This window comes from Dryobates pubescens, chromosome 36 (assembly GCF_014839835.1).
Source record: "Dryobates pubescens isolate bDryPub1 chromosome 36, bDryPub1.pri, whole genome shotgun sequence".
Taxonomy (NCBI): domain Eukaryota; kingdom Metazoa; phylum Chordata; class Aves; order Piciformes; family Picidae; genus Dryobates; species Dryobates pubescens.
This window is the reverse complement of record NC_071647.1, coordinates 5,498,059-5,562,787: the sequence shown is the minus strand read 5'-3', so window position 1 is coordinate 5,562,787 and position 64,729 is coordinate 5,498,059. Positions and strand designations below refer to the sequence as shown.

The window sequence follows — 64,729 nt, the reverse complement described above, 5'->3', positions numbered from 1 at the left end:
GGAACTGGCTGAGCCTTGGGGTCCCTTCCAGCCCTGACAGTTCTGTGTCCTCCACCAGTGCTGCCCAAGTTTGAGCTGAGCATTGACCTCCCCACCGTGGTGCTGGAGAAGGATGAGAAGTTCCGGATGGAGATCTGTGGACGGTGAGCCTGAAACAGGCTGTGGCAGGGAGGGGGAGGGGATGGGATGGGATGGAATGGAATGGAATGGAATGGAATGGAATGGAATGGAATGGAATGGAAAGAATAGGAATGGAAGAGGCCTTCAAGATCATTGTGTCCAACCTATCATCCAGCACCATCTGATCAACCAAACCATGGCACCAAGTGCCACATCCAAGCCCCTCTTGAACACCTCCAGGGATGGGGACTCCACCATCTCCCTGGGCAGCACATCCCAGTGGCCAATCTCTCTTGCTGGGAAGAATTTCTTCCTAAGATCCAGCCTGAACCTCCCCTGGCACAGCTGGAGACTGTGTCCTCTTGTTCTGCTGCTGGGTGCCTGGGAGAAGAGCCCAACCCCCACCTGGCTACAACCTCCCTGCAGGGAGTTGCAGAGAGCAAGAAGGTCTCCCCTGAGCCTCCTCTTCTGCAGGCTAAGCAACCCCAGCTCCCTCAGCCTCTCCTCCCAGGGCTGTGCCCCAGACCCCTCCCCAGCTTTCTTGCCCTTCTCTGGACACCTTCCAGCAGCTCAACCTCTTTCCTAAGCTGAGGAGCCCAGAGCTGGCCACAGGACTCCAGGTGTGGCCTGAGCAGTGCTGAGCACAGGGCACAAGGACTTCCCTGCTCCTGCTGGCCACACTCTGCCTGCTGCAGGCCAGGCTGCCATTGGCTTTCCAGGGTGGGGTCCATCAAGTCCCCCCTCCCCCCAACAGGTACACCTATGGGAAGCCTGTCCAGGGGAAGGTCCAGGCCAGCTTCTGCAAACCCTCGAGGCACATCAGGTTCATGTCCAGACCTGAGGATCCTCCTCCCAAAGAGAACAACTGCATGGAGGTCAGGGGGAAGGTGAGCAGGGCTGGGGGGGCTGGGTGCTGCTGGGACAGCCTCTTCCCAGGCCCACTGCTGAGGGCCTTGGCTCTTTCCCTGCAGGCTGGGAGGAATGGCTGCTTTTCCACAGAGGTCTCCTTGGCTGCCTTCAACGTCACCAGGTCCATGCATGAGAAGCCAATCCAAGTCCAGGTGTCGCTGGTAGAGGATGGGACAGGTAGGGGCAGTGATGTTCTGCCCCTTGGGGATGGGCATTGCTCCTGGGGCAGTCCCTGTGTGCCATGGGGGTGTTGAGCTTCTCCAGAGAAGCCCAAATGCAGCATTGTGATTTAGAGCTCCAGGCTCACCTGGGACCTGAGCAACACAGAATCCCAGAGCTGCCAGGGCTGGAAGGGAGCTCAAGGCTCAGCCAGCCCCAACCCCCTGCCATGGCCAGGGACACCTCACACCACAGCAGGTTGCTCACAGCCACCTCCAGCCTGGCTGCAAACACCTCCAGCCAGGAGGCTGCCACCACCTCCCTGGGCAGCCTGTGCCAGGCTCTCACCACCCTCCTGGCCAACAACTTCTTCCTCACAGCCAATCTCAAGTTCCCCACTTCTAGTTCTGCTCCATCCCCCCCAGTCCTATCCCTCCCTGACACCCTCAAAAGTCCCTCCCCAGCTTTCCTGCAGCCCCCTGCAGATCCTGGAAGGCCACAATTAGAATCATAGAATCAACCAGGTTGGAAAAGACCTCAGAGATCATCCAGTCCAACCTCTCACCCAGCACCATCTGAGCAACACAACCATGGCACCAAGGGCCTCATCCAGGCTCTTCCTAAACACCTCCAGGGATGGGGACTCCACCACCCCCCTGGGCAGCACATCCCAGTGGCCAATCTCTCTTGCTGGGAAGAATTTCTTCCTAAGATCCAGCCTAAACCTCCCCTGGCACAGCTTGAGATTGTGTCCTCTTGTTCTGCTGCTGCTTGCCTGGCAGAAGAGACCAACCCCCACCTGGCTCCAACCTCCCTGCAGGGAGTTGCAGAGAGCAAGAAGGTCTCCCCTGAGCCTCCTCTTCTGCAGGCTAAGCAACCCCAGCTCCCTCAGCCTCTCCTCCCAGGGCTGTGCCCCAGACCCCTCCCCAGCTTTCTTGCCCTTCTCTGGACACCTTCCAGCAGCTCAACCTCTTTCCTAAGCTGAGGAGCCCAGAGCTGGCCACAGGACTCCAGGTGTGGCCTCAGCAGTGCTGAGCACAGGGCACAAGGACTTCCCTGCTCCTGCTGGCCACACTCTTCCTGCTGCAGGCCAGGATGCCCTTGGCCTCCTTGGCCCCCTGGGCACACTGCTGGCTCTTGTTCAGCCTACTATCAACCACTACCCCCAGGTCCCTTTCTGCCTGGCTGCTCTCCAAACACTCTGTCCCCAGCCTGTGGCACTGCCTGGGGTTGCTGTGGCCAAAGTGCAGCCCCTGGCACTTGGACTTGTCTCCTGGGAGCCTTCTCTTCTCCAGACTGAACAGCCCCAACTATTCAAGTTCTGACCAGAGAAAGGGTCAGGAGGCTAACAAAACTTCCCAGGCTCCAAGGATTTGGCCAACAGTGAGATGAGTCCTTGCAAAGTGAAGCTGTGGTTTCACCCAGGCTGCTTGTGTGGCTTGCCCCTTGGAGCTAATCCCCCAGCCACCACCCTGGTCACACCAGAATTCACCTCCAGAGGCTTGGCTTTGGAAAAGGAGAAGGCCATGTGCTGTCCCCTGGCCCCAGGGTGGTCCTGCATTGGTGAAGGACCTCTGCTGAAGTCTCTGCAGCCAGCTGCACCCCGGCTCCAGCTCCAAACCAGGCCGCGGAGGCTCTGCTCTGCTGCTGGGAGGTGCAAGCTCTGCTGGGTGCTGGTGGCTGCAGAGGCAAAGCCTGCAGGGGCATTTTCTGCACCCTGGTGGGGAAGGTGGCAGCAGGTCACCTGTGCCCTGTGTCCCTGCAACAGCCTCAGCCCCCCACTCCCTCCCCACAGGGCTGGAGGTGAGAGGCACCAAGAGCCTCGAGATTGTGCCCGAAAGCTTCACCGTCACCTTCGAAGGCACCGATGGTTTCTACAGGCCTGGCATCCCCTACACTGGCATGGTAATGGGGGGGGTCCCTGCACCCCACAGGGCTCCTCTGCACCCTGCTGCACCCAGCCATGCCCCTGCTGCCCCCCAGCCCTGTGCAGAGCAGCCCAACCCTGGGCTCCTCCCCTGCCCTCCCGCTGCAGATGCTGCTGAAGGGAGCTGCCGGCGCCGCGCTGCCGCACAAGCAGCTCCTGCTCATCGTGAGCCAGCAAGGAGGAGAGGTGAGGCAGACCCTCCTGACTGACTCCTCAGGGACAGCCTCCTTCGAGCTGGACACCTCTGGCTGGACTGGCAGAGTCTCCTTGGAAGTAAGTGGTGGATCTCCCACCCCTCGGGGGCCTGGAGCTGCTCTCGGCAGCAGCGTGGGGCTGGGCACACAGAGCTGTCAGGGCTGGAAGGGAGCTCAAGGCTCAGGCAGCCCCAACCCCCTGCCATGGCCAGGGACACCTCACACCACAGCAGGTTGCTCACAGCCACCTCCAGCCTGGCTGCAAACACCTCCAGGCAGGAGGCTTCCACCACCTCCCTGGGCAGCCTGTGCCAGGCTCTCACCACCCTCATGGGGAACAACTTCTTCCTCACAGCCAATCTCAATCTCTCCACTTCTAGTTTTGCTCCATCCCCCCCAGTCCTATCCCTCCCTGACACCCTCAGAAGTCCCTCCCCAGCTTTCTTGCAGCCCCCTGCAGATCCTGGAAGGCCACAATGAGGTCTCCTGGGAGCCTTCTCCTCTCCAGACTGCACAACCCCAACTCTCTGTCTGTCCTCATAGCAGAGGCACAGCTCCCAGCCAAGAAGCTGCATCAGTGGTGTCTGCTTGGACAGTTGGACTCCATGATCCCAGAGGCTTTGTCAGCTGAAATAATTCTCTGATCAAGGTGGTGAAGCCATCCAGGATCATCACCTTGATTTCTAGCTCCATTGCTCAGGCTCAAGTCAAGCAATGAGAGAGACTTCAGAGCAGCCTTCCAGTACCTGAAGGGGCTCCAGGAGAGCTGGGGAGGGACTTTGGACAAGGGCTGGGAGGGACAGGATGAGGAACAATGGCTTTGAGCTGGGAGAGGGGAGACTGAGACTGGAGAGGAGGAAGAAGTTCTTTAGAGTGAGGCTGGGGAGACTCTGGCACAGGCTGCCCAGGGAGGCTGTGGCTGTCCCCTCCCTGGAGGTGTTCAGGGCCAGGCTGGATGAGGCCCTGAGCAGCCTGGGCTGGGGGGAGGTGTCCCTGCCCCTGGCAGGGGGTTGGAACTGGATGATCATTCAGGTCCCTTCCCACCCAACCCATTCTATGAACCTCTGGATCTGCCACCCCTTGGGACCCTTGAGCTGCTCTCTCCACTGGAATGGGGCTGGGCACATCTCCAAGCCATCTCCAGTGATGGCTCCAGGCTGGGGGCTTCTGCATGGCTTCAGCACCTTGATTTCTACCTCCATTGCTCAGGGCCAAGTCAAGAAGCCATCTGACAGCGAGAAGGATGTCTTGGACCCCCCCTACTACAGTGCCCACTGGAGGGTCAGCCCTTTCTTCTCAGCCAGCAAGAGCTTCCTGCAGCTGCGCTGGGGGCAGAGCAGGGCAGCCTGTGGCCAGCCCCAGCAGCTCTGGGTGGACCTCATCCTTAGCAAGGAGGCCTTGGGGACTGAGCTGGACAACGTGGATGTGGTCTTCCTGGTGAGCCCCAGCTTGGAGAGGGAGGGCAGCAGGTATCAGGGTGGCTGTGCATGAAGGTCCACCTCTGCACACACATCACAGCCATGCCCCTGAGGACAAGGCAATGGTTGGGGTCTCCTGGTTAGACTGAAGGAAGAGGTTGGCAGAGGTCTGCTGGCACTGTTGGACCTGCATGCCAGGGGATGCTGTTGTAGGGGCTGGAGACTGGGCAAGGTCAAAAACCATGCCCAGCACTCTTGCCCTTGGGTGCCTCCTCCATCAGGTTCCACACAAAGCATCACTTCAGTTGTTCCATCTCCTCCTCTGCAGGTCCTGGCCAAGGGCACCCTTGCCACTGTCCTCAGGAAAGAGCTGCCTGCAGAGCCTGGTAGGTCTGGAGGCACGGATGGGCTGTGCAGGGCTCTGCTCTCCACCCCTGGTCCTCATCTCCTCTCCTGTCCTGTGGTGCAGGGCTGAGAAGCTTCTCCCTGGAGCTGCCCATCAGCCACAAGCTGGCACCCCAGGTCAAGGTGCTGGCCTATGCTGTGCTGCCCAGCGGTGAGATGGTGTCGGACAGCAACGAGCTGCAGGTCAACTGCTTGCCCAGCCAGGTGAGAGGAGGCTGCTGGAGGTGGAGGCTTCACTCCATGGCTCCCCCACAGCTGCAGGAGCCCTGTGCTCCACCCTGCTGCAGATCCATCACCTCCTGCTCCCCAGAGCCTCATCCTTGTCCAGAATAGACTTCCCTGCCCATGGCAGGGGGGTTGGAACTGGGTCCCTTCCAACCCTAAGAATTCAATGATTCTAAGAGACTTCCACACCCATGGCTGGGTCCTGCTCCATGGGAGGTGTCTCCCCCTGCTGCCTCTGCCCCTGTGTGTGTCCCCCCCAGGTGAAGGTGGCTTTTTCCGAGGCCAGGGCTCTGCCCGGCTCGGCGCTGCGGCTGCAGCTGGAGGCTGCCCCTGGCTCCCTGTGTGCCCTCCGTGCCCTGGACCGCAGTGTGCTGCTCCTGAGGCCCCAGGCTGAGCTCAGTGCAGAGCTGGTGAGTGGTGGCACTGCCCCCACAGCCCCAGGGACCAGCTGGGGATGGTGGAGAGCAGAGGAGACGCTGGCTTGGAGCTGCCCTACGGGAGCTGGGTGGCACCGCTGCTGCTGGGCAGGGGCTAGGGGCCCGGCTGCCTTTGTCCCTACAACACATCTTTGTCCCCAGGTCTACGAAGCAGTCCCTAAGTTCTACTACCCTGAAAGGGTTCAGGAGCCACCACGCTGCCCAACATTCCCCTGGTTCTATGGTCCTGGCCTTGAGTTCCCCCTCACGCCTGGGCTGAGGGGGCAGGAGCTCCTTCCCCACCAGAGGAGGCATCCCCTGACCTCTCCTTCCTGGAGGGAATCCCAGATGGAGACCTACAAATTATTCCAGGTAAAGGCCCTGCCCACCTGTGCCAGCTCATTCCTCTTCATCCAGGAGCTGGCTGTGCCCTGCTCAGGGCGCTGGGAAAGCACAGCACCACCTCCTGCAGGCCACGCTCACAGCAAAGTTCCTTCCCTTGCCCACCCCCCCCAGGCTCCAACCCTGCCCTAGACGATCCTTGAGGTCCCTTCCAGCCTGGTGTTCTATGAGGCTGTTCTGTTCCCCACCTGGTGCCCTCTGCACCCTGTGACTATGTAGAGCTGGGATGGGGACATTCCTCCTGCTGGCCGCCAGAGGTGGACAGAGCTCTTCTCTTCTTCCCAGGACGCAGCGCTGAAGCTTTTCACCAACGCCAGGACCGGGGATGACTGCAAGGAGAGGACCTTTGGCTTGCCTGGGCCCCCAGCTCCCAGAGGTCAGCATGGCCCTCAGCTTCCTCGCTCCACTGAGCCCTCTCAGGAGGGAAGAGCAAAGAGCTGGTGGCCAGTCCTGGCTGCTGCGTCCTCATGAGGCCTTGGAGCCACCCTGAATATCCACACAGCACCCAGGGGACCGAAGAGGACTGGAAAGGCTTCGGGGAGCCTTTCGGGCTGCCAGCTGGCAAGGTGCAGCTGAGCTGCAGAGAGCTCTGGGCTCTGATTCCTGCTCTGCCTTTCCCAGGTGAGCCCAGCCTCGTGGGTTTGTCGGTGCCACATGCTGCCTCAGGAAGAAGGGGATTTGTCATCCCAGACCACACTGCCCCTGAGGAGCCTCCAGCCCCCCGGACCTACTTCCCAGAGACCTGGCTGTGGGACCTGGTCCCTGTGGGGTGAGTGAGGAAGGCACCCATGGGGCTGGTCCTTTCTCCACACCTCCCCTCCTGCATGGAGGGAGGTTAAGCACCTCAGAACAACTCCTTCTGCCCCACTGAGAGAGCCAACCCAGCTGGGCTTGGCAGCAGGGGGTGGGATGGCCTCAGGGTGTTCTCCATCCTGCAGGGAGAGCGGCTCTGCGGAGGTGGCAGTGACAGTGCCCGACACCATCACCAGCTGGGAAGCTGGGATGCTCTGCACATCTCCCCTGGGCTTGGGGCTGGCCCCTGCCACCACCCTGACCACCTTCAAGCCCTTCTTTGTGGAGCTGGCACTGCCCTACTCCGTGGTCCGCCAGGAAGCCTTCACCCTGGTGGCCACCGTCTCCAACTACCTGCAGCAGTGCCTGCGGGTGAGCGGGGCTGGGGAGGGGGCCCTGGGGCTGGGGTCTGGCGGGGGCTGACGGAGCTGTGGCCGTGGCCTGGCAGGTCCAGGTGAGGCTGGAGGAGTCTCTGGAGCTGGAGGTGTCAGCAGAAGCAGCTGAGGAGCACGGCAGCTGTGTCTGTGCAGGAGAGGCCAGGACCTTCCGCTGGGACGTGCGAGCCACCAGCCTGGGTACGGAGCGCCAGGGGTCCTGAACCGCTGCCTGGGGACCCCCTCAGGGGGTGGGGTGGGCAGGGAGGACAGGGGCAAGTGCAGTGCCACCTGAGAAGCTCTCCTGCTCTCCATTTTCACCTTCCTTGTCACCTCCAAGCGCTGCTCCTCAACCTGCTGACCCCCATTGCAAGCCAGCCAGCCCCACACGGAGCCCCAGAGCCTGCTGCAAGCCTGCGGGGCTGTGGTGTGAGCTGGGAAGGGCTTCGTGAGGCCTGAGGACCCCACTTCCATCTGCAGGGGAGGTGAACATCACTGTCAGCACCGAGGCCCTCCGCTCTGCAGAGCTCTGTGGCAACGAGCTGCCCGTGGTGCCAGCCCAGGGTGCTGTGGACACTGTGATAAAGCCTTTGCTGGTGCAGGTCAGGCAGGGAGGAGCAGAGGGGGATGGGTTTGGGGTCGGGGTCTGAGCAGCCCTCGGGGTGCAGAGGGAGAGCCAGGAGTGGGACAGCCCCATCCCCGAGCTGGGGCTGCAGGGGTGGCCCTGGGGAGCAGGGGGACAGGGCTGGTCCCTTCTCCTGACCCCCTGTGATGCTGCTTCCCCACAGCCCGGGGGCATCCTGGTGGAGAAGGCACACAACTCCCTGCTCTGCCAGGAAGGTAGGACATGGGGCAGGGATGCTTGGCCACTGCTCTCAAGGACCACCAGGCTGGAGGAGCCAGGCACCGGGGTCCCTAGGGGCTCCCAGCTGAGATGCTGCCCTGAGCCCATGGAGGCTTGGAGCAGGAGGGGGTTGGGCAAGGTGCCGTGGTGCCAGGCCAGGAGGAGCTGGGCATCCCCACAATCACTGCCCTCCATCCCCACAGCCGCTGAAGAGATCTCCCTGGAGGTTCCTGCAGAGGCCTTGGAGGGCTCCCAGCGAGCCCAGGTCACGGTGATGGGTAAGGGGCAGGCTGGGGCCCAGGCAGGGCCCAGAGCTCCATGGGCCAAGCTCAGCAGGAGCTGGGAGCACCAGAGCTGAGGGGGAAGGGGGGACACAGGGTGCTGGTGGCAGGGGGGGCACAGGAGGTGAGGGTGTTCCTCTTGCCCTGCTGGCACAGGTGACATCATGGGCAACGCTGTGCAGAACCTGGACCGCCTGCTGGCCATGCCCCATGGCTGTGGGGAGCAGAACATGGTTCTCTTTGCCCCCAACATCTACATCCAGCAGTACCTGGAGAAGACTGGGCAGCTGCAGCCCGAGCTCCGTGCCAAGGCCCAGAGCTTCCTGCAGAGAGGTGAGAGCCCCTGGTGCCCTCCCCTGCCCATCCCACCGGCACTGCACTGCTGCTGGGGGACACCGACACCCCACAGACCCCCTCCCCCTTTTCTCCCTGCCCCCCAGCGTGGGTCTGGGCTCCAGGCTGCTCCAGGACCCCCCAGGGGTGTGCAGAGCACCAGGCACAGCCTCATGGCCACCTCCTCCCTGCAGGGTACCAGCAAGAGCTGCTCTACAAACACAGCGACGGCTCCTACAGTGCCTTTGGGAAGAGTGATGCAGAAGGCAACACCTGGTGAGGCCACACCTGGTGAGGCCACACGGGGCTGGGGCAGTGGCATCCAGCTGTGGGACCCCCAGCACAAGAGAGATGTGGAGCTGGGTCCAGAGGAGGCCACAAATGCTCAGAGGGCTGGAGAACCTCTGCCGTGGGGACAGGCTGGGGCTGGTCAGCCTGGAGAAGGGAAGGCTCCAGGGAGACCTCAGAGCTGCATTTCAAATCGAAAGGGGACCTACAGGCAGGCTGGGGAGGGACTGTTCAGAAGGGGCTGTGGGGATAGGATGAGAGGCAATGGTTTGAAAGTGGAGCAGGGCAGAGTCAGGTTGGACATCAGGAGGAAGCTCTGCACAGGGAGGCTGGGGAGACCCTGGCACAGGCTGCCCAGGGAGGCGGTCGAAGCTGGAGACATTCAAGGTCAGACTTGACATAGCCCTGGGCAGCCTGCTCTGGTTGGAGCTGTCCCTGCTGAGTGCAGGGGGGCTGCACAAGATGACCTTGGAGGTCCCTCCCAACCCAATACAATCTGTGAGTGCCACCAGGGACTGGCAGTGCCAGGCCTCCTCCTGCCACCAAGACATAGCCCGGCCCCGGTGCCCCAGCCCTCAGCCCTCTCTCTGGCTCGCAGGCTGACGGCTTTTGTCCTCAAGTCCTTCGGGCAAGCCCGAGCCTATGTGGCCATCGAGGAGCAGCACATCCGGGAGGCGCTGCGCTGGCTGCAGGAGCAGCAGCAGCCGCGGGGCTGCTTCCGCAGCGTGGGGAAGCTCTTCAACAACGCTCTGCAGGTGGGACAGCAGCGTGGGCTGGCAGGGCACACCGTGGGCTGGCACGGCAGGGCACACCGTGGGCTGGCACGGCAGGGCACACACGTCCTGCAGCGGTCCCGGCGTGTCCCTGTGCTGCTGGCACGGCACGGCACGGCACGGCCGGACCCGTCTGCCGCTGTCCCCTCTGCAGGGCGGTGTGTCGGACGAGCTCTCGCTGTCAGCCTATGTCACTGCTGCCATGCTGGAGCTGGGGCTGCCTCCGACGGTGAGGATCATCCCCGCTGCCGGGGCAGGGGGTTTGGCCGATCCAGGCCACCTCCTAGCCCAGCTCTTAGTCTTGCTGGGCGGAACTGGGCTCCCTCAGCCCTGCCCACGCCCCTGGGCTGGCTCCTGACTCCGCTGCCACGCCAGGACCCGACGGTGAGCTTAGCCCTGCAGTGCCTGGAGGCCTCGGCCGCCGATGACCTCTACACTCAGGCGCTGCTCGCCTACGTCCTGGGGCTGGCAGGGCGCTGGGAGCAGCAGCAAGCCCGGCTGAAGAGCCTGGCTGAGCGCAGCATCAGTGCAGGTAGCGCCCGGCACGGGCAGGGGCACCTCTGGGCAGTGCCCCCTCAGCTCTTTGGGAACCCCGGAGCGGGGGCGGGGGGGTGGTCGAGCTCTCACCTGCTTCTCTCCCAGAGGGGCAGCTCCACTGGCAGAGGAAGGGGAAGGCTCTGCCCTTCTCGCAGGGCTCTTGGGCTGCTGCTGCCCCAGCAGAGGTGGAGATGACTGCTTACGTCCTCCTGGCCTACCTCACCCAGCCCCAGGTGTCCTCTGCCGACCTGGGCACCGCCTCCCGCATCGTCCGCTGGCTCAGCAGGCAGCAGAACCCCTACGGGGGCTTCGCCTCCACACAGGTACCGGCTCCGGGCTCCCCCGGGGCTGCTCCCCTCCGGAACCCCTCTCTGGAACTCGGGGCGCCCCCAGCTCGGCGCCTCCCCAGCATCACAGAACGGTTTGGGTTGGAAGGGACCTTGCAGCTCACCCAGTTGCAGCCCCCTGCCGCGGGCAGGGACAGCTCCCACCGGAGCAAGGCTGCGGGAGGTCGCATCCAGCCCGGCCCTTCTGCACGCCCAGGACACCGTGGTGGCCCTGCAAGCCCTGGCCAAGTATGCTGCCCTGACCTACGGTGAGAACGGCGACTTCGTGGTGACAGTGACGTCCCCGACGGGCACCACGCAGCGCTTTGAGCTGCACAACAGCACCAGGCTGCTGCTGCAGCGGGCGGCTCTGCACCAGCTGCCGGGGACCTACGGGCTGCGAGCCCGCGGGCAGGGCTGCGCCCTGCTGCAGGTGGGTAGGGCCCAGGGTGCCCAGCCCGGTGCCCGCTTGGCGGCCCTAAGCCTCCTGTGTGCCCCCAGGTGACCCTCAGGTACAACGTGCCACCCCCCCCCGGCGCGGGGGCCTTCCACCTCTGCGTGGAGACCAAGCCCCGGACGTGCAAGGGGGATGCCCGCCGCCGCTTCCGCCTGCTCCTGCGGGCACGGTAGGGGCTGGGGCTGCCCCGGGACCTGGGGGGGCTGCGAGCAGCCCAGAAGGGAAGGTAGAGTCCAAACCCACCCTGGGGCTCTGCCCTGGCAGGTACACCGGGAAGCGTCCCACCACCAACATGGCTGTGATTGAGGCCAGGCTGCCCTCTGGCTACGTCCCGGACAAGACGTCGGTGGCAGAGGTGAGGAGTCCGCTGCTCCCGAGCCCCCTCTGCCCCCCCAGGGCATCCACCCTGCCCCGAGTCCCTGCCCCTCGGGGGCAGCAGGACGTGGAGGGGCAGCTGCTCAGGGTGCTGGCCCTGCCTGGGGCACCCAGCGAGCAGCTGTAGCCCATCCTGAGCTGTGTCCCTGCAGCTGAAGAGGCAGCAGCTGGTGAAGAAGGTGGAGGTGCAGCCTGAGCAGGTGACCATTTACCTGGACCAGGTGAGCTGGGGCACAGGGAGAGCAGCAGGACCCTGCCTGCTGGGGCATGGGGCTGCTTCCCCAGCACTGCTGCTTGCACCTCACCCTTGGGTGACCTCTACAGCTAACAAAGGAGAAGGAGACCTTCACCTTCTTTGCCAAGCAGGATGTCCCAGTGATGGACCTGCAACCGGCCACCGTGACACTGTATGACTACTATGAGACAGGTGAGACCCACTGGGGGCAGGTGAGACCCATTGGGGACAGGCGAGACCCAGTGGGGGCAGGTGGGACCCATTGGGGGGAGGCGAGCCACACTGGGGACAGGTGAGACCCACTGGGGGGAGGTGAGACCCACTGGGGGCAGGTGAGACCCATTGGGGACAGGTGAGACCCATTGGGGGGAGGCGAGCCACACTGGGGACAGGTGAGACCCACTGGGGGGAGGTGAGACCCACTGGGGGCAGGTGAGACCCATTGGGGACAGGCGAGACCCAGTGGGGGCAGGTGAGACCCACTGGGGGCAGGTGAGACCCACTGGGGACAGGTGAGACCCATTGGGGACAGGCGAGACCCAGTGGGGGCAGGTGAGACCCACTGGGGGCAGGTGAGACCCATTGGGGACAGGTGAGACCCATTGGGGGGAGGCGAGCCACACTGGGGACAGGTGAGACCCACTGGGGGGAGGTGAGACCCACTGGGGACAGGTGAGACCCACTGGGGGGAGGTGAGACCCACTGGGGACAGGTGAGACCCACTGGGGGGAGGTGAGACCCACTGGGGGCAGGTGAGACCCATTGGGGGGAGGCGAGCCACACTGGGGACAGGTGAGACCCACTGGGGGGAGGTGAGACCCACTGGGGACAGGTGAGACCCACTGGGGGGAGGTGAGACCCACTGGGGGCAGGTGAGACCCACTGGGGGGAGGCGAGCCACACTGGGGACAGGTGAGACCCACTGGAGGGAGGTGAGACCCACTGGGGGGAGGTGAGACCCACTGGTCTGGGGCTCCTGGCCCTGCTGCCTCCCCAGTTGCTCAGGGGGTGTCAGGCTGAGCTGCCAGTTGACACTGATTAGGTTTGTGTCCTCAATGGGAGCAGATCACCCTGAGCCCCTCGGCCACCATCCTTCCCTCAGCCCCTCGGCCACCATCCTTCCCTCAGCCCCTCGGCCACCATCCTTCCCTCAGCCCCTTGCTCACCATCCTTCCCCTCACAGGTGACCGTGTGGATGTTGCCTACAGTGCTCCTTGCAGCTCAGGTAGGGGCTGAGCCTGGCAGGGCACAGGGGACACTCTCCTTCCCCCCCAGTCGGGGTCTTGGCAGGGACCCTGAAAGGCCATTCTGGGCTCTGAGCCCCTGGTCCCAGGAGGAGAGCAGTAGGTGGGGGTGGAAGAGCTCAGCCAAGACGCTGGGGGTCCTGGATGGGGTTTGGGGCCTCTTGGGGGATGAGACACTGAGCTCCCAGGGATGGAGCTCCCTTGGGGGGCAGGGGACAGTCAGGGGTGGCTGAGGGGCAGAGGGGCTCCTCTCACCCCCACATCTCATTCTGGAGAGGCTGATGGTGAGGAGCAGGGAAACTTCTGGCACAGCCTGAAGCCTTGCAGCTGGGCCACCAAGGACTGGCACAACCAAAGGTCTCTGCTCCTGCCCTGGCCACAGCTCTGACCCTCCACAGGGGCAGAAGATGTCCTGGAGATAAGCTCAGGACTTCCAGAAGGGCAGAGCCGGATCCCAACAGAACCAGAAGGGGAGAGCTCGGTGCCAGCAGCACCAGAAGGGCAGGACTCGATGCCAGCAGCACCAGAAGGGCAGGACTTGATGCCAGCAGCACCAGAAGGGCAGGACTTTGGTTCTGGGGGGGATACAGTTAGACCACTCTTGATGTGGCTGTGGCCCCCTCACCGTTCCCAAGGGTAGCCAGCTTCCCCTTCCCCCAGAGGAGCAGATCTCGATGCTAGGACCAGGGGCAGGCCGCTTGCTCTGGAACTGGCCCCCTCCTCATCTGATCAGAACAGAGGCACCCTGAAGCCAGCAGTGCCACAGCCCCAGGGCTGATGCAGACCCACAGCCAGAGCTCTTCCTGTGCTGCCAGCCCCTGCCAGGGACGTTGGACTTTGGCTGAGCAGCCCAGGGGCGGCTTTACAAGGACCCCCTCGGTGCACCTTCTCCTTCCCGGCACCAGGGAACTCTGGGGCACCAGGTCAGGCCTCTGCACACCCCAGAGCACTGGAACAGGACCAAGAGGTCCTGTCAGTCCCACTGCCCCTTCCCCAGCAGATCCCCACCACCACTCACCCATCCTGCTCTCCCTGGGCAGCATGGTGCCACCCCGGCCCCCTCTCCGGCACCAACACGGTGCCCCTGTCACCAAGAGGGACCTGGGGCCACCAAGAGGGACCTGGGGCCACCTCCACAATGCCAGCACTCGTTGATGCAGAGCAGCCTGCTTCCTCCATGGGTCTAAATAAATCATTGGCTCAAGCACATTTCTTCTCTTGGTCTTTCTTGGTCTTTTCCTCACCACCCACCTGGGCTCGGGGCTCACCGTCCCGAGATCCTGGTGCCAAATACAGCCCAGGGAGCTGTCCCCTGAGCCACCACCTCCCTGGGAACAGCCACGTGGACGTTTGTGTGACCTCAGCAGGGCAAGAGCCTCTCAGCAGCGGTGAGATGCAGCCACACAGCCAGCAGAGAGGAGGCCACCCAAACCCTCCCTGCCTCAGCGGCGGGCAGGAGGCCGAGTCACGATCAAGGCACCGAGGGAGGCCGAGGGCCCTGAGGGCCGCTCCTGAGGTCCCAGCGAGAGGGCAGGAGGCCTCAGCCCCACAGGCCAGGAGGCCAGGCCTGCCCTGTGCCCCAGGCTGAGGCTGGGGCTGGAGGAGCATCACTTGTGGCGCTTCCTCCGGTGCTGCTCCTTGCGCTGCTGCGCCCTCACGTCCTTCTTCAGCCGGCTGTCCACCACCTTGAACTGCCCCTTGACGCCCGGGGGGCGGCGGACCCGGGGTCCCACCCCCTTCTTGGCCACCAGGTAGGTCACCTGCCTCTTCTCCTTGGCCAGCCCAGCCTTCTTGTAGATGCTGTGGGAGAAGGGAAAGAGGTGAGCTGCACCCCGGGGGCAGGGCGAGGGGCGGTGCTGGGCTGGCAAACAGCTCCTCTGTGTGCCGCCGCCGGTGGGGCTGCCCCGGGGGCTTGGGCCAACACAAGGCCAGGCTGGGGAAAACAACAGTGCAAAGGAATGGATGGCACCAGGGTGGGGGAGGGCAAGGGGCAAGGGATATCAACTCCAGCACAGAAGGTTCCACCTCACCATGAGGAGGAACTTCTGCACTGTGAGGCTCCCAGAGCCCTGGAGCAGGCTGCCCAGAGACGTTGTGGAGTCTCCTGCTCTGGAGCCTTCCCAGCCCTGTCTGGATGTGTTCCTGTGGGACCTGTGCTGGGTTCTCTGCTCCTGCTCTGGCAGGGGGTTTGGACTTGATGATCTCCAGAGGTCCCTTCCAACCCCTCCCATCCTGTGAGCCTAAGAGTCCTCCAGGAGCTTGGCTCTGGGATGTATCCAAAGGCCACTGGTGGATCCCAGCACTCCTCTGGGCCTCAAGGCAGGGCTCCCTTGCTTGCTTGGCCACCCCCCTGACTACCCTTTGGCAGCCCTGCTGGGACACATGCAGCTATCCCCACGCTGTGGTTGCAGGCTCAAGGCAGCACAGAATCAGAGTTGTTTTGGTTGGAAGAGACCATCAAGGTCGTTGATTCCAACCCTGAACCCAGCACTGCCAGGACCCCACAAACCCCTGGCCCTCAGCACCACATCTCCATGGCTCTGAAACCCCCTTCCAGGCATGGGGATCCCACTTCTGCCCTGGGCAGCCTGGGCCAGTGTCTGAGAACCCTTTTGGGCTAAAGTTGTTCCTCATGGCCAACCTAAACCTCCCCTTGCACAACTCGAGGCCATTTCCTCTCGCCCTGTTGCTTGTTCCTAGGGAGCAGAGCCCAACCCCCACCTGGCTCCAGCCTCCTTTCAGGGAGCTGCAGAGAGCAATGAGGTCTCCCTCAGCCTCCTTCTCCCCAGACTAACGCCCCCCCCCCCCCAGCTCCCTCAGCTGCTCCTCCCCAGCCTTGCTCTCCAGACCCTTCCCCAGCTTGGTTGCCCTGCTCCGGCCCTGCCCCAATGTCCTTCTTGGAGCGAGGAGCCCAACACTGACCCCAGGACTCTGGGTGCAGCCTCTCCAGCAGGACAATCACTTCCCTGCTCCTGCTGGCCACACTCTTGCTGGGCCAGGCCCCGAGCCAGGCCGGGACAGAGGCTGAGCAGCACCTCAGCTGCCCCCACTCACCGCCGCAGCTGAGCCACCTTCTCCCTCTCCGAGATGTCCACCGTGTTCACCACCGACTCTGCCTTCTTCTTCATCTGCTCCATCTTCTTCAGCATCTGCGGGGACACAGCGGGGGGGGGAAGGGCTGGAGCACCTGGGGTGGAGGGAAGGAGTGTGGGGGGCAAGCAGAGGGCCTGCCTGCGCTGCTCACCCTCCTCTTCTTGCGGGCCTTGGCCTCCGCCACCTTCTTGATGGGGCGGGCGTTGATCTCGCGCCAGCGCTGCCGGTAGGCCTCCACCGTCGCCTTGTCCACAGGCAGCTGCTTGCAGCGGTGCCGCTTCTCCTCCTCCGTGAACCACTCCGGCAGCTCCCCCTCCTCCTCGTTGTAGGAGTACCTGGGGGGAGGCAGCAGCCCTGCCTGAGCTGCCAGGACCCGAGGACCCCCCGCAGGCGCCCGCCTGCCCCCCGCCGCGCCGGGAAGGGTGTGCGGGAGCGGCGGAGCCAGGGAGCGGCCCGGGTTGGAAGGGAGCTCAGAGGGCAGCTGCTGTGACCTCCATGAGGAGGGCAGGGACACCTCTCAGCCAGACCTGGCTGCCCAAGGCCTCATCCAGCCTGGCCTTGAGCACCTCCAAGGAGGAGGCAGCCACAAGCTCCCTGGGCAGCCTGTGCCAGGCTCTCACCACCCTGGGACTGAAGGACTTCTCCCTCAGCTCCAGTCCAACCCTGCTCTGCCTCAGCTCCAAACCATTCCCCCTGGGCCTGGCTCCAGACACCCTCAGGAAAAGTCTCTCTGCTGCCTTCCTGCAGGTTCCCTTCAGGCACTGGCAGGCAGCTCTGAGGTCCCCCTGGAGCCTTCTCCTCTGCAGGCTGCACAGCCCCAGCTCCCTCGGCCTGTGCTCCCAGCAGAGCTGCTCCAGCCCTTGGAGCATCCTTGTGGCCTCCTCTGGACTCTCTCCAGCAGCTCTGTGTCCTCCTTCTGCTGGGGACAGCAAAACTGGAGGCAGGATTGGAGGTGAGGTCTGAGCAGAGCAGAGCCCAGGGGCAGAATCCCCTCTCCTGCCCTGCTGCCCACCCTGCTCTGGCTGCAGCCCAGCACACAGCTGCCTGCAGGGCTGCAGGAGGCCACTGCTGGCTCCTGGGGAGCTGCTCACCCCCAAGACTCTTTCTTCAGGGCTGCTCTCAACCCACTCTACATCCAGCTTGGATTTGTGCCTGGATTTGTCCTGACCTTGCCCTGTGCCTTGCTGAACCTCCTGCAGCTGGCACTGGCCACTTCTCAAGCCTGCTGAGATCCATCTGGATGCCAGCCCTGCCCTCCAGCGCGTCCACAGCACGCAGCTTGGCGTCATCACCACACCTGCTGATCCCTGAGCTCCCTTCCCCCCTGGCATTCTGTGAGCCTTTCTGCTCCTGGGAGGCAGAATGCTGCTGCCCCTCCAGCAGGCAGAGCTGCAGGTACCTGTTGAAGGAGTCATCAATCAGGTCCCTCCTGGCCTTTTTGGAGGTGGCGATGACGGAGCCGAGCGCCAGGCCCTCTGCGTCCAGGACTCGAGCCCTCTTCACTGCAGGGACAGGGACACAGCTTGGGTCACCTGCAAGCAGCCTGCCAGCCAGCAGCTCTGCCAGCCCCTGAGGGCACTGGCTGAGCCTGCCCCTTGTCCCCAGAAAGGGGACTCCACTCACCTGGGTCCACGATGGGCACCACCTCGAAGCCGCAGGGCTCCACACGGCCTCGCTTCGGCCCCGCTGGGACCAGTGGCCTGTGGAGAGCAGTGGTCAGGGTTCAGCTCTCCAGCACTGAGGAGCTGAGAGGGAGAACATCCAGACCACTGTCCCCTCAGCCCTCACCTCTCCTCATCACTGCTGCTGCTGCTGTCATCATCGCTGCTCTGCTCCTCCTGCGCCTCACCGGGGGTGGGTTTGGTGTCTGCAGCGGCTGGGGGCTCGGCTGGACCTTCCTCCTCCTGGGCTTCCTTCTGCTGCCCTTTCCTTCTGGCTTTGCCTGGGGAGCAGGAACCACTGGGTGAGAAAGGGCTGAGGGAGACTCTGCTGCAGGCCATTCCTCCAGAGACTCAGCTTCATGAGACGAACCTCATGAGGTTCAGTGAGGCCAAGGGCAAGGTCCTGCAGCTGGGCATCACCTGCCAGCAGTGCAGAGTGTGGGATGAAGGGGTGGAGAGCAGCACCTCTCCTGTGGGGGCAGGCTTGGGGTTGTCCAGCCTGGAGAAGACTGTGCAGTACTTCAGAGGGGCCCACAGGAAAGATGGACAGGGACTCATGATCAGGGAGTGTGGTGATAGGGCAAGGGGTGATGGTTTCAGATTCAGAGAGAGGAGACTTAGATTAGAGGAGGAAATTGCTCCCCAGGAGGGTGAGGAGACCCTGGCACAGGTTGCCCAGAGAAGCTGTGGCTGTCCCCTCCCTGGAGGTGTTCCAGGCCAGGCTGGATGAGGCCTTGAGCAAGCTGGGGGCTGGTGGGAGGTGTCCCAGCCCATGGCAGGGGGTTAGGGCTGGATGAGCTTTCAGGTCCCTTCCAAGGCTACTCTAATGCCAGCTCTGTAACTGTGTAATGACACAGGCTGGAGACAGCCCCTGGAGACCTCACAGCTGTATCCCATCATGGGCCCTGGGGCTGTCCCTGTGCCCCCCAGCCCAACAATGCAGCCCCCCACTGACCTCTCTGAGTCTCTCTCTGCTTCTCAGCCAGCAGCTGTGACTGCCCCAGCTCCAGGTCCTCATCTGCATCGTCCTCGATGCCAGCAAAGGCGTCCTGGGGATGGAGAGCAGTGGGCAGGGGATGTGGGGCAGAGCTGAGCTCTGGGGCAGGGCACACAGGGCAGAGCTGAGCTCTGGGGCAGGGCACACAGGGCAGAGCTGAGCTGTGGGGCAGGGCACACAGGGCAGAGCTGAGCTCTGGGGCAGGGCACACAGGGCAGAGCTGAGCTCTGGGGCAGGGCACACAGGGCAGAGCTGAGCTGTGGGGCAGGGCACACAGGGCAGAGCTGAGCTCTGGGGCAGGGCACACAGGGCAGAGCTGAGCTCTGGGGCAGGGCACACAGGGCAGAGCTGAGCTCTGGGGCAGGGCACACAGGGCAGAGCTGAGCCAAGGGTGAGAGGACACAGGGCTGAGCTCTGGGGCAGGGGACACAGGGCAGAGCTGAGCCAAGGGTGAGAGGACACAGAGCTGAGCTGTGGGTCAGGGGACACAGGGCAGAGCTGAGCTGTGGGGCAGGGGACACAGGGCAGAGCTGGGGAGCTGCAGGGGTGCCCTGTGACTGCTGGCCCAGGGCTCTCACCTTCCCAAACCACATGCTGGCCTGCCGCTCCTCCAGCACTGACTTCTCCTCCAGGGGCACCAGCAGAGGATTCTCTTCCTTCTCTTCTTCCTCCTCCTCCTCTTGCTTCTGCTTGAACTTCCCACTGTGACAGAGACAGCAGGATCAGTGCTCCCCAGCCAGGAGGGGGTGTGCTCACTGCTGGGTTCTGGGCCTGCTCCAGGGAGGCCTCTCCTGGCCCTCACCGCTTGGCCCCCTGCTCTCGCCTCTCCCGCTCCAGCCGGCGCTGTCGGGCCTCTATCTCCACCAGCTCCTCTGGGTCCAGCTCACTGGCCAGGGACACATCATCCTCCTCCTCCTTCTCATGATCTGAGATGTAAATGTCATCCTCTCCAGGCCCCATCTCCAGCAGGGCATCAGCTGAAGCCATGTCCCCCCGGGTCACCTCGTTCAGCAGCTGCGAGGCGAGAGAGAGGAGTCAGGAGCTGCAGCCTGCCCCCAGCCCAGCCCCAGTGGCTCTGGGAGCCTCCCCCTGCCCCAGCCCCAGTGGCTCTGGGAGCCTCCCCCTGCCCCAGCCCCAGTGGCTCTGGGAGCCTCCCCCTGCCCCCGGCCCAGCCCCAGTGGCTCTGGGGGCCTCCCCCTGCCCCAGCCCCAGTGGCTCTGGGGGCCTCCCCCTGCCCCCGGCCCAGCCCCAGTGGCTCTGGGGGCCTCCCCCTGCCCCAGCCCCAGTGGCTCTGGGGCCCTCCCCCTGCCCCCAGCCCAGCCCCAGTGGCTCTGGGGCCCTCCCCCTGCCCCCGGCCCAGCCCCAATGGCTCTGGGGCCCTCCCCCTGGCCCAGCCCCAGTGGCTCTGGGGCCCTCCCCCTGCCCCCGGCCCAGCCCCAGTGGCTCTGGGGGCCTCCCCCTGCCCCTGGCCCAGCCCCAGTGGCTCTGGGGCCCTCCCCCTGCCCCCGGCCCAGCCCCAGTGGCTCTGGGGCCCTCCCCCTGCCCCCGGCCCAGCCCCAGTGGCTCTGGGGGCCTCCCCCTGCCCCCGGCCCAGCCCCAGTGGCTCTGGGGGCCTCCCCCTGCCCCTGGCCCAGCCCCAGTGGCTCTGGGAGCCTCCCCCTGCCCCTGGCCCAGCCCCAGTGGCTCTGGGAGCCTCCCCCTGCCCCTGGCCCAGCCCCAGTGGCTCTGGGGGCCTCCCCCTGCCCCCGGCCCAGCCCCAGTGGCTCTGGGAGCCTCCCCCTGCCCCTGGCCCAGCCCCAGTCGCTCTGGGGCCCTCCCCCTGCCCCTGCCCCAGCCCCAGTGGCTCTGGGGGCCTCCCCCTGCCCCAGCCCCAGTGGCTCTGGGGGCCTCCCCCTGCCCCCGGCCCAGCCCCAGTGGCTCTGGGGCCCTCCCCCTGCCCCTGCCCCAGCCCCAGTGGCTCTGGGGGCCTCCCCCTGCCCCAGCCCCAGTGGCTCTGGGGCCCTCCCCCTGCCCCCGGCCCAGCCCCAGTGGCTCTGGGGGCCTCCCCCTGCCCCTGGCCCAGCCCCAGTGGCTCTGGGGGCCTCCCCCTGCCCCCGGCCCAGCCCCAGTGGCTCTGGGGGCCTCCCCCTGCCCCCGGCCCAGCCCCAGTGGCTCTGGGGGCCTCCCCCTGCCCCTGGCCCAGCCCCAGTGGCTCTGGGGGCCTCCCCCTGCCCCTGGCCCAGTGGCTCTGGGAGCCTCCCCCTGCCCCTGGCCCAGCCCCAGTGGCTCTGGGAGCCTCCCCCTGCCCCCGGCCCATCCCCAGTGGCTCTGGGGGCCTCCCCCTGCCCTGGCCCAGTGGCTCTGGGGGCCTCCCCCTGCCCCACACACCGGGGTCCTCTGGATGGTGCGGAGGGAGAACATGCTGGTGTCGCCGTCCTCGGCAATGGAGACGCCAGGCAGGTCCATCTTCAGCTCCACGCGCTCGCGCTGCTTCCGCTGCTCCCTCAGGAGCTTCTTCTTCTTCCTGCAGCAGGCAGCAGAGGGATGAGGCTACCCTCTCCCCCCCACACACCACCCCCCAGAGGCTCATCCCTTGTCACAGCAGTGCCAGACCTCCCCCAGCAGCGCTGCTGTCCCCCTGGGAGGGGTCCCCTCCGCTGGGACAACTGCTTCACCTGCCTGGAGGAGCAGAGGGCCCCAGCCCCACAAACCCCACGCGCTGTGGGCACAGGTTCTGACACCAGCACCCTTGTGTCCCCATGGCTGAAGCCCCCCTGGGCTCTGCTGGCCCTCTGTTCCCTCACCTCTCCTGGGAGACCTGAATCACAGAATCAATAAGGCTGGAAAAGACCTCAGGGCTCAGCAGGTCCAAGCTGTCACCCAGCACCCCCTGACAACTCAACCATGGCTCCCAGTGCCACATCCAAGCCCCTCTGGAACACCTCCAGGGATGGGGACTCCACCACCTCCCTGGGCAGCACATCCCAACAGCTAACAACTCTCTCTGGGAAGAACTTTCTCCTCACCTCCAGGCTAAACGTTTACCTTTTCAATTCTGCCAGTTCCTTGGCCTTCATCTCTGCCAGCGCCAGCTCCACCTCCTCCTCTTCCTCTTTCGCCTCCTCATCGGCTGCAGCGTTTGGTGACGACTTCTTCTCCTTCTTCTCCTCCTCCTCTCTGCCTTCTTCCTCTTCACCTGAGCTCAGGCTGCCAAGAGGAAGGAGCTCAGACTGCTGTCCCTGGTCTCCCCAGGCCCACCCCCCCTGCCCCACGCTGGCACCCAGGGGCAGCCCTGAGCGACCCCTACTTGATGTCCAGCTCCTTCGCCTGCTCCTTCAGCTTCTTGGCCAAGAAACGCCGCAGCTTGGTCCTCCAGTTCAGCAGGGCTCTGTGCAGGGAGGCAGAGTGTCAGCCAGCCCCCAGCCCCCCCATGACCCCCTGGCCCAGGGCCCCCCAGCACCTGAGCTCCTTGCGCCCCAGCACGCGGATGTCCTTGCAGCACTGCCGCAGCTCCTCGCTGCTGGAGCTGTGCTTCTCCAGCTCGCCGTCCCCCAGCGTGATCTGCAGGGAGCAGAGGCACAGGGCTCAGCCCCAGCTCCTGCCCTGCCTCCCTCTGTGCTCCTCAGACACCCAAGTCCCCCCCCCAGCCTGGCTCCAGGTGCTCACCTCGTTGGCCTTGGAGAGGAAGTCCACAGGGTTGGGAGCCTTGAGGAAGTCCATCAGGGTGAAGCGGTGGTACAGAGTGGTGTCACCGTCTGCATAGCCTTCTGCCTGCAGGAGGAAGGAGCTGTGTGAGACACAGAAGGGCACAAAAGCAGCTGCAGCCACCTCTAAGAGGAGGAGTGATGGCATGGGGCCTGGTCCTGCTGCAATGGCCACCTCAGCATGCCCACCGAGGGACCAGGGCAGGCTGCCAGGCCCACCCCAGGCCCAGAGAGGTGCCAGGGATCAAGGCCTGTCAAGTTCTTCACAGAAAAGAGTTCTTCCTCACAGGGAGTGAAGAGGAGTTCTTCCCAGCAAGAGTTATTGACCACTGGGATGTGCTGCCCAGGGAGGTGGTGGAGTCCCCATCCCTGGAGGTGTTCCAGAGGGGATTGGATGTGGCACTGGGAGCCATGGTTTGGTTGTCAGGAGGTGCTGGGTGACAGCTTGGACTTGCTGAGCTCTGAGGTCTTTTCCAACCTTACTGATTCTATGAATTTCCATGCCCAGCTGAGGCCACCTGATGTGGCCTTTAGCATCCTTTGCCTGAAATCTGTTAGAGGGGAGGAGAGCTCTGCAGAGGGACCCTGCCAGGCTGGGCAGATGGGCAGAGGCCAAGGGCAGGAGATTGAACACAGACAAGTGCCAGGGGCTGCACATTGGCCACAGCAACCCCAGGCAGTGCTACAGGCTGGGGGCAGAGTGGCTGAGAGCAGCCAGGCAGAGAGGGACCTGGGGGCAGTGGTGGACAGCAGCTGAACAGGAGCCTGCAGTGTGCCCAGGGGGCCAAGAAGGCCAAGGGCATCCTGGCCTGCAGCAGGCAGAGTGTGGCCAGCAGGAGCAGGGAAGTCCTTGTGCCCTGTGCTCAGTACTGCTGAGGCCACACCTGGAGTCCTGTGTCCAGCTCTGGGCTCCTCAGGTTAGGAAAGAGGTTGAGCTGCTGGAAGGTGTCCAGAGAAGGGCAAGAAAGCTGGGGAGGGGTCTGGGGCACAGCCCTGTGAGGAGAGGCTGAGGGAGCTGGGGTTGCTTAGCCTGCAGAAGAGGAGGCTCAGGGGAGACCTTCTTGCTCTCTGCAACTCCCTGCAGGGAGGTTGGAGCCAGCTGGGGGTTGGTCTCTTCTGCCAGGCAAGCAGCAGCAGAACAAGAGGACACAGTCTCAAGCTGTGCCAGGGGAGGTTTAGGCTGGATGTTAGGAAGAAATTCCTCCCAGACAGAGAGATTGGCCACTGGGATGTGCTGCCCAGGGAGGTGGTGGAGTCCCCATCCCTGGAGGTGTTTAGGAAGAGCCTGGATGAGGCCCTTGGTGCCATGGTTGAGTTGGTCAGATGGTGCTGGGTGAGAGGTTGGCCTTGATGATCTCTGAGGTCTTTTCCAACGTGGTCTATTCTACTCTATTCTATTCCATTCCATTCCTACTCTACTCTACTTTACTCTACTCTACTCCACTCCACTCCACTCTACTCCACTCCACCCCACCAGAGACACACAGCCAGCAGCCAGCCACTGTGGGGAGGGTTTCACCAACCCATCCCCAGCCTCCCAGCTTGGGTCACCACTTCACACAGATTCACAGAGTGACCTCTGGAGCTCATCCAGCCCAACCCCCCTGCCAGAGCAGGGTCACCCAGAGCAGCTCACACAGGAACACAGCCAGGGGGGGTTGGATTGTCCCCAGAGAAGGAGCCTCCACAACCTCTCTGGGCAGCCTCCTCCAGGCCTCCAGCAGCCTCACAGTGAAGAAGTTTTCCCCTCTGTTCCCATGGCAGCTCCTCTGCTCCAGCTGGCACCCAGTGCCCCTGGTGCTGTCCTTGGACATCCCTGAGCAGAGCCTGGCTCTATCCTCCCCACACTGCCCTGACCAGCTTTATCAACAGGCACCCCTCAGGCTCCTCTACTCCAAGCTAAAGAGCCCCAGAGCTCCCTCAGCCCTTCCCCATCACAGTGCCACCTCCTAAGGCTGGAAACCTCTCCCAGAAAGCCTCTTTCACCCCTTCACATCCCCAGGCCCTACTTTTCCTGAGCAACTTTGCCCATTTCAACCTCTTTGGCCCCAGACCCCAGGCCCAGTCGTGTGCATTTGGCCTTGCTCCTACCTTGGGCTTCTTCTTGCTGATCAGCTCACTGACAGACTTAGCCTGGACCTCCACCTCCTTGAAAGCATATTTTGGGTCAAAGAACTTGCTGTCAATTTTGTCTGGAGCCTGGTAACCTAGGATGAAAAAAATCAGAGGTGTGAGTGGACTCTTCCCTGATCCCCTGGGCTGAAGCAATCAATCAGAGCTGGGAGAGGATTGTTCCCTGATCCCCTGGGATGAAGGAATCAGAGCTGGGAGTGGATTGGGCTGAAGCAATCAGAGCTGGGAGTGGATTTTCCCCTGATCCCCCGGGATGAAGGAATCAGAGCTGGGAGTGGATTGGGCTGAAGGAATCAGAGCTGGGAGTGGATTGGGCTGAAGGAATCAGAGCTGGGAGTGGATTGTTCCCTGATCCCCTGGGCTGAAGGAATCAGAGCTGGGAGTGGATTTTCCCTGATCTCCTGGGATGAAAGAATCAGAGCTGGGAGTGGATTGTTCCCTGATCCCCTGGGATGAAGGAATCAGAGCTGGGAGTGGATTGTTCCCTGATCCCCTGGGCTGAAGGAATCAGAGCTGGGAGTGGATTGTTCCCTGATCCCCTGGGCTGAAGGAATCAGAGCTGGGAGTGGATTGTTCCCTGATCCCCTGGGATGAAGGAATCAGAGCTGGGAGTGGATTGTTCCCTGATCCCCTGGGATGAAGGAATCAGAGCTGGGAGTGGATTGTTCCCTGATCCCCTGGGATGAAGGAATCAGAGCTGGATTTTCCCTGATCCCCTGGGCTGAAGGAATCAGAGTTGGGAGTGGATTGGGCTGAAGGAATCAGAGCTGGGAGTGGATTCTTCCCTGATCTCCTGGGCTGAAGGAATCAGAGCTGGGAGTGGATTGTTCCCTGATCCCCTGGGATGAAGGAATCAGAGCTGGGAGTGGATTTTCCTCTGGTTAATTTGGCAGGAAGGAATCAGAGCTGGGAGTGGATTTTCCCTGATCCCCTGGGCTGAAGGAATCAGAGTTGGGAGGGGATTGGGCTGAAGGAATCAGAGCTGGGAGTGGGTTGTTCTCTGATCCCCTGGGATGAAAGAATCAGAGCTGGGAGTGGGTTGTTCTCTGATCCCCTGGGCTGAAGGAATCAGAGGTGGGAGTGGATTGTTCCCTGATCCCCTGGGCTGAAGGAATCAGAGCTGGGAGTGGATTGTTCCCTGATCCCCTGGGCTGAAGGAATCAGAGCTGGGAGTGGATTGTTCCCTGATGCCCTGGGCTGAAGGAATCAGAGCTGGGAGTGGATTGCTCCCATCCCCAGCCCAGCAGCTGCAGGGCTCCCCCCTGTGCTGCTCACCCTGGCACACCACGAAGATCTCGGCAGACTCGTTGCGGGAGGCCTGGGGCTTGGTGGCTTGGACCTTCTGGAAGAGCTGCTGGAAGATCCAGAGCAGGGGCTGGTAGTCCCTGGAGCGGAACACCTTGGTGATGAACCAGCCTCCTTTGCACAGGAACTCACAGGCCAGCTTCAGGGCCATCAGGGTCAGGTTGGCTGGAGAGAGGCAGGGAAGCAGTCAGCAGCTGCCACCACCCTCACACCGCCCACCACAGGGCACACCCCTGCCCCTCTGCCCTGCAGGGGGGAGGAGTGCCTGCCCTTGGATCCCTCCAGACCACAGCAGGACCCCTCCCAAGCCCAGGCAGGCCTCACCCTGGGAATAGGCATCGTGCACCCAGCTGGCTCCCACGTTGGGCGCTCCGTCGTTCAGCACCACGTCCACCTTCCAGGTCTGCAGCTCCTTGCGCAGGGCCTGAGGGGTGGGGAGAGGAAGTTGTTCCCCCAAGCCCTCTGCAAGAGTCACCAGGCAGCACCCCCAGGTCCACAGCAGCTCAGCTCAGCCTCCTGCCTCCGTGCCAGCCAAGGGAGGCCCAGCTGAGCAGGCAGGGGGATGCCCACCCCCGTGGCAAACAGCCCTGCTCAGGGGGTGAGGGTGGCAGGGTCATACCTGGCGACACTTCTCAGTGGTGATGTCCTCCTGCAAGGTCACCACGTTGGGGATGGGCTTGATGGGGACCAGGTCCACCCCTGGGGTGAGTAAGAAACATGAGCACCACAACCCCAATCTAGCTGCAGGTGTCCCTGCTCGCTGGAGGGGACTTGGACAAGGTGACCTTTGAGGGTCCCTTCCAACCCAGTGCACTCTGTGATTCTATGACCCCTCAAACCTGGGCTCCAGCCCATCCCATGTGGCTTCCCCAACCACCCTCTCTTCCTACCAAGATCCCCAGCCCCAAATCCCATTTCTTTGGCAACTCCAGAGCCTGCAGTAGTGGTCCCTGTCCCTCATTTGCTCCTGCTGTGCCCCATCACTCACCAATGATCAAGCTGGAAACTGGCATGAATTTGGAAGCCACCTGCAGCCTAGAAAGGACAGAGAGGAACAAAGCTGCAGCAGGATCCCAGCAGAGCCTTTCAGCCTTGAACTGTGCTGCTGGGGGTCTGGGGTAATCACTGGCATTAAGAACAGACACACAGCGACAGGGACCACACAAGCAAGCCTGTTACAGTGTCCCAGAGCAGGGGTGGCACTGGGCTGCGGCACTGGGCTGTACCTCGGGGCCCTGACCCCACTCACCAGCCGCCGGGGGCTGCACAGAGGTCCAGCAGCGCCCGAGCCTTCTGCAGGAACTGGAACTTCCTATTGAGCTGGAGAAGCTTGAAGGAGGAGCGGGAGCGAAAGCCTGCAGGAAGGAGAGCCGCGGGTTACAGACGACTGGGGATGCCGATCACCGCGGGTACAGAGGACCGGGGGTACCGGTTAGCAGGGCTGCAGCCAGCCCCGTCGCATAGCCAGGGGGCTGCAGCCCCTCACCTGTCTCCTTGGCCAGGTGGTAGAACTTGTCCCTCCGGCTCTTCCCCAATTTGCTTTTCTTGCCCATGGCGGCGCCGGGAGGGACCCTCCGCGGGGTCGCGACCTGCTGTCAGCCGCCGAAAGGGACCTGCGGGAAACAGAGCGGGCGAGCTGGGGACGGCGGAATGACCTCCGCAGGGGAACGCCGGTGTCTGCTCGCCGATGCCCCCCTGCCCAGCCTGCCGCGGCCCCACGTCACCCCAGGGCCTCTCGCCACTTCCTCCAGGTGCACCCCGGCAGCTTCCCGGCTTACCCCGGCACAGGGCTCCCTCAGCCCGGGCACTCCGGTCTCCCCTTCTCCGCACACACGACCCCGATCCCGGTGCCGGTCCCGATCCCGGTGCCGGTGCCGCCGCCGCGTGCCCACACCGCCTTCCCGGCGCGCCCCACGCGAACCGCCCTGCTTCCGCTTCCGCTCCCTCTCCCTCTCGCCGCCATCTTGGGAGTGGCGAGTCCCCGTTGCCACGGCCAGGCTGGTTGCAGGGGACGGAAGAAGGGGGTAAGACAAGGAACTCCCCTCATAAGAGCGCCTAAGACCTTTCCTTGTATCTTCGGTTCTTGACGATAAGGATAAAACATCTTCGACCGCACCGAGATGGCGCCAAAGCCCAGACCGGAGAGGGTCACATTGCGCATGCGCTCTGCTCGGCTAGGGTCCCCTTGGTGCCTGTGGCCTGGCGGAGAGAGGAAGTGACGCCATCACGCCCGGCGAGCGGGAGGCGGAAGGAGGGTGGCCGCCATCTTTAGTGCCGGCAGGAGCGGTGCCGGGGTCCTCATGCCGGCGGAGAAGATGGCGGTGGACGGCCCCGAGCAGGTGCGGCCGGGCTGCAGCGGGTCGGGACGGGGCGCGGCCGCCGGCCCGGGGGGTGTTCAGATCTCCCGGTGTTGCGGCGGGGCTCTGCCGCGCCCGGATGTGCTTGGGGCCTGTCGGGCGCCGTGACTCGGCGGTCTCGCCTCGGCCGCCCCAAATGGCCGGGGGTAGACCAGCGCCTGAGACAGCCTTAGGCGACGCGGGACAAGGCTTGGGGAAGGGGTAGGGAGGAGTGGGGCAGATGTGGGTGGGAATGGTGGAACGGGAGCCTGGGGGCCTCGTTTGGGAACTGGTCCGGGGAGGCAGCCGGTGAGTGGGAGGGAAAGGGGAGACCTGGGGCCGGACCCGCGGGGATCGGGGAGGGGAAACAGCAGCCAGAGAGGCAGGAGGGAGACTAAATGGGGGTAGAGGTAATGTTTGAGTCCCTGGGTGGCACTGGCGGCCTGCGGAGCTGTGGTGCTGAGCTGTGCTCTCTCGCAGATGGAGATGGACGATGGGAAGGGCGGCACCGGGCTCCGGCAGTATTACCTCTCCAAGATCGAGGAGCTGCAGGTGAGCCAGCCCCGGCCCTGCCCTGCAGGAGGCACCCAGCCCCGGGGCGGCAGGGCCCTGCTTCCAGCGGGGGCTGTGCGGCTCTGTGCCTGCAGCTTGCCTCAGCAGCACTCTCAGTCCTTGTGCTGTGGGTGCCCTGTTCTGGAGGAAGCTCTGCCCCGGGGTGCTGTGAGGCAGCAGCACCCAGCCTTTAGGGGTGTGTGAGCTGGATCTCACCCCTGGGAGCTGTGTGTGTATGAGCTGCAGCCCAGCCCTTGGCAGGGGGGTTTGGCTGGCTGTGTCCTGCTGGATATCACAGTTGGGAAGTGTTGGGGGTTGAAAGGGACCTCTGGAGCTCATCCAGCCCAACCCCCCTGCCAGAGCAGGGCACACAGGAGCACATCCAGGTGGGCTTTGGAAGCCTCCAGAGAAGGAGACTCCACAACCTCTCTGGGCAGCCTGCTCCAGGCCTGCAGCAGCCTCACACCAAAGAAGTTTCTTCTCATGTTGAGGTGAAACCTCCTGGGTTCCAGTGTGTGCCCACTGCTCCTTGTCCTGTCCCTGGGCACCACTGAGCAGAGTCTATCCCCTTCTTGGCACCCATTCTTCAGGTGTTTATAGGCATTAACAAGGTTCTCTCTCCAGATTTAACACCCCCAGGTCTCTCAGTCCTTCTTCACAAGAGAGATCTTCCTGTCCCTTCACCATGCTTGTAGCCTCTCTGGGATCTCATGAGCCAGCAGTGTGCCCAGGGGACCAAGAAGGCCAAGGGCATCCTGGCCTGCAGCAGGAAGAGTGTGGCCAGCAGGAGCAGGGAAGTCCTTGTGCCCTGTGCTCAGCACTGCTGAGGCCACACCTGGAGTCCTGTGTCCAGCTCTGGGCTCCTCAGCTTAGGAAAGAGGTTGAGCTGCTGGAAGGTGTCCAGAGAAGGGCAAGAAAGCTGGGGAGGGGTCTGGAGCACAGCCCTGGGAGGAGAGGCTGAGGGAGCTGGGGTTGCTTAGCCTGCAGAAGAGGAGGCTCAGGGGAGACCTTCTTGCTCTCTGCAACTCCCTGCAGGGAGGTTGGAGCCAGGTGGGGGTTGGGCTCTTCTGCCAGGCAAGCAGCAGCAGAACAAGAGGACACAGTCTCAAGCTGTGCCAGGGGAGGTTTCAGGTGGATGTTAGGAAGAAATTCTTCCCAGCAAGAGAGATTGGCCACTGGGATGTGCTGCCCAGGGAGGTGGTGGAGTCCCCATCCCTGGAGGTGTTCAGGGAGAGCCTGGATGAGGCCCTTGGAGCCATGGTTGAGTTGCTCAGATGGTGCTGGGGGAGAGGTTGGACTTGAGGATCTCTGAGGTCTTTTCCAATCTGGTTCATTCTGCTCTGCTCTACTCTGCTCCACTCCTCTGCTCTGCTCTGCTCTGCTCTGCTCTGCTCTGCTCTGCTCTGCTCTGCTCCTCTGCTCTACTCCTCTGCTCTGCTCTGCTCTGCTCCTCTGCTCTACTCCTCTGCTCTGCTCTGCTCTGCTCTGCTCCTCTGCTCTACTCCTCTGCTCTGCTCTGCTCCTCTGCTCTGCTCTGCTCTGCTCTGCTCTATTCCAGCAGCTCTCTGTCTCTCTTGAACTGGGGAGCCCCAGACTGCTCACAGCACTCAGTAGGGCTGTAGGGGGAGGAGAGCCTCCCTTGGCCTGCTGGCCACACCTGGTGCCCCCCAGCCTCCCCCTGGCCCTGGGGGACAATAAGCTCTCCGTGGGGCACAGAGCACGTCGCTGTCCCGTGGATGACTTGCTGTCCCCCCCAGGCCTCTGAGGTGTTTATGGAGCTGAAGGATGTCCCTGTGCCCAGACCAGGAGCCCTGTGCTGGTGGCCAGGCTGGCTTGGTGTGGGTGCTGTGTGAGGCCTCAGCTCAACTTCCCTCCCCGCAGCTGATCGTGAACGAGAAGAGCCAGAACCTGCGGCGCCTGCAAGCGCAGCGCAACGAGCTCAACGCCAAGGGTGAGGCCTGCCTGCCCCCCTCCTCCCCCCTGGGGCTCTGGGGCTGCTCCTGGCCCAGCTGGCAGTCAGAGGGGCGAGTGCAGCCCCTCTGTGGCGGGCAGGGGCTCGGCCTGCGGCGGCTGCCGCTGACGCCTCCCTCTCCGCAGTGCGTCTGCTGCGGGAGGAGCTGCAGCTGCTGCAGGAGCAGGGCTCCTACGTGGGGGAAGTGGTGAGGGCCATGGACAAGAAGAAGGTGCTGGTCAAGGTAAGAGGCTGAGCTCCCCCCTGGGTGGGCAGGGTGGGCTCCCAAAGCGCTGTGAGCAGCAGGGCAGGGAGGGGATTCTGCCCCCTCTGCTCTGGTGAGACCTCACTGCTGCACTGCGTTCAGTTCTGAGGCCCCCAGCACAGGAGGGACCTGGAGCTGCCAGAGAGGCTCCAGAGGAGGCCATGAAGATGATCAGAGGCTGGGGAACCTCCCCTGTGGGGACAGGCTGGGAGAGTTGGGGCTGTTCAGAAGAGAAGGCTCCAGGGAGACCTCAGAGCAGCCTTCCAGCACCTGAAGGGGCTCCAGGAGAGCTGGGGAGGGACTTTGGCAAGGGCTGGGAGTGCCAGGAGGAGGAACAATGGCTTTGAGCTGGGAGAGGAGAGACTGAGAGTGGAGAGGAGGAAGAAATTCTGTGCAGTGAGGGTGGGGAGGCACTGGCACAGGTGGCCCAGGGAGGCTGTGGATGGCAGTGGGGTTGGAACTGGATGACCTTTAAGCTCCCTCCCAACTCAAGCCATGCTGTGGGGGGAGCACAAGCTCTGCAGGGTTGTCACCACTCAGAGAGATGAGCTTTGAGCTCTTCCTCCTTGTGGTGCCTCTCCTGGGCCCAAACCTCCCCCCAGGCTGGTGGGAGGCAGCTGGCTGAGGCCTTTCCTGGGGGGAGGGTTAGGGCTGGGGAGCTCTCTGCCTCCTCCCAGCTGCTGTGGGTCTCTGAAGGGACTTGAGTGAGATTCACTCTGCTGCCTTCCAGGTGCACCCAGAGGGCAAGTTCGTGGTGGATGTGGACAAGAACATCGACATCAACGATGTGAGTGTCCTGGGGCCTTGGGAGGGGAGGTGGCTGTGCTGGGCCTGGCCAGCCTGGCTCTGCCTGCCCCCAGCCCTGCCCCCAGCCCTGCCCCCGGGGTGCTGAGCGCCCTCCGTGCCGCAGGTGACCCCCAACTGCCGCGTGGCCCTGCGCAACGACAGCTACACCCTGCACAAGATCCTGCCCAACAAGGTGGACCCCCTGGTGTCCCTCATGATGGTGGAGAAGGTCCCAGACTCCACCTATGAGATGATTGGGGGCCTGGACAAGCAGATCAAGGAGATCAAGGAGGTGATCGAGCTGCCGGTCAAGCACCCGGAGCTCTTCGAGGCGCTGGGGATCGCCCAGCCCAAGGCAAGTGCTGGGGGGGAGGAGGGGGTCAGCTCGGGGGGGGGGGGTCTCTGTCGCCCCTGGGGGTGTCACCACGTCCCCTGCCAGGGGTGCTGAGGTGTCCCCATGGCCATTGCACACTGCAGGTGCAGATCAGCTCCCCCAGGAGCTCCCTGCTGGCTGCCCCAGGAGCCCCCAGAGTAGTTTGGCCACTTCTACACTGACTGCCAGCAGGGTGGGGGCTGGAAGGGAGCTCCAGAGATGATGGGGTGCAAGCCCCCTGCCAGAGCAGGGGCAGCTGGGGCAGGCTGCACACAGGAGAGGGCTGAAAGTCTCCAGAGAAGGAGACTCCACCTCTCTGGGCAGCCTGCCCCAGGCCTCCAGCACCCTCACACCAAACAACTTTCTCCTCCTGTTCAGATGCACCTCCTGGGGTCCAGTTTGTGCCCTCTGCCCCTTGTGCTGTCCCTGAGCACCACTGAGCAGAGCCTGGCCCCAGCCTCTTGCCCCCCAGCCTTCAGCTCTTGTTGAGCATTGCTCAGCTGCCCTCTGGGGCTGCTCTTCTGCAGGCTCTCAGCCCCAGGGCTCTCAGCCTTTGCTCCTCCCAGAGCTGTTCCAGGCCCCTCAGCAGCTTTGGAGCCTCCCCTCAACTCTCCAGCAGTTCTCTGTCTCTCTTGAACTGGGGAGCCCAGAGCTGGACCCAGAACTCCAGGCATGGCCTCAGCAGGGCAGAGCAGAGGAACAGGAGAATCTCCCTTGCCCTGCTGCCCTCACTCCTCCCCTGCCAAGTGCCCTGGGCTGCAGAGCTGCAGGTCCTGCCCCCCTGGGGAGGAGCCCATCCCCTGCAGCCCCCCTGCAGCCCCAGCAGTGTCCATCAGAGCCTGCAGCCCTACCTGATGGTGTGGTTGATGATGATGGGGTCTGGGTGCTGCAGCAGCCCTGCCAGCTTCATGGGGATCTCGGAGAAGCGCATCCGGACGCAGTTGAAGATCTGCAGGGGCAGAGCAGGGCCCTGGAGCCGGCCGGGGAGGGGCAGAGCAGGGCTGGGGGAGTGGCCAGGGAGGGGCAGAGCAGGGCCGGGGGAGTGGCCAGGGAGGGGCAGAGCAGGGCCTGGGGAGTGGTCAGGGAGGGGCAGAGCAGGGCCAGGGGGAGTGGCCAGGGAGGGGCAGAGCAGGGCCTGGGGAGTGGTCAGGGAGGGGCAGAGCAGGGCTGGGGGAGTGGCCAGGGAGGGGCAGACCAGGGCCTGGGGAGTGGTCAGGGAGGGGCAGAGCAGGGCCAGGGGGAGGGCTGGAGCAGGGCTCTGGAGCTGGCTGGGGAGGGGCAGAGCAGGGCCTGGGGAGTGGTCAGGGAGGGGCAGAGCAGGGCCTGGGGAGTGGCCAGGGAGGGGCAGAGCAGGGCCTGGGGAGTGGTCAGGGAGGGGCAGAGCAGGGCCAGGGGGAGGGCTGGAGCAGGGCTCTGGAGCTGGCTGGGGAGCGGCAGAGCAGGGCCCCAGGAGTCAGCTGGGGAGGGGCAGAGCAGGGCCGGGGGAGGGCCGGAGCAGGGCTCTGGAGCCGGCCGGGGAGGGGCAGAGCAGGGCCCTGGAGCCGACTGAGGAGGGGCAGAGCAGGGCCTGGGGATGGCCGGAGCGGGGCTCTGGAGCTGAGGTGTCCCCGTGGCCCTTGCAGGGTGTGCTGCTCTATGGCCCCCCTGGCACAGGCAAGACGCTGCTGGCCAGGGCCGTGGCTCACCACACCGACTGCACCTTCATCCGCGTCTCCGGCTCCGAGCTGGTGCAGAAGTTCATCGGGGAAGGTAAAAGGGCACCGGGGGGGGGGGGGGGGGGGGGGGGGGCTGCCGGCGCCGCCTCCCCAGCGCGGCCTCCGGAGCCGCCGGGGCTGAGCCTGGTCCCCGCAGGCGCCCGCATGGTGCGGGAGCTGTTCGTGATGGCGCGGGAGCACGCCCCCTCCATCATCTTCATGGACGAGATCGACTCCATCGGCTCCTCCCGCCTGGAGGGCGGCTCCGGCGGCGACAGCGAGGTGCAGCGCACCATGCTCGAGCTGCTCAACCAGCTCGACGGCTTCGAGGCCACCAAGAACATCAAGGTGAGAGGGGTGCTGCTGGGGCGGGGCAGGGCGGTGCCCTGCTGGCTCGGGGCGGTGTCCTGCTGGCTCGGGGCAGGGCAGGGCGGTGTCCTGCTGGCTCGGGGCGGTGTCCTGCTGGCTCGGGGCAGGGCAGGGCGGTGTCCTGCTGGCTCGGGGCAGTGCCCTGCTGGCTCGGGGCAGGGCAGGGCGGTGTCCTGCTGGCTCGGGGCAGGGCAGGGCGGTGTCCTGCTGGCTCGGGGCAGGGCGGGGCGGTGCCCTGCTGGCTCGGGGCAGGGCAGGGCAGTGCGCTGCTGGCTCGGGGCAGGGCAGGGCGGTGTCCTGCTGGCTCGGGGCAGGGCAGGGCAGTGCGCTGCTGGCTCGGGGCAGGGCAGGGCGGTGTCCTGCTGGCTCGGGGCAGGGCAGGGCGGTGTCCTGCTGGCTCGGGGCAGGGCAGGGCGGTGCCCTGCTGGCTCGGGGCAGGGCAGGGCGGTGCCCTGCTGGCTCGGGGCAGGGCAGGGCGGTGTGCTGCTGGCTCGGGGCAGGGCAGGGCGGTGCCCTGCTGGCTCGGGGCGGCGTGCTGCCAGCCCAGGCTGCCCAGAGCGTGGCAGCTGCCGTCCCTGTGCAGGTGATCATGGCCACCAACCGCATCGACATCCTGGACTCGGCCCTGCTGCGCCCCGGCCGCATCGACAGGAAGATCGAGTTCCCCCCTCCCAACGAGGAGGTGAGGCAGGGCCCCAGCTCCCCCTCGCTGCCCTCCCTCCCTGCCCCTCTCCCGGGGGCAGCGGCCCGGCGCGGTGCCGGAGCCGCCGCGAGCCTGCCCGCGCCGCCCTGCCGCAGGCTCGCCTGGACATCCTCAAGATCCACTCCCGCAAGATGAACCTGACCAGGGGCATCAACCTGCGCAAGATCGCCGAGCTGATGCCGGGGGCCTCGGGCGCCGAGGTGAAGGTACGGGGGTGGGGGCCGGCGGGGGGTGGGGGCCGGCGGGGGGCAGCGGGGGCCACAGGGCTGGCAGGGGCCGGCGGGGCCCGTGGGAGGCTGGCGGGGGGCAGCGGGGCCGGCGGGGGGCAGCGGGGCTGGCGGGGGGCGGGGGCCGGCGGGGGGCAGCGGGGCCGGCGGGGGGCCAGTGGGTCCGGCGGGGGGCAGCAGGGGCAGCGGGGCCGGCGGGGGGCAGCAGGGCTGGCGGGGGGCCGTGGCTGATGCCCCTGTCCCTGCCAGGGCGTGTGCACCGAGGCCGGCATGTACGCCCTGCGGGAGCGCAGGGTGCACGTCACGCAGGAGGACTTCGAGATGGCTGTGGCCAAGGTGAGTGCCTGGGGGGGCTTCAGCCTCGGGGGGGGGCTCAAAGGGGGCTGGGCAGCTTCGGCCAGCAGCTGGGAGGTGGGGGTCAGCCCTGGGGCCACGGCGCGGCCGAGGCGGCAGCCCTGGATGGGGCTCGAGGTGGTTGGGATGTGGCACTTGGGGCTGTGCCTTAGGGGTGACCCTGGAGGAGGAGGGTTAAGGGTTGGGCTCGGTGAGCATAGACTCAGCCTGCGGGGAGAAGACCTCAGGGATCAAGCCCAGCCTCTTGCCTGACAACTCAACCATGGCTCCAGGTCCGATCCTGAGAGGCTTTTCCAGCCTCAGTGGCTCTGTGCTTCCCTTCTTCATAGAAGGGTTTGGGGTGGGAAGGACCTTGAGGATCCTCCAGTTCCAACCCCCAGCCCTGGGCAGGGACACCTCCCACCAGCCCAGCCTGCTCAAGGCCTCATCCAGCCTGGCCTTCAGCAGCCTCAGGGAGGCTGAAGTGCTTGCAGGAACCCCAGGAAGGGCATTGCCCCAACCTGGCTGCCAGGGAGGAGGTGGTGGAGAGGTTTCCTGGGCTGCAGAGCCGGAGCCTGGCTGGAGCTGAAAGCTGCAGCTCCTTGCCCCATGCAGGGCTGCAGCTTGGCAGTAGGGGGTGGGGGGAGGGGGTGCTGCCTGCTGTGGGACCCCAGTGTCTCTTTGTGCCTGCCCAGGTGATGCAGAAGGACAGTGAGAAGAACATGTCCATCAAGAAGCTGTGGAAGTAGTGGGGAGGCAGTGGGGGGCGCTGCTCCTCAGGCCGTGGTGTGTCCAATAAAGTGCTGCTCTGGCCCCCCCCGGGTGCTGCTTTGGGGGGGGGGTGGATGCAGGGGGGTGGGCTGCAAGCCTCCAGCACACACACACAGAGACCCCCAGGCACAGAGGCTGCTGCTAACTGGTTTTATTAGAAAAGATCCAAAATAAGACCCAAAACAGACACCCCCCAAATAATAAATGGTTACAGAAGAGGCAGAGCAGGGAGCAGGCACCCCTGAGCCAGACCCCCCACCAGGGAACATGTAAACACCCCCACCCCCCACCCACCCATCCATCCATCCCCGTGGCCCCTCTGCCTGTGCCCACCCCCCCCCCCCGGGGCTGGGAGGAGCCTGAGGGCGCAGGGAGGGTGGGCAGCAGGGTTAAGGCACTTCGGTGGGGCTGGCCCCTCAGCCCCAGCTCCCCCCCCCCCCCCCCCCCCCCCCCCCCCCCCCCCAAAATGAAGCCTCTCCAGTTCTCTTGGTGCCCACTGCCTGCCAGAGCCCTGCTGTGCCCACGGGGGGGGGGGGAAGGGGAAGGGGTAGAGCTACCTCCTCTTCATCCCCCTGAGACCTCCAGCGAAGTCATTAAGTACAGCAAAGAGCAGGGAAGAGGAGGAGGAGGGCAGGGAAGAGGAGGAGGAGGAGGAAGGGAGAGGGGGAGGGTGTGTGTGGGGGGGTGGAATAATTACCTGATTGTCAAAAATCAACCCTAAAAATAAAGCCCCCCCCCGGGCTAGGTGCAAAGAAGAAACCAACCTCCCCCTTCCCCCCCCCCCCCCCCCCCCCCCCCCCCAAAAACAAACCCAAACCACCCAGGGCTGAGCCTGGGCCGAGCCAGCCCTCGGGGGAGGGACAGCACAGAACCACTGCATAGATCGGAGGCAACTCTTAATTCAGGGGCTACAAACCTCCCTCCCCCCCCGGGCAAAAAGGGGGCGGGGGGGGTGGGGTTTTTAAGTGTTTTTTGTTGGTTTGTTTGTTTTTTTTTTCCTCCCTACAAAAAGCTGGTCACAAAAATAGTGCAAAAGAAAAGCAACCCTCGGGGCCGGGCGGGGGCCCAGGGCTGGCCTCTGGAATGACAAAACCACTTTGGTTGAAGAGAGAGAGAGAAAGGGGGAGGGGGGGAAGAAAGGGGCAGGGGCAGGGCTGGGCCTGCCTCGGGGGGGGGCTCAGGGAGAGGCCTGGCAGCAGTTCCAGGGCAGCTTTCCCCCCCCGCCCCCCGCAGCAGCTCCAGGAGGAGGGGTGGGGGGTTAGGGGGGTTTTGGCCAGATCCGGGGAGCAAGCGGGAACTGGGGGAGGTGCTGAGCCTTCAGTGCTGCAGAAGCAAGGCGGGGGGGGAGGGGGGATTAATGCAGCAGAGGGGGCTGGGGGTGCGACCTGGGCGCGGGGGGGGGAGCCTCTGCTGTTGCTCTGCCTGCGGGTGGAGCGTTCCCGGCCGAGGGGAGCCCGGGTCGGGGCAGGAGGGGAGGGTAGAAGTGGCTCTGAATCCCTCCAGGCACGTAGGGCTTTGTGCAAGTGCTGTGTTCGATTCCAGTCAGAGGGGCCCCGGGGCTGGGCCGGGGGCACAGGGGAGGGGGGAGGAGAGGGAGGCAGCTGCCGCGCCCCCGCCCGCCCCTTAGGTGAGGCGGATCCCCAGCACTTGTTCCAGTTCCTGCCGGCGCTGCTGGACCTGCGGCACAGGAGCGAGCTCAGGGCCGGGAGAGGGGAGAGGAGCACTGGAGGGGAGGGGGAGAGGAGGGGGAGAGGGAAAGGAGGGGGAGAGGGAAAGGAGGGGGAGAGGGAAAGGAGGGGGAGAGGGAAAGGAGGGGGAGAGGGAAAGGAGGGGGAGAGGAAAGGAGGGGGAGAGGGAAAGGAGGGGGAGAGGGAAAGGAGGGGGAGAGGGAAAGGAGGGGGAGAGGGAAAGGAGGGGGAGAGGGAAAGGAGGGGGAGAGGGAAAGGAGGGGGAGAGGGAAAGGAGGGGGAGAGGGAAAGGAGGGGGAGAGGGAAAGGAGGGGGAGAGGGAAAGGAGGGGGAGAGGGAAAGGAGGGGGAGAGGGAAAGGAGGGGGAGAGGGAAAGGAGGGGGAGAGGGAAAGGAGGGGGAGAGGGAAAGGAGGGGGAGAGGGAAAGGAGGGGGAGAGGGAAAGGAGGGGGAGAGGGAAAGGAGGGGGAGAGGGAAAGGAGGGGGAGAGGGAAAGGAGGGGGAGAGGGAAAGGAGGGGGAGAGGGAAAGGAGGGGGAGAGGGAAAGGAGGGGGAGAGGGAAAGGAGGGGGAGAGGGAAAGGAGGGGGAGAGGGAAAGGAGGGGGAGAGGGAAAGGAGGGGGAGAGGGAAAGGAGGGGGAGAGGGAAAGGAGGGGGAGAGGGAAAGGAGGGGGAGAGGGAAAGGAGGGGGAGAGGGAAAGGAGGGGGAGAGGGAAAGGAGGGGGAGAGGGAAAGGAGGGGGGGAGGGAAAGGAGGGGGGAAAGAGAGGGAAAGGAGGGGGGAAAGAGAGGGAAAGGAGGGGGGAAAGAGAGGGAAAGGAGGGAGGAAAGAGAGGGAAAGGAGGGAGGAAAGAGAGGGAAAGGAGGGGGGCACTCGGGGGAGGGAGAAGGGCTGCCCCAGGGCCCCCCTGCTGCCATCCCCATCCCCCCAGGCTGGCACAGAGCTCACCTTGGCAAAGATGTGTCTGCCCACAGCCTCCTGTGCCCAGGGCTGCTGGTAGAACTCGGCTCGCCGCTCCTCCTCGGGGTTGCCGATCACATCTGTGATGATCTGAGCAGGACACAGCAGGGGTGAGCAGGAGGCTTGGCCCTCCCCCCCCGCCCAGCCCAGCCCTTCTCACTGCCCACCCCCTGGGGGGCACCTTGAGGTCCCTCCTTTGGGATTTGATCCACTCCTGGATGAAGTCCTGGGGGTTGTTGCTGAAGCTCAGCATGAAGTCTCGCTGCGTCTTCAGCTGGTTGATGGACTCGATGGTCTCGTGGATCTGGGCAGGAGATGCACAGAGGGGCTGAAGGGACCCTCCAAGGGCAGCCTGTCCAAGCCCCCTGCAGGCAGCAGGGACACCTCCAACTACAGCAGGGTGCTCAGGGCTACACCCAGCCTGGCCCTGAGTGTCTCCAGGGATGGGGCCTCAGCCACCCCCCAGGGCAGCCCTCCCTGCGCAGAGGACGAGGGCTGACAGGCAGCTCTGTTCCCCCCAGCCGGGGACATGGGTGCCAACAAGGTGCCCCCAGCCTTGAAGTGCCACCCTGCTGCCCCCTCCCCCTCCCACCTTGGCATCCAAGGAAGCAATCTCCTGCTGGTTGGTGGTGGAAGCCAGGAAGTTGCTCATCTGAGCCTTCAGGGGATCGTCCACCTCCACGTCGATGTCGTAGCAGGCTGTCTTCTTCTGGTCGTTGGGGTCCACGCTGTGAGGAGATGAGGGCTTGGGTGGGGGCAGCCTCAGCCCCCACCCCCCCTGCAGCTGTGGCTCAGCTCCCCCAGGAGCGCCCTGCTGGCTGCCCCCAGAGTAGTTTGGCCACTTCTACACAGACTGCCAGCAGGGTGGGGGCTGGAAGAGAGCTCCAGAGATCATGGAGTGCAAACCCCCTGCCAGAGCAGGGGCAGCTGGGGCAGGCTGCACGCAGGAGAGGGCTGAAAGTCTCCATGCAAGGAGACTCCACAACCTCTCTGGGCAGCCTGCCCCAGGCCTCCAGCACCCTCACAGCAATGAAGTTTCTCCTCCTGTTCAGATGCAGCCTCCTGGGTTCCATTCTGTGCCCTCTGCCCCTTGTGCTGTCCCTGAGCACCACTGAGCAGAGCCTGGCCCCAGCCTCTTGCCCCCCAGCCTTTAGCTCTTGCTGAGCATTGCTCAGCTCCCCTCTGGGGCTGCTCTGCTGCAGGCTCTCAGCCCCAGGGCTCTCAGCCTTTGCTCCTCCCAGAGCTGCTCCAGGCCCCTCAGCAGCTTTGCAGCCTCCACTGGACTCTCTCTGCTAGCTCTCTGTCTCTCTTGAACTGGGGAGCCCAGAACTGGACCCAGAACTCCAGACATGGCCTCAGCAGGGCAGAGCAGAGGGACAGGAGAATCTCCCTTGCCCTGCTGGCCTCACTCCTCCCCTGCCAAGTGCCCTGGGCTGCAGAGCTGCAGGTCCTGCCCCCCTGGGGAGGAGCCCATCCCCTGCAGCCCCCCTGCAGCCCCAGCAGTGTCCATCAGAGCCTGCAGCCCTACCTGATGGTGTGGTTGATGATGATGGGGTCTGGGTGCTGCAGCAGCCCTGCCAGCTTCATGGGGATCTCGGAGAAGCGCATCCGGACGCAGTTGAAGATCTGCAGGGGCAGAGCAGGGCCCTGGAGCCGGCCGGGGAGGGGCAGAGCAGGGCCTGGGGAGTGGCCAGGGAGGGGCAGAGCAGGGCCGGGGGAGTGGCCAGGGAGGGGCAGAGCAGGGCCTGGGGGAGGGCTGGAGCAGGGCTCTGGAGCTGGCTGGGGAGGGGCAGAGCAGGGCCCCAGGAGTCGACTGGGGAGGGGCAGAGCAGGGCCCTGGAGCTGGCTGGGGAGGGGCAGAGCAGGGCCTGGGGAGAGGGCTGGAGCAGGGCTCTGGAGCTGGCTGGGGAGGGGCAGAACAGGGCCCCAGGAGTCGACTGGGGAGGGGCAGAGCAGGGCCCTGGAGCTGGCTGGGGAGGGGCAGAGCAGGGCCTGGGGAGAGGGCTGGAGCAGGGCTCTGGAGCCGGCCGGGGAGGGGCAGAGCAGGGCCCTGGAGCCGGTTGGGGAGGGGCAGAGCAGGGCCGGGGGAGGGCTGGAGTGTGGCCCCAGGAGTCAGCTGGGGAGGTCCTCCTCCCTCGAAGCAGAGAGAGGGCCAGGTGGAAGCAGAGGGAGTCCCCCAGCCCTGGTCTGGGCATGGCAAGCCCCAGCCTGGGCAAGGGGCATCAGCTGAGGCCGGGCAGGCTGCCGAGGGGCTTGCCGGGCGGGCAGGGGCTCGCCCACCCCCGGGCAGGCAGCCTGGCAGCGCTGACCTGGCGGAAGTAGCGGTTGCAGTTGATGTACTCCTTCTCGTGGCTGTCCTGCAGCTTGTTGTGCTTGATGTAGAGCCAGAGAGCCTGCATGATGCTGGCACGGGTCTGGGTGTGCACCCCCAGCAGGCGTGCCAGCCGCGGGTCCAGCTTGTACTGCGGGGGCTGGGGGCACAGGGAGAGGAGAGCAGTGCCCCCCACGGCCCTGCTGTCACCACAGGCTCCGGGCCTGCAGCTCCCAGTGCCCCACTGCACAGAGCTCCCAGTGCCCACAGCTCCCAGTGCCCCACTGCAGAGCTCCCAGTGCCCACAGCTCCCAGTGCCCCACTGCCCAGAGCTCCCAGTGCCCGCAGCTCCCAGTGCCCCACTGCAGAGCTCCCAGTGCCCACAGCACCCAGTGCCCCACTGCAGAGCTCCCAGTGCCCACAGCTCCCTGTGCCCCACTGCACAGAGCTCCCAGTGCCCCACTGCAGAGCTCCCAGTGCCCACAGCTCCCAGTGCCCCACTGCACAGAGCTCCCAGTGCCCACAGCTCCCAGTGCCCCACTGCACAGAGCTCCCAGTGCCCACTGCACAGAGCTCCCAGTGCCCACAGCTCCCAGTGCCCCACTGCAGAGCTCCCAGTGCCCACAGCACCCAGTGCCCCACTGCAGAGCTCCCAGTGCCCACAGCTCCCTGTGCCCCACTGCACAGAGCTCCCAGTGCCCCACTGCAGAGCTCCCAGTGCCCACAGCTCCCAGTGCCCCACTGCACAGAGCTCCCAGTGCCCACAGCTCCCAGTGCCCACAGCTCCCAGTGCCCACAGCTCCCAGTGCCCCACTGCACAGAGCTCCCAGTGCCCCACTGCAGAGCTCCCAGTGCCCACAGCTCCCTGTGCCCCACTGCACAGAGCTCCCAGTGCCCACAGCTCCCAGTGCCCACAGCTCCCAGTGCCCCACTGCACAGAGCTCCCAGTGCCCGCAGCTCCCAGTGCCCCACTGCAGAGCTCCCAGTGCCCACAGCTCCCTGTGCCCCACTGCAGAGCTCCCAGTGCCCGCAGCTCCCAGTGCCCCACTGCAGAGATCCCAGTGCCCACAGCTCCCAGTGCCCCACTGCACAGAGCTCCCTGTGCCCCCAGCACCCAGTGCCCCACAGCACAGAGCTCCCAGTGCCCACAGCACCCAGTGCCCCACTGCAGAGATCCCAGTGCCCACAGCTCCCAGTGCCCCACTGCAGAGCTCCCAGTGCCCACAGCTCCCAGTGCCCCACTGCACAGAGCTCCCAGTGCCCACAGCTCCCAGTGCCCCACTGCACAGAGCTCCCAGTGCCTGCAGCTCCCAGTGCCCCACTGCACAGAGCTCCCAGTGCCCACAGCTCCCAGTGCCCCACTGCACAGAGCTCCCAGTGCCCACAGCTCCCAGTGCCCCACTGCACAGAGCTCCCAGTGCCCACAGCTCCCAGTGCCCACAGCTCCCAGTGCCCACAGCTCCCAGTGCCCACAGCTCCCAGTGCCCCACTGCACAGAGCTCCCAGTGCCCACAGCTCCCAGTGCCCCACTGCACAGAGCTCCCAGTGCCCACAGCTCCCAGTGCCCCACTGCATAGAGCTCCCAGTGCCCACAGCTCCCAGTGCCCCACTGCACAGAGCTCCCAGTGCCCACAGCTCCCTGTGCCCCACTGCACAGAGCTCCCAGTGCCCACAGCTCCCTGTGCCCCACTGCACAGAGCTCCCAGTGCCCACAGCACAGAGCTCCCAGTGCCCACAGCTCCCAGTGCCCCACTGCACAGAGCTCCCAGTGCCCACAGCTCCCAGTGCCCACTGCCCAGAGCTCCCAGTGCCCACAGCTCCCAGTGCCCCACTGCAGAGCTCCCAGTGCCCACAGCTCCCAGTGCCCCACTGCAGAGAGCTCCCAGTGCCCACAGCTCCCTGTGCCCCACTGCAGAGCTCCCAGTGCCCACAGCTCCCAGTGCCCACTGCCCAGAGCTCCCAGTGCCCACAGCTCCCAGTGCCCCACTGCAGAGCTCCCAGTGCCCACAGCTCCCAGTGCCCCACTGCAGAGCTCCCAGTGCCCACAGCTCCCAGTGCCCCACTGCAGAGCTCCCAGTGCCCACAGCACCCAGTGCCCACAGCTCCCAGTGCCCCACTGCAGAGAGCTCACAGTGCCCACAGCTCCCTGTGCCCCACTGCAGAGCTCCCAGTGCCCACAGATCCCAGTGCCCACTGCCCAGAGCTCCCAGTGCCCACAGCTCCCAGTGCCCCACTGCAGAGCTCCCAGTGCCCACAGCTCCCTGTGCCCCACTGCACAGAGCTCACAGTGCCCACAGCTCCCTGTGCCCCACAGCACAGAGCTCCCAGTGCCCACAGCTCTCTGTGCCCCACTGCACAGAGCTCCCAGTGCCCACAGCTCCCTGTGCCCCACTGCACAGCTCCCAGTGCCCACAGCTCCCTGTGCCCCACTGCACAGCTCCCAGTGCCCACAGCTCCCTGTGCCCCACTGCACAGCTCCCAGTGCCCACAGCTCCCTGTGCCCCACTGCAGAGCTCCCAGTGCCCACAGCTCCCAGTGCCCCACTGCACAGAGCTCCCAGTGCCCACAGCTCCCAGTGCCCCACTGCACAGAGCTCCCAGTGCCCACAGCTCCCAGTGCCCCACTGCACAGAGCTCCCAGTGCCCACAGCTCCCAGTGCCCCACTGCACAGAGCTCCCAGTGCCCACAGCTCCCAGTGCCCCACTGCACAGAGCTCCCAGTGCCCACAGCTCCCTGTGCCCCACTGCACAGAGCTCCCAGTGCCCACAGCTCCCAGTGCCCCACTGCACAGAGCTCCCAGTGCCCACAGCTCCCAGTGCCCCACTGCAGAGAGCTCCCAGTGCCCACAGCACCCAGTGCCCCACAGCACAGAGCTCCCAGTGCCCACAGCTCCCTGTGCCCCACTGCACAGAGCTCCCAGTGCCCACAGCTCCCTGTGCCCCACTGCACAGAGCTCCCAGTGCCCACAGCTCCCAGTGCCCCACTGCAGAGCTCCCAGTGCCCCACTGCCCAGAGCTCCCAGTGCCCACAGCACCCAGTGCCCCACTGCCCAGAGCTCCCAGAGCTCCCAGTGCCAGCAGCACCCTGTGCTCCCTGTGCCCCGTGCTCAGAGCTCCCACTGCTCCCTGTGCCCCGAGCCCCCAGTGCCCAGAGCCCCCAGTGCCCAGAGCCCCCAGTGCCCCCTGTGCTCCCTGTGCCCCCTCCCTATGGCCCCAAGCAGCTGATTGAAGGCCCTGCCCCAGCCCAGCGGTGTGGCCCCCCCTGGGGGCCCTGCTGGAGGGAGGGCAGGGCAGGGCAGGGCAGGGGCAGCACCCACCTGGTGGTCCAGCATGAGCAGCAGGGTGCACTTCACATTGACGTCCCCAGGACGCTTCACTTGGAAGCCATCAGTCTCCTGGGTCGTGGGCAGCCGGTGCCACTGCCAGGCAGCAGGGGGCAGCACTCAGCACCCTCCCCCTCCCAGTGCCACTGCCAGGCAGCAGGGGGCAGCACTCAGCCCCCCCAGTGCCACTGCCAGGCAGCAGGGGGCAGCACTCAGCACCCTCCCCCTCCCAGTGCCACTGCCAGGCAGCAGGGGGCAGCACTCAGCCCCCCCAGTGCCACTGCCAGGCAGCAGGGGGCAGCACTCAGCCCCCCCCAGTGCCACTGCCAGGCAGCAGGGGGCAGCACTCAGCACCCTCCCCCTCCCAGTGCCACTGCCAGGCAGCAGGGGGCAGCACTCAGCCCCCCCAGTGCCACTGCCAGGCAGCAGGGGGCAGCACTCAGCCCCCCCCAGTGCCACTGCCAGGCAGCAGGGGGCAGCACTCAGCACCCCCAGTGCCACTGCCAGGCAGCAGGGGGCAGCACTCAGCCCCCCCTGGTGCCACTGCCAGGCAGCAGGGGGCAGCACTCAGCACCCTCCCCCTCCCAGTGCCACTGCCAGGCAGCAGGGGGCAGCACTCAGCCCCCCCCCCCGGTGGCACTGCCAGGCAGCAGGGGGCAGCACTCAGCCCCCCCCCCCCGGTGGCACTGCCAGGCAGCAGGGGGCAGCACTCAGCCCCCCCAGTGCCACTGCCAGGCAGCAGGGGGCAGCACTCAGCCCCCCCCAGTGCCACTGCCAGGCAGCAGGGGGCAGCACTCAGCCCCCCCCAGTGCCACTGCCAGGCAGCAGGGGGCAGCACTCAGCCCCCCCAGTGCCACTGCCAGGCAGCAGGGGGCAGCACTCAGCACCCTCCCCCTCCCAGTGCCACTGCCAGGCAGCAGGGGCAGCACTCAGCCCCCCCCAGTGCCACTGCCAGGCAGCAGGGGGCAGCACTCAGCACCCTCCCCCTCCCAGTGCCACTGCCAGGCAGCAGGGGCAGCACTCAGCCCCCCCCGGTGCCATGGGAAGCCACTTGCCAGCCCCTTGGCTGCAGCCAGGCCCTGAGCAGGGCCCTAGCAGGGGCAGACAGCTTGGATCCCACCCCTGGGAGTCCTGACCCCGGTGGGATTCAGGTGAGAGCCCACCCAGAGCAGCACTGCAGAGGCTCCCAGGATGGGAGGGGTTGGAAGGGAGCTCTGGAGAGCTCCCTTTGGGGGAAGAAGTTGTTCCTCATGGCCAACCTGAACCTCCCCTGGGGCATCTTAAGGCCACTTCCTCTTGTCCTGTTTGGTCTTTGGGAGCAGAGCCCAAACCGCCCCTGGCTGCAGCCTCCTCTCAGGGGGCTGCAGAGAGCAAGGAGGTCTCCCTCAGCCTCCTCCAGGCTGAGCCTCCCCAGCCCTGTTCCCCAGACCCTTCCCCAGCTTGGCTGCCCTACTCTAGACCTACTCCAGGCTCTCAGTGCCCTCCTGGGAGCCGAGAAGGTGAGGTGTGGCCTCACCAGCACCACTGCACACCTGAGGTGTGAGGGGCTGGCAGCCAAGTGGGCCTCAGAGCTGTGCCCGTGGCCAGGGCAGAAGGCACAGCTGTGAACATGAGCATGGCAACAGGGCAGTGAGGTCCCCCAAGATGGGGCTGGAGCCATCTCCCCAGCCCCCAAAGGCCTTGGCTCAGCCTCCTCTTGCAGCAGGGCAGGGCTGGGGAGCAGAGCACCCCCAGGGCGCCCAGCAGGACCACGTCCCCACCCTGCCCCGGGCTGAGAGCTGTGCCCAGCCTGCCTGGGGCACGAAGCCAGCCTGCAGCAGGGCCTGGAGCCCCCCAGCTCACCTCCACCAGATGGTTGTCTGGCCCATACAGCTCTTTGTCCAGCTCGATCACAAGGCTCTTGAAGAAGGAGGAGAACTTCCTCTTCTGCTTGCTGGGCTGCGGAGCAGAGCGGCAGCGGCCTGGCCTGGCGCCCCCAGCCCCCCAGCCCCGCAGCCCCCCAGCCCTGCAGCCCCCCAGCCCCGCAGCCCCCCAGCCCCCCAGCCCCAGCTGCAGCCAGCAGGAGGCTCCCTGCAGCCTGGCCAAGCCCCCAGCAGGCAGCAGCAGCGCCGCAGCCCCTCCCCACCCAGGCCCTTACGTCCTCCAGCAGCTTGCCCTCCACACGCAGCTCCCAGGAGGCCACACGCTCCCCACCCTCCCCTTCCTCCTTGGCTGGGGTGAAGGTGTTGGAGATGTAGATCCTCAGCTTCCTCTTTTGCTGTGGGATGGCAGAGGGAGGCAGGGAGAGAGGGAGGGATGCTGGGAGTCAGGAGGCTGCTGCCCCCTGGGGCTCACCCAGCAGAGGGCCACTGCCACCCGGGGGCTGGCCAGGAGACACCCAGCAGAGGGCACTGCCGCCTGGGGAGCACCCAGGAGAGGGCACTGCCGCCTGGGGAGCACCCAGGGGACACCCAGGAGAGGGCACTGCCACCTGGGCAGCACCCAGCAGACACCCAGGAGAGGGCACTGCCACCTGGGCAGCACCCAGCAGACACCCAGGAGAGGGCACTGCCGCCTGGGGAGCACCCAGCAGACACCCAGGAGAGGGCACTGCCACCTGGGCAGCACCCAGCAGACACCCAGGAGAGGGCACTGCCACCTGGGCAGCACCCAGCAGACACCCAGGAGAGGGCACTGCCGCCTGGGGAGCACCCAGCAGACACCCAGGAGAGGGCACTGCCACCTGGGGAGCACCCAGCAGACACCCAGGAGAGGGCACTGCCGCCTGGGGAGCACCCAGGGGACACCCAGGAGAGGGCACTGCCGCCTGGGGAGCACCCAGGGGACACCCAGGAGAGGGCACTGCCGCCTGGGGAGCACCCAGCAGACACCCAGGAGAGGGCACTGCCGCCTGGGGAGCACCCAGCAGACACCCAGGAGAGGGCACTGCCACCTGGGGAGCACCCAGCAGACACCCCGGAGAGGGCACTGCCGCCTGGGGAGCACCCAGGGGACACCCAGGAGAGGGCACTGCCGCCTGGGGAGCACCCAGGGGACACCCAGGAGAGGGCACTGCCGCCTGGGGAGCACCCAGGGGACACCCAGGAGAGGGCACTGCCGCCTGGGGAGCACCCAGCAGACACCCAGGAGAGGGCACTGCCGCCTGGGGAGCACCCAGGGGACACCCAGGAAAGAGTCACTGCCACCCAGCAGAGGGCACTGCCGCCTGGGGAGCACCCAGCAGAGGGCACTGCCCCCGGGGGGAGCACCCAGCAGAGGGCACTGCCACCTGGGGAGCACCCAGCAGAGGGCACTGCCGCCCAGCAGAGGGCACTGCCCCCGGGGGAGCACCCAGCAGAGGGCACTGCCCCCGGGGGAGCACCCAGCAGAGGGCACTGCCCCCGGGGGAGCACCCAGCAGAGGGCACTGCCCCCGGGGGAGCACCCAGCAGAGGGCACTGCCCCCGGGGGGAGCACCCAGCAGAGGGCACTGCAGCCCAGCAGAGAGCATTGCCCCGGGGGGAGCACCCAGCCGAGGGCACTGCCGCCCAGCAGAGGGCACTGCCCCCAGGGGCGCATCCAGCAGAGGGCACTGCCGCCCAGCAGAGGCCTAGCCGAGGGCACTGCCACCCAGCAGAGGCCCAGCCGAGGCCCAGCTGAGGCCCAGCAGAGGCCTAGCCGAGGGCACTGCCACCCAGCAGAGGCCCAGCCGAGGCCCAGCTGAGGCCCAGCAGAGGCCTAGCCGAGGGCACTGCCGCCCAGCAGAGGCCCAGCCGAGGCCCAGCAGAGGCCCAGCAGAGGCCCAGCAGAGGGCTCTGCTACCCAGCCGAGGCCCAGCCGAGGCCCAGCCCCCTCGCCCCCAGCCCCCTCGCCCCCAGCCCCCTCGCCCCCAGCCCTGCCCCCGCACCGTCAGCGGCTTCTTGATGGCCTCCTGGATCTCCATGCGCTTGCGGGCGATGGTCTGGTCCAGCTTGCGCTCGAAGGCCAGCAGGTCCATGTAGGCCTGGGACTCGGGCACCAGCTCCCGGATCTGGGGGGGCCACAGGCGGCTCTGGGCTGGGGGCAGCTTCCAGCCCGCCCTGTGCCAGCCCCTGCGACCCCTGCCCCCCGCCCAGGCTGCTCAGGGCCTCAGCCGGCCTGGCCCCGGCCAGCCCCAGGCAGGGGGCAGCCACAGCCCTGGGCAGCCTGTGCCAGGCTCTCCCCAGCCTCACTCTCAACAGTTCCTTCCTCCTCTCCAGGCTCAGTCTCTCCTCTCCCAGCTCAAAGCCATTGTCCCTTGGCCTGTCCCTCCCAGCCCTTGTCCCAAGTCCCTCCCCAGCTCTCCTCCAGGCACTGGAAGGCTCTGAGGCCTCCCTGGAGCCTTCTCCAGGCTGACCTCTCCCAGCCTGGCCCCACAGGGGAGGTTCTGCAGCCCTCTGCTCATCTTTGAGGCCTCCTCCAGCAGCTCCTTCTTGTGCTGGAGGCCCCAGAGCTGGACACAGTGCTGCAGGAGGGGTCTGAGCAGAGCAGAGGGGGAGAATCCCCTCCACACCAGGGCCCTGCCAGCTGGGATGGGGCTGAATCCCCCTCCCCAGTCCCTGCAGCCCTCCTGGTGCAGGGCTGAGACACCAAGGAGTCCCCAGGGGATGGGACCAGCACCAGTTCCTCACTTCAAACCAAGCAGAGCTGTCTCCAAACCACATCCTCAGGCTGGAGCTGTCACAGTCCCCTGCAGCCTGCCAGGTGCCACAGCACTGACCACCCAACCCTGGACTGTCCACAGGGACCCTCAGGAGAGGCTTGGGGTCCTCCTAGGGTCTCACCCCACAAGCATCTGCTGCTCCCTGCTTGCCCCAGGTCCCCCCAGTGCAAACTGTGCCCAGCCCAAGCCTCTCCCACACCCAGAGGAAGAGACAGAAAAGGTTTTAGGTCAGTTTGGGTTGGAGCAGAAATGCCCTGGGGGCAGACTGCAGCCCACTGGCATCCTCCTCCTCCTCCCCATCCCCCTGGCTGCCCTGGCAAGGCAGCACAGATGCAGCTCCCTCCTCCAGCTGCTCAGCTCCTGCCCCATGCACCAAGCTGGCAACTCACCCTCTGGGGCAGGACCTTGTCAGCCATCTTCCTCCTCTTCACCCTGCAGAGAGGCAAAGTCAAGGGAAGAGAATCAGGGAATGCTTTGGGCTGGAAGGGACCTCCAAAAGTCATCCAGGCCAAGCCCTGCAGCCAGCAGGGACAGCCCCAGCCCCAGCAGGCTGCTCACAGCCCCAACCAACCTCCCCTGCACTGCTGCCAGCCATGGGGCAGCTCCCAGCTCTCTGGGCAGCCTGGGCCAGGCTCTCCCCACCCTCACTGCCAAACCTTTCTCCTTCTCTCCACTCTCAAGCTCCCTCTTGCCCTTTCCAACCATCCCCCCTTGTCCTGTCCCATCAAGCCCTGCTCAAAGCTCTGTCCCCAGCTCTCTGCTGGGCCCTTGAAGCACTGCAAGGCCACCAGAAGCTCTCCCTGGAGCCTTCTCTCCTGCAGGCTGCCCAAGGCCAACTCTCTCAGCCTGGCTCCCAGCAGAGGGCTTCCAGCCCTGCCAGCACTGCTGTGGCCTCCTCTGGCCCTGCTCCCCCAGCTCCCTGTCTGTGCTGAGGGCTCCAGAGCTGCCCCAGCCCTGCAGGGGAGGTCTGAGCAGAGCAGAAGACATCCTGCAGCTCTCCCAGGACATCCTGCTGCCTGCTCAGTGGGGAGCTGCTTCATGTCCCATGCTGGGGCAGCAGCAGGTCTCAAGGGACAACCCTGAGCTCTGCATGCCAGGAGCCCTGTGGCTCCTCTGACCTCACCCAGGTCACAAATGGGGACAGAAGTGGCAGTGCCAGCTGTGTGCCATGGAGATGGTTTAGGACAAGCCAGGTGTCCCCTTGGAGGCTCCTCTGTGTGACAGAGGCTTTGGACTTGCAGGAGGAGGAGGAGGCTGCAAGGGCACCCAGAGCCTGGGGCTCAGGGCTGGGAAGCCAAGGAGGATCCCTATGGAGAAGCCAGGATGACTCCAGAGGGGAAGCTGCTGGCCACCCAGAGCCTGTCACCAGGGGAGGAAATGCAGTCCCTGGGTCTGGCTTGCTGCTGCCTGCTGAAAGTGCTGCAGGAGAGGAGCAGGGAGAGGGTGGCAGCAGGCCAAGCTGGGGCTGCAGGCCTGCCCCCACCTGCAGGCCACTGCTCCTGGGTCCCCTCTGAAGTGGCCACCCCAGGAGCTCCCTTCAAACCAGCCTGAACCAAACCAACCCTGCCCCAGAGGGGCTGAAACCTGGCAGAGAGGCCTCCAGAGCCATGGCACAGCTGCAGCCTTGCCCACAGCCATTTTAGCTCTCTCCATGGCTGCAGGTCCTGTCAGAGGAGAGGGCTCTGGGCTGTGCCCCTCTCCTGCACGCTCCTCCAGCCCCCATCACCCAGCCTGATGGCCAACCCAGCTCATGCTGACTGCCTGGATCCAAGGGGAAAGGCTCCTCCTGGTCTGCTGTGCAGAGGGGAGCTGGGGCAGAGGCCAGCAGGCCCAGGGAAGTCCCTGCCCCTTGGCAGCTCCCAGGCAGCAGGGCAGATGTGGCTCTCAGTGCCAGCTCCAGGTGCCCAAGGTGCAGAGGCTGCCCCCTGGCTGGCCAGCAGCAGGGCAGGCTGGGAGGGCAGCCCTGGCTAAGATGTGGGGCAGAGCACCCAGAACCACAGAGCCCTTTCAGCTCATCCAGTCCCAGCCCTGAGCCCAGCACTGCCAGGGCACCACCAAGCCCTGGCCCTCAGCACCACATCCCCAGGGCTGTGAGACCCCTCCAGGCATGGGGACTCCACCACTGCCCTGGGCAGCCTGGGCCAGGCCTTGGCAACCCTTTGGGGGAGGAAATTGTTCCTCATGGCCAACCTGAACCTCCCCTGAGGCAACCTGAGGCTGTTTCCTCTTGCCCTGTGGCTTGTTCCTGGGAGCAGAGCCCAACCTCCCCCTGGCTCCAGCCTCCTCTCAGGGAGCTGCAGAGAGCAAGGAGGTCTCCCTCAGCCTCCTCTTCCCCAGGCTGAACACCCCCAGCTCCCTCAGCTGCTCCTCCCCAGCCCTGCTCTCCAGACCCTTCCCCAGCTTGGTTCCCTTCTCAGGCCCTGCTCCAGCCTCTCAGTGTCCTGGAAGCAGGGGGGGCCCAAACTGCACCCAAACCCTCCCTGCTGTGGATCCCCTCATCAAGATGAGGCCATCAAGGGGAACAGACACATCTCTGGGGTGCCCTTGCCCCACTAAACACTTCCTGCCCTGCAGGGTTTGGCCAGCCCAGGAGCAGCTGGGCCCCTGCTGATCCCTTGATCCACAGCAGGCAGCAGCAGAGCCTGCAGCCTGAGCTGGCTGCTGCTGCCCTGGCTGGGGGCAAGCTGCCCCTTGTCCTTAATCCCCAGCTCTCTGCAGCACCAAGGGATGAGCACTGACTGTGCAGGGGCTGGCATGTCCTCTGGAGCTGCCATGGAGCCAGCTGAGCTCTCAGCCACCAGCCAAGCCACAGCCAGGGCAGGGAATGGGACCTGAGTGTCCAGCAGCACCAAGGGACCCTGCCCTAGGCAGCAGCCTCCAGGAACCAAGGAGCCCTCCCAGGGAACAGGAGCAGAGGGAAGGGATCAGCAGTGCTGTGAACAAGCAGGGAGCTGCTGGCAGCCCTCTGAGCACATCAGCCCCAGCAGACAGCCTGAGCAAGGCCACAGCTCTGGGGCTCAGCTCCACAGTCTGCCCCCTCTGTCCTCTGCTCCCACCCATGGCTGTGGCAGCACAAAGCCCTGGGAGGAGGGGAAAGACCCCAAGATATCCTGGGGAGCCTTCAGAAGAGTGTGGCCAGCAGGTCAAGGGAGAGTCTCCTGCCCTCTGCCCTAGGGAGGCCACAGCTGGAGTCCTGGGTCCAGCTCAAGAGGGGCAACTACCAGAGAGAGCCCAGGGCAGGCTGCAAAGCTGCTGAGGGGCCTGGAGCAGCTCTGGGAGCAGCAAAGGCTGAGAGCCCTGGGGCTGAGAGCCTGCAGCAGAGCAGCCCCAGAGGGGAGCTGAGCAATGCTCAGCAAGAGCTGAAGGCTGGGGGGCAAGAGGCTGGGGCCAGGCTCTGCTCAGTGCTGCCCAGGGACAGCACAAGGGGCACAAAGTGGAGCCCAGGAGGTTCCATCTGAAGAGGAGGAGAAGGTTGTTTGTTGTGAGGGTGCTGGAGGCCTGGAGCAGGCTGCCCAGAGAGGTTGTGGAGTCTCCTGGTGTGGAGAGCTTCCAACCCCCCCTGGGCACTGTGCTGCTGGGCAAGCTGCTGGGGGAGCCCTGCTGGAGCAGGGGGTTGCACTGGAGGATCTCTGGAGAGCCCTTCCAACCCCACCACCCTGGGGGCTCTGGCAAGCACCAACACCTGCAGTGAGGCTCTGCAGTTGCTGGCTGCAGGGAAGCTGTGAGCCCAGTGCTGTCTGACCCCATCCCTGCCCTCCTCCTCCTCACAACCCAGCCCAGCCCTGAGCTCTGGCAGGTTTCCCACTGCCCATGGTGCCAGGCTGCAGGCAAAGCATGCTGGCTCCAGCCCTGCTGCTGGCAGCTTGCCCCTCTGCAGCAGGGCAGGGGGTGGGGAGCTGTGGTGAAGTGCAGCTGGCACCCAGGGGGTCAAACTGCATCCAGCTCTGGAGCCTCTGTTCCAGGAAGGATCTGGAGGGGCTGGAAGGTGTCCAGAGCAGGGCCAGGAGGAGGAGCAGAGGGCTGGAGCTGCTCTGCTGTGAGCACAGCCTGAGGGAGTTGGGGTTGTGCAGGCTGGAGAGGAGAAGGCTCCCAGGAGACCTCATTGTGGCCTTGCAGGATCTGCAGGGGGCTGCAGGAAAGCTGGGGAGGGACTTTGGAGGGTGTCAGGGAGGGATAGGACTGGGGGGGATGGAGCAAAACTGGAAGTGGGGAGATTGAGATTGGCTGTGAGGAAGAAGTTGTTGGCCAGGAGGGTGCTGAGAGCCTGGCACAGGCTGCCCAGGGAGGTGGTGGAAGCCTCCTGCCTGGAGGTATTTGCAGCCAGGCTGGAGGTGGCTGTGAGCAGCCTGCTGTGGTGTGAGGTGTCCCTGCCCATGGCAGGGGGCTGGGGCTGGCTGAGCCCTGGGGTCCCTTCCAGCCCTGTGATTCCCTGCTCTGAGCAGCGGCCTGCAGGCTGCTGGTTCCTTACCCTCTCCTCTGGGCAGCCATGGGTGGCTGTGCCTGGGGGGTCAGCAGGCGCTTCCTGAAGGGGTCCATCATGGCCTGTGGCAGCCCAGGCCTCAGGGGGGAGGCTGCTCCATAGGGAGGTGCTCCTGGGGGTCCCACCTGCATCCCAGCCATGGGCATCCGGCCGCCCGGCGGCATCCCGGGGCGCTGGCGAGGGAGAGGAGAGGAGAAGAGCTCAGCACTGCCCTGCAGAGGCCAGGGGGGAGGGGAGGGGAGGGGAGGGGAGGGGGAGGGGAGGGGAGCAGCAGCCCTGCTGCTGGGGTGAGCAGGGCTGGGCAGGGCAGGGCAGAGGCAGGGCAGGGGCAGGCAGGCCTGGGGCGGGCAGCAGGCACCGACCCCCCCCGGCCTGGGGCTGCCAGGAGGCAGGGAGCTGAGGCACAGGGGGCCCTGAGCCCCCCCCCATGCAGCAGCAGCCATGGCAGCACCAGGAGGTGCTGTCAGGAAGGTCACTGCCTGGGGGCCAGCAGGCTGCCCGGGGGAGCAGGGCTGGCACAGGCCGTGCCCGGCAGGGGCTGGGAGCTGGCAGCAGCAGGAAGGAAGCTCAGCTGCTGCTGGGCACACAGGGTGGGAGCAGCTCACCCCTGCCAGCCACCAGCTCCCACCCTTCCCCCTCCAGGCACCCACCTCTGAGCCACAACCCAATGCCCAACCACGCTGGCAGGGGGTCTTGCCCCAGGGCAGCCCTCACAGCCCCCCATGCCAGCAGGGCAGCACCCCCACTGCTGGCTCACAGGAGACCACCCTGGCTACACCCCACACAGCCTCCTGGGGCCCTCACCACCACCCCCAGCACCCCACAACCCCCAGCACCCTACAGCCCCACATGCTCCAGCCTGCTTCATGGGTGTCCTGAGCCAGCAGCCTCCCAGGATCCTTCCAGCCAGCTCCTTGCTGCCAAGCTGTGAGGCTGGGAGAGCCACCAAGCCAGCAGAGCAACATTTCTCCTCTGCCTCAGGCTCCTCAGCGTGCCAGGACATCCCCCACAGCTCCCCTCCCACCGCCCTGCCAGGGCATGAGGCTGTGCCTGGGACAGAGGAGAGCTGAGGAAGGCTCCTGGGGGTACCAGCGAGCCCACAGCAGGAGCTCACCAGCACAGGGGCAGTAAGTGCAGCACAGTGAGAGGGCCATGGGATTGCTTGGGCTGGGAAAGCCCTCTGAGATCACCCAGCCCAACCCCCAGCCCAACCCCTCCATGGCCACCAAGCCCTGGCCCCAAGGGCCATGGCCACAGGCTTCCTGACCCCCTCCGGGCATGGGGACTCCACCACCCCCTGGGCAGCCTCTGCCAGGCCCTGACCACTCCTGAAGCAAAGAAATTGTTCCTCACCTCCACCCTAACCCTCCCCTGGCACCACTGCAGGCCAGTCCCCCTGGTCCCAGGCCCTGGGTGCAGGAGGAGCAGCCCTGGGCTCCTCCAGCTCTGTGCAGGCTCAGAGCCACAGCAGGGGCTGGGGCTGGGGGCAGCTGGAGCCACAGCAGCCTCACCTCCCCCCAGCAAGGCTGCCGAACACCAAGCCCAGAGCCTGAGTCGCTCTCCGGGCCACGGGAGGGTGGGGGAGCCCCAGAGCACCCCAAGTGCCCTGGCAGGGGCGGGGGAGCCCGGAGCCAGCACGCCGGGAGCCAGCCGAGCCCTGCCCCGGCCCCCGCTCGGCTCAGCCTGCCTTTGAAGCAGCACATCCAGAGCCTGGCCTCGCTAATGAGCCCTCGCCGCGGCGCAGGAGCCTCTCTCTTCCTCCTAACCACCCCCAGATGTTCCTCTCCCTTTGATGGTGCTGAACATCTGCGCAGCTGCCGGGGCCGAGCCAGCAGCGGCCAGCAGCACCTCTGCCCCTGCCCGGGCACAGGGCAGGCACCCAGCAGCACCTCTGCCCCTGCCCGGGCACAGGGCGGGCACCCAGCAGCACCTCTGCCCCTGCCCGGGCACAGGGCGGGCACCCAGCAGCACCTCTGCCCCTGCCCGGGCACAGGGCAGGCACCCAGCAGCACCTCTGCCCCTGCCCGGGCACAGGGCAGGCACCCAGCAGCACCTCTGCCCCTGCCCGGGCACAGGGCAGGCACCCAGCAGCACCTCTGCCCCTGCCCGGGCACAGGGCAGGCACCCAGCAGCACCTCTGCCCCTGCCCGGGCACAGGGCGGGCACCCAGCAGCACCTCTGCCCAGGCACAGGGCAGGCACCCAGCAGCACCTCTGCCCCTGCCCGGGCACAGGGCGGGCACCCAGCAGCACCTCTGCCCCTGCCCGGGCACAGGGCGGGCACCCAGCAGCACCTCTGCCCCTGCCCGGGCACAGGGCGGGCACCCAGCAGCACCTCTGCCCCTGCCCGGGCACAGGGCAGGCACCCAGCAGCACCTCTGCCCCTGCCCGGGCACAGGGCAGGCACCCAGCAGCACCTCTGCCCCTGCCCGGGCACAGGGCAGGCACCCAGCAGCACCTCTGCCCCTGCCCGGGCACAGGGCGGGCACCCAGCAGCACCTCTGCCCCTGCCCGGGCACAGGGCAGGCACCCAGCAGCACCTCTGCCCCTGCCCGGGCACAGGGCAGGCACCCAGCAGCACCTCTGCCCCTGCCCGGGCACAGGGCAGGCACCCAGCAGCACCTCTGCCCCTGCCCGGGCACAGGGCGGGCACCCAGCAGCACCTCTGCCCCTGCCCGGGCACAGGGCAGGCACCCAGCAGCACCTCTGCCCCTGCCCGGGCACAGGGCAGGCACCCAGCAGCACCTCTGCCTGGGCACAGGGCAGGCACCCAGCCCCCTGGGCTCTGTCAGAGCTACCTCCCCCACCAGGTCTGGTTCTGTGGAACAGGGGCAGGGTAAGTGCTGGGGGGTGGCAGGAACCTGCCCCCTCTGGGCATGCTGCCTCTGACACTGCCAGGTGCTGCTGGTACCTCACCCAGAGGAGCTTTCCACAGCATCACCAAGGTTGGGAGAGACCTCAAAGAGAGTCCAAGCTGGCACCACAGACCTCCTGCCTAAACCATGGCCCCAAGTGCCACATCCAAGCCCCTCTGGAACACCTCCAGGGATGGGGACTCCACCACCCCCCTGGGCAGCACATCCCCAGGGCCAATCTCTCTGGCTGGGAAGAATTTCTTCCTAACATCCACCTGAAACCTCCCCTGGCACAGCTTGAGACTGTGGCCTCTTGTTCTGGTGCTGCTTGCCTGGCAGAAGAGACCAACCCCCACCTGGCTCCAACCTCCCTGCAGGGAGTTGCAGAGAGCAAGAAGGTCTCCCCTGAGCCTCCTCTTCTGCAGGCTAAGCAACCCCAGCTCCCTCAGCCTCTCCTCCCAGGGCTGTGCTCCAGACCCCTCCCCAGCTTTCTTGCCCTTCTCTGGACACCTTCCAGCAGCTCAACCTCCTTCCTAAGCTGAGGAGCCCAGAACTGGACACAGGACTCCAGGTGTGGCCTCAGCAGTGCTGAGCACAGGGCACAAGGACTTCCCTGCTCCTGCTGGCCACACTCTTCCTGCTGCAGGCCAGGCTGCCCTTGGCCTTCTTGGCCCCCTGGGCACACTGCTGGCTCATGTTTAGGTGGCTGTCAATCAGCACCCCCAGGTCCCACTCTGCCCCCAGCCTGTAGCTCTGCCTGGGGGTGCTGTGGCCACAGTGCAAGAGCTGCTCCGTGGCAGGCTGGGAGGAGAGGCAGCACCGAGCCCCACACCCCCTGCAGGGCCGCAGGCTGCTTGCGGCCCCGGGGGGTGCTCAGCCCTTCCTGCAGGGCTGCTGGAGAGCCGAGCAGCCAGCACAGGCAGCTGTGAAAGCTTGCAGGAGAGCTTTGGGAACCCCCAGAAGAGCTGTGGGGCTGCCAGCAGGCGTCTGCAGATCCCCAGGGGCACGGAGGAGCCGGGGGGAAGGCAGGTGGCCCTGGGGGAGGTCCACGACCCTGGGTGCTGCTCAAGCCCACACAGGAAACCCCACAGGTGGTGGGTGGCACAGGGGCAGGGAGGGGCCACACAGGGCAGTGTGGGACAACACAGCCCCTGCCCTGCATGTGCAGAAGTGTTTGGGCTGGGAAAGCCTTCTGAGAGCATCCAGGCCAACACCAGCCCAACCCCACCGAACCACGGCCCCCAGTGCCATGGCCACAGGTTGCCTCAACACCTCCAGGGCTGGGGACTCCACCACCTCCCTGGGCAGCCTCTGCCAGTCCCTGACCACTCCTGCAGCAAAGAAAGTGTTCCTCATCTCCAGCCTCACCCTCCCCTGGCACCACTTCAGGCCATTTCCTCTCTCCCTATCACCTGATCCTGGGGAGAAGAGACCAACCCCCACAGCCTGCTTGGGCTGGCAGACAGCAGGGCCATGACCACCTCCTGTCCTTCAGCCAGGGCTGCTCTCACCACCACCACCACCACCATGCCCCCTGAGGTCTCCCTGACCTCCCTCTGCCTCTCCACAGGTCACATTTCTGATCTCTCCTGGAAATCAGGGGTTTGGAAAGGTGGCTGAGAGAGCCTCTGAGAGCTCCCCAGCAGCCACAGCACCTTGTGCAAGGTCTCTGCGGTGTCCCTCTGCCCTTCAGAGGAGAAGAGAAGGCTTGGCTGCAAGAGAGAGAACTCAGCCAGCAGGGAGAGGCTCAGTGCAAGCATGAACAGATCTGTCATACTTAAGGCTCCTCCACAAACATCTGAGAGCCATCAGCCACAGCTAAGCTGCTGGGGGAGCGAGTTCCAGCCCATCAGGGCCCCGTGTTTGATCACTTGGACAAGGCAGAAAGGGAAGGCAGATTGCTCCACATGGATGCTGGGCTCCCCCCACCCCCCCCCCTTCAGTTCACCCTCAGGATCTGCAAACTGCTCATGGAGAAAGCCTCAGGCAGGGCCAGGCTCTGCCTTGTGTTCAAGCAGCAGCTGCCTCCCCGTGCTGAGGGCCAGGGCATCCTCAGCTCCCCAGGGGTGGCACAGCCTGGGAGCAGCCCCAGCAGGGTGAATCCTGCTTCCAGCCCCTTTGGGCAGCCCTGCAAAGGAGCAGGATGCAAGAGGGCTTCAACTCAGGAAATTTTATTAGACCAGCTCCAGCCTTCCTCAGCTCCTTCCTGTCCCAGCCCCCCCCCTGCCTGTCCAGCCCTCCTCACCCAGGGCACCGCTGCTGCCTCAGCCTCCCCTTTCCCTGCCCCACCGCCCCTGCCGGGGGGGGGACAAAGGGCGAACCTTGCAAGCTCAGCTCCGAGGAAGAAGCTGGCCCTGGGCCAGCCCTCCCCACAGCCAGGGAGCAGAGCTGTTTGGCCAGGGGACAGCAAACAGCTTGCGGCTGCAGGCTGCCAGCGGCGGGGGCGCCGGGGGGCTGCGGCCGAGAGGTTCATCCCAGGTCAGCGCGCAGCCCGCTGGCGGCTGGGGAGGGCTCTGCCGAGAGGCAGCCTCGGCTCAAGCCACGCCAGGAACCTCCCTGCCAAAGGCTCCTTCTGGAGGAAGGGCAGAGCAGAGCTGGGAGGCTGGTGGCAGAAAGCAGGGCAGTGATAAACCACGGCGGGGCTGGAGGGCGAGCTTGAAGCGAAGCAGCGCTTGGGGAGGCAGCTCCAGAGCCCCTCCTCAGCTGCCTCCCAGGGCTGCAGCTCCCCCCTGCACCTCCCTGGCGTGGGGGAAAGGCTCTTCCCAGCCCATCTCCTGTCTTGCTCCATCCAGCAAGGCACAGCCCAGCTCTGTACACCCCAAGGGCCAGGCAGCAGGAGCTCGCTCCTGTCCTCACCCCGGGGCGTGGGGAGCAGAGCCCTGGCCCGGGGCCAGGCAAGGAGAGCTCTTCCTGCAGGCTCCTCCCCGTGTGTCCCAACAGCAGGATCAGCTCTCCAAGCTTGAGAGCAGCAGCAAGCTCTGCTCAAGCAGGGCTGGAGCTCCATGCCAGGCTGCTCTCCAGGACAGCTTGGCTCAGCCCAGAGCTTCACAGGGACCAGGACTAACCGAGCCTCCCCCCAGCACACCCCAAAACGCTGCTTCCCCCCCTCTCCCTTTGTCCTTATCTGTGAGCAAACCCCTCTTGGGAGGGTGCCAGGGAGAGCCCGGGGCTGTGCTGGTGGAGATCTCCATCTGAGAGGCTGCTGTCAGCGAGCAGCCACCGCATGCTGCGAGCTCTCCGGCAGCGCCCTGCTCCCTGCGAGCCCCCAGCCTGCCCCAGCAGGTCAGGCCTGGAAGCTCCACCGTGCTTAGAGACAGGAGGGGCTCCAGGAGTCAGCTCCAGGAGTCAGCTGGCTTCTCAGCCAAGAGCTGTGGATGAGGCAGGGGCAAATCACAGGGAGAGAGGCGAAGCAGCAGGCAGAGGCACCCAGCAGGTCAGGACGCGCTGGAGAGGCTTCCAGCGCCGCGCCGGGCCCAGGCAAACCTGCCCAGCTGTGGCCTCCCAGCTGCAGAGCTGGCAGGGCAGGGAAAGGGAAGGTCACAGGCATTCCAAGCACCACAGGCATCGGCAGCAACGAGGGACAAAGGTGCCTGGTCCCCACGGGGAAGAGGAACCCCAAGCAGCAGCACCCAGGCAGAGCGGAGGGAGGTGCCTGGCACGGAGCTGCCACGGAGCTAATGGCTCCAGGAGCTCCTGCGGAGGACGACGGAGCGAGGGACTGCAGCAGCAAGCTCTGGAGGTGGTGTCCACATGGAGCTCACTGCCACACTTCCCCAGGAGGAACAAAGAGTGCTGTGGCCTCTGCTGCTGCCTCCCTGCCTGCTGCTCCGCGGGGCCAGCGCTCATCTGCTTTGTATCACCACTGAAATTAACTCAAGGCTCGGGCTGTGATGAAACCTGCCTTGGAAACCATCTCCCTTGGGAAGGGAGGAGTGACCCAGCCCAGCAGCGTTACAGCTGTCTGTGCAGCCTCCTGGTACTGCTCCAGCCCTGGCTGATGGGCCCCAGGCCCCCTCCAAGCCACTCCTCAGCAGCTCTGCTCCCAAGGAGCCTGGGGGGGCCACACCACACCCTCCTCCCCAACACGTCCAGGCCACCTCAGCTTCCACCTGGCCCCAAGTCAGCAACAGCCTTCCCCAGCTCCTCCATCCCAGCTGCCTGCAGGGGTTTCTCCATGAAGCAGAACTCTGCTGCCTGCCCAGGGAGGGGATCACCAAGCTGAGGCTGATCCCCAGGGCCAGGAGCCCATCCTGCCCTGCAGAAACCAAGCTCCCCCTCACCAGCAAGTGTCAGAGGAAGCCTTTCCACAGGGCACCTAACAAATGCTGCTTTTTGCTGCCTCCCTGCACCAGGGGGGCATCACCAGGGGGGCATCACCAGGGGGGCATCACTTTGAGGCTGAAGCACCACTTGGCTCACTCCCATCCCCAGCAGGCAGAGCCAGGCCTGATCCCTGTCACAGCAACAACCCAAGTACCTGGTGGGGGGGGGGGACCCTCTCCTAAGCCCCAAACTAGCACCTGGATAAACAGAAGAAAGTCTCTTTCTTGCTGAACTTACATCTGCCAGCACAGCCTGGGGGCTGGGGCTCAGCCCTGGCATCCCTGCTGCCAGCAGCACAGGCACTGGGCCGGGAGCTGTGCCTGCAGATCCACCCCAGGCAGCCCAGCAGCTCGGCTGGTCACCCTCCTCCTGGAAGCAAACCTTCCCCTTCCTGCTCCAGGCACAGCCCCAGCCCCTGTGGCTGCTCTGCAACCATCAGCTCCCAGAAGGAACCCCCAGGGGGAGGCATCCTGTGGAACTCCCAGAACTGCCAGAAGGGACCTCTGGACATGGAGTCCAACCCCCTTGCCAAGGCCACTCAGGAACACATCCAGGTGGCCCTGCAATGGCTCCAGAAACAAAGACTCCATCACCCCTCTGGGCAGCCTGCTCCAGGGCTCCATCACCCTTAAAGCTCCTCCTCATGTTTAGATGGAGCTTCTTGTGTTCCAGTTTGTGCCCCCTGCCCTTTGTCCTGCCTGGCCCCATCCTCCTGATGATCCCCCCCCCCCCAGGCTGCTCTCCTCCAGCCTAAAAAGCCCAAACTCTCTCAGTCCTTCTCACCACAGAGACGTTCCAAGCCCCTCAGCATCTTTGAGGCCTTTTTCTGTCCCCTCTCCACCATGTCCCTGTCCTCCTTGACCTGGACACAGCACTCCAGACTCCCTGCCTGAGCCACCAGTCACTCCCCAGCAGGCTGTCCAAAGCCCAACATATGTTTAATAATCCTGTGATTAAGGAGCCCCTAAGCACTCGCTAGGGGGGAAGGGGCCTCCCGTGTCCCCTGCTGCCCAAGGGAGCTCTTCATTAAGCCAGGGCAGAGCAGAGCAGCCCTCGGGGGACAGCCGGGGTGGCAAGGGGGAGGGGAGGGGCTGCTTCCCCCAGGCTGGGGATTGCAACACCAAAGGCAGACCCGTCTGGAGCAGCCCCCTCCCTCCCCTCCCAGGTGCAGGCAGCAGCCACGAAGCCCTGGGGCTCCCCCGGCCCAGCCAGCTCCTGCTCTGCCTTCCCAGGGCCAGGCACGGGGGTGACCATCACCTGCACCAGCAGGGCCACCAAGGAGCAGGGGGGGGGACACACACCACCAAGCACATGTCAGGCTGTTTACCCGCAGCAGCCAGGGGCTCCCAGCAGGCCGCAGCTTCCCAGCCGGGTTTTGCAACCCGCAAGGTCAGGGGCGAACGATCGGGAGGCTGCTCGGCCCCAGGCGAGGCGAGCTGCCAGCGACCGGAGCTCGGAGCAGCCCTGCCGGCCCGGCTCAGCCGCCAGCACCCAGCCTGCTGGCTGCCCGGAGGGCTGCAGAAGGGGCCACGTTCTTCCCTCCTCTTGCTCCTAACAAAGCTCCCAAGCTGGGAATCCCCTCGGGATGATGGATCTCACAGATTTCAGGGCTTGGCAGAATGGGGTTGGGTTGGAAGGGACCTTCGAGATCACCCAGTCCCAAGCCCCCATGCCGCGGGCAGGGACATCTCCCACACCAGAGAGGCTGCTCAGGGCCTCATCCAGCCTGGCCTTGGACACCTCCAGGGAGGGGGCAGCCACAGCCCCCCTGGGCAGCCTGTGCCAGAGCCTCCCCAGCCTCACTCTCAAGAATTCCTTCCTCCTCTCCAGCCTCCATCTCCCCTCTCCCAGCTCAAAGCCACTGCCCCTCGCCCTGTCACCACAAGCCCTCCTCAGCAGTCCCTTCCCAGTTTTAATTGATGCAGACAAGGCAGCAGCTCGGGAGGAGGCGAGCAGCGGGGAACACGTTGCACAACCAGGCTCCTCCATTTCAAACCTGCCCGGACCCAAAACCCGAGCAGCCAACGCCGCCTCCCTGCACCCCCAGGCGCAGTCCCACCAGCTGCAAGCACGGAGGGGAGCTGGAAACTTAGGTGGGAGCCGGAGCTGACTTCTCGGGAGCAAGGTTGGGGCTGGAAAAGGAGTGGTGGCTGGGGGCTTCCGGCAGGCAGAGCCACTTTGCCCTCGACCCCAGCAAGTCTCTGCGCTCCCGGCGCACCCCTGGAGCATCCCCCCGGGGTCAGGCGCGCAGCACCGCCCGGAGCGAGCAGCCCCCAGGCAGCTCCGCGCTACGGCAAATGGCTGCAGAGCAGGACCCAGGCGCTCGGCCTCCGCCAGCGGCCGGATCAGGAGTCCTCCAGGCCGGCCCCCAGCGGCTCCCCGCGGATAACGGCGCCCAGCCACACCGGCTCCCGCCGGGACCGCCGCCGAGCCCCGCTCGGTGCCGCTGCTCTAACTTTCAGCGGGTTCTTCTGGGGGTTATTTAGGGGGTGAGGGGGGAAGGGAGGGCAGGGAAAGGGGGAGCGCGGGCACGGATCCCAACTCCAAGGGGCCGGAGGATGGCATCAGCCGGGGCCGCAGCCGGGGGTGCCGGCCGAGGCCGCGCTCCCGGGGCCGGGGGCCGGTTCCGCTAGGCCCGGTAGGCCCGGGCCCGGCCCCGAGCCGCAGCGAAAGCCCCGGCGGACGACCCGGCACTCTCCCCCCATAGCCCCCACCCCGGGGCGGGCACCGAGGGGGCCTCACCGACCCCCTCCCCACCTCGCAGCGCTCCCCACCCCGCAGCCCGAGGCCGCCTCACCTGGTACTGCGCGACGGCGGGGCCCATGGGGCGGTAGCCCGGGGCGGCAGCGGCCGCCGGCGCCGGGCTGGGGCCCCGCAGCATGGCGGGGCCGGGCCCCGGGGGCGGCGGGGCGGCGGAGGGGGGCAGCGGGCTGAGCGGGAAGGCTCCGCGGCCAGCCATGGCGGGGGGGCCCCGGCCGCGGTGTTTACGCGGAAGCGGCGGCGGCGGAGACGGGGGCAGCGCGCGCGGGGCTGGCCACGCCCCCGGGACGGCCCCGCCCGCCGCGGCCCCGCCCACCGCCGCGGGCACCGCCCCCTCCCCCGGACGGCGCCGCCTGCCGGAGGCCCAGCGAGCGTCGCCGGGGGTGGGTGAGAGCGCGGGAGCGTGACTGAGTGTGCGCGATGAGCATGCGAGTGTGTGTGTGAGAGTGAGAGTGAATGGCAGAGCAGGTGAGTGTGTGTGCGTGAGCATGCGAGTGTGTGTGCGCGAGTGAGAGTGAATGGAAGAGCAGGTGAGTGTGTGTGCCGGTGTGTGTGCGTGAGCATGTGAGTGTGTGTGCGTGTGAATGTGAATGGCAGAGCAGGTGAGTGTGTGTGCCGGTGTGTGTGCGTGAGCATGTGAGTGTGCGTGCGTGTGAATGTGAATGGCAGAGCAGGTGAGTGTGTGTGTGAGAGTGAATGTGAATGGCAGAACAGGTGAGTGTGTGTGCCGGCGTGTGTGTGTGAGCATGTGAGTGTGTGTGCGTGTGAATGTGAATGGCAGAGCAGGTGAGTGTGTGTGCCGGTGTGTGTGCGTGAGCATGTGAGTGTGTGTGTGTGTGAATGTGAATGGCAGAGCAGGTGAGTGTGTGTGCCGGTGTGTGTGTGCGTGAGCATGTGAGTGTGTGTGCGTGTGAATGTGAATGGCAGAGCAGGTGAGTGTGTGTGCCGGTGTGTGTGCGTGAGCATGTGAGTGTGTGTGTGTGTGAATGTGAATGGCAGAGCAGGTGAGTGTGTGTGCCGGCGTGTGTGCGTGAGCATGTGAGTGTGTGTGTGTGTGAATGTGAATGGCAGAGCAGGTGAGTGTGTGTGCCGGTGTGTGTGCGTGAGC

The 64,729-nt window shown here is 65.5% G+C and overlaps 4 protein-coding genes across 4 annotated transcripts in view; 2 read left to right on the top strand and 2 right to left on the bottom strand.

Moving 5' to 3' along the window:
- Positions 1 to 12,086, top strand: part of LOC104309558 (alpha-2-macroglobulin-like protein 1) — a 17,606-nt gene extending 5,520 nt beyond the window's left edge. Inside the window, exons 7-33 of the mRNA XM_054176617.1 lie at positions 59 to 143; positions 875 to 1,007; positions 1,092 to 1,206; positions 2,984 to 3,093; positions 3,224 to 3,388; positions 4,519 to 4,746; positions 5,056 to 5,113; positions 5,197 to 5,336; positions 5,618 to 5,767; positions 6,461 to 6,551; positions 6,797 to 6,944; positions 7,114 to 7,339; positions 7,416 to 7,542; positions 7,822 to 7,943; positions 8,130 to 8,181; positions 8,389 to 8,463; positions 8,623 to 8,799; positions 8,994 to 9,075; positions 9,686 to 9,842; positions 10,015 to 10,089; positions 10,236 to 10,392; positions 10,503 to 10,720; positions 10,941 to 11,156; positions 11,225 to 11,349; positions 11,445 to 11,535; positions 11,708 to 11,776; positions 11,880 to 12,086. Coding sequence (XP_054032592.1) covers positions 59 to 143; positions 875 to 1,007; positions 1,092 to 1,206; positions 2,984 to 3,093; positions 3,224 to 3,388; positions 4,519 to 4,746; positions 5,056 to 5,113; positions 5,197 to 5,336; positions 5,618 to 5,767; positions 6,461 to 6,551; positions 6,797 to 6,944; positions 7,114 to 7,339; positions 7,416 to 7,542; positions 7,822 to 7,943; positions 8,130 to 8,181; positions 8,389 to 8,463; positions 8,623 to 8,799; positions 8,994 to 9,075; positions 9,686 to 9,842; positions 10,015 to 10,089; positions 10,236 to 10,392; positions 10,503 to 10,720; positions 10,941 to 11,156; positions 11,225 to 11,349; positions 11,445 to 11,535; positions 11,708 to 11,776; positions 11,880 to 12,086 — 3,599 coding nt within the window. The remainder of the gene's footprint in view (positions 1 to 58; positions 144 to 874; positions 1,008 to 1,091; positions 1,207 to 2,983; positions 3,094 to 3,223; positions 3,389 to 4,518; positions 4,747 to 5,055; positions 5,114 to 5,196; positions 5,337 to 5,617; positions 5,768 to 6,460; positions 6,552 to 6,796; positions 6,945 to 7,113; positions 7,340 to 7,415; positions 7,543 to 7,821; positions 7,944 to 8,129; positions 8,182 to 8,388; positions 8,464 to 8,622; positions 8,800 to 8,993; positions 9,076 to 9,685; positions 9,843 to 10,014; positions 10,090 to 10,235; positions 10,393 to 10,502; positions 10,721 to 10,940; positions 11,157 to 11,224; positions 11,350 to 11,444; positions 11,536 to 11,707; positions 11,777 to 11,879) is intronic.
- A 2,417-nt stretch (positions 12,087 to 14,503) lies between these two features.
- On the bottom strand, positions 14,504 to 27,519 carry FTSJ3 (FtsJ RNA 2'-O-methyltransferase 3). Its single transcript, XM_054176969.1, has 21 exons — positions 27,393 to 27,519; positions 27,156 to 27,261; positions 26,895 to 26,941; positions 26,526 to 26,605; positions 26,231 to 26,330; positions 25,877 to 26,071; positions 24,560 to 24,675; positions 22,431 to 22,535; positions 22,225 to 22,325; positions 22,072 to 22,152; positions 21,810 to 21,971; positions 21,153 to 21,288; positions 19,588 to 19,799; positions 19,364 to 19,487; positions 18,744 to 18,837; positions 17,916 to 18,069; positions 17,751 to 17,827; positions 17,527 to 17,629; positions 16,279 to 16,462; positions 16,089 to 16,183; positions 14,504 to 14,834 (listed from the first exon to the last, which is right to left on the bottom strand). The coding sequence occupies exons 1-21, from the start codon at positions 27,457 to 27,459 to the stop codon at positions 14,642 to 14,644; spliced, it is 2,532 nt and encodes an 843-aa protein (XP_054032944.1). The 5' UTR covers positions 27,460 to 27,519; the 3' UTR covers positions 14,504 to 14,641.
- A 630-nt stretch (positions 27,520 to 28,149) lies between these two features.
- On the top strand, positions 28,150 to 36,303 carry PSMC5 (proteasome 26S subunit, ATPase 5). Its single transcript, XM_054176651.1, has 12 exons — positions 28,150 to 28,245; positions 28,723 to 28,794; positions 30,676 to 30,745; positions 30,892 to 30,989; positions 31,741 to 31,797; positions 31,921 to 32,151; positions 33,792 to 33,918; positions 34,021 to 34,211; positions 34,816 to 34,914; positions 35,031 to 35,141; positions 35,412 to 35,498; positions 36,191 to 36,303. Exons 1-12 carry the CDS (start codon positions 28,207 to 28,209, stop codon positions 36,242 to 36,244), a joined length of 1,236 nt encoding a protein of 411 aa, XP_054032626.1. The 5' UTR covers positions 28,150 to 28,206; the 3' UTR covers positions 36,245 to 36,303.
- Positions 36,304 to 37,842: 1,539 nt separating this feature from the next.
- Positions 37,843 to 63,896, bottom strand: SMARCD2 (SWI/SNF related, matrix associated, actin dependent regulator of chromatin, subfamily d, member 2). Its single transcript, XM_054176659.1, has 13 exons — positions 63,659 to 63,896; positions 53,673 to 53,857; positions 49,594 to 49,636; positions 48,431 to 48,553; positions 46,683 to 46,802; positions 46,388 to 46,483; positions 44,540 to 44,641; positions 41,222 to 41,383; positions 40,441 to 40,538; positions 39,505 to 39,640; positions 39,094 to 39,216; positions 38,901 to 39,002; positions 37,843 to 37,943 (listed from the first exon to the last, which is right to left on the bottom strand). Exons 1-13 carry the CDS (start codon positions 63,818 to 63,820, stop codon positions 37,890 to 37,892), a joined length of 1,506 nt encoding a protein of 501 aa, XP_054032634.1. The 5' UTR covers positions 63,821 to 63,896; the 3' UTR covers positions 37,843 to 37,889.
- Between the last annotated feature and the right edge of the window lie 833 nt (positions 63,897 to 64,729).

Coding starts and splice junctions, on each gene's coding strand:
- SMARCD2 (XM_054176659.1), bottom strand. CDS start 63,820: ATGGCTGGCCGCGGAGCCTTCCCGCTCAGCCCGCTGCCCCCCTCCGCC. Junction 49,637..53,672: donor ATGGCTGCCCAGAGGAGAGG/GTAAGGAACCAG, acceptor GCCTCTCTGCAG/GGTGAAGAGGAGGAAGATGG. Junction 41,384..44,539: donor TGCTCATGCTGGACCACCAG/GTGGGTGCTGCC, acceptor CTGTGCCCCCAG/CCCCCGCAGTACAAGCTGGA.
- PSMC5 (XM_054176651.1), top strand. CDS start 28,207: ATGCCGGCGGAGAAGATGGCGGTGGACGGCCCCGAGCAG. Junction 28,795..30,675: donor CCAAGATCGAGGAGCTGCAG/GTGAGCCAGCCC, acceptor CCCTCCCCGCAG/CTGATCGTGAACGAGAAGAG. Junction 34,212..34,815: donor AGGCCACCAAGAACATCAAG/GTGAGAGGGGTG, acceptor GTCCCTGTGCAG/GTGATCATGGCCACCAACCG.
- FTSJ3 (XM_054176969.1), bottom strand. CDS start 27,459: ATGGGCAAGAAAAGCAAATTGGGGAAGAGCCGGAGGGACAAGTTCTAC. Junction 26,606..26,894: donor AGTTTCCAGCTTGATCATTG/GTGAGTGATGGG, acceptor TACTCACCCCAG/GGGTGGACCTGGTCCCCATC. Junction 21,289..21,809: donor GAACTGGCAGAATTGAAAAG/GTAAACGTTTAG, acceptor TGCCTGCTGCAG/GAAGAAGAAGAAGCTCCTGA.